Here is a 72,089-nt window from a genome sequence, read left to right on the forward strand (position 1 = left end):
CCACTGTTCTGAAGGATGCGACAGTGTTAAAGGCAACACAACCCTGTGTCCACAGAGCTTACATTCTAATTGGGCAAATCGGAAGTACGTAACTAAACATTATGTTGTAGAAGCGCATTTAATGATGTGGAAGAAAAAAAAAAACCTGCTGTAAGAAGTGAAAATGATTATACGCCACTGCACCCAGTGTGAAGCCATTTGTATAAATAAGCAAAGAAGCAAAAATATTCATATGTATGCTTTTCTAAAATATTAGAAGGATATACACCAATTTCTATGTGGCAACATCTCCAGATTTATTTCTAAAATTTGTGCATTTGTTGTTGTAAAATGAAAAAATAAATACATAGAGACTACTGATTCCCATAGCAGGTTCATGCTTAGCTATTGATTCCATTAAAAAAGAAAAACTCAGTGGCTTTTTGCCATGCAGCAGCCTCAAGATTTGATTTCTTTTTAAAAAAAAATTTTTTTTAATGTTTATTTATTTTTGAGACAGAGAAAGACAGAGGATGAGCAAGGGCGGGGTGGGGGGCAGAGAGAGAGGGAGACACTGAATTTGAAACAGGCTTCAGGCTCTGAGCTGCCAGCACAGAGCCCAATGCGGGGCTCGAACCCATGAGCCGCGAGATCACGACCTGAGCCGAAGCCGGATGCTCAACCGACTTGAGCCACCCAAGTGCCCCTCAGGATTTGATTTCTTAGTAACTAGGAGCAATAAAATAAAATGGGCGCTGGGTCATTGTCCAAATTTTGGTTTTCATAACACAGAAGGGTTCAGTCGTAGGCTCTAGAAGGAGAGGGTCCTGGAAATTATCTCCAGCTGTGCTGGAGGAAACTGAAACCCCCTGGGGTGAGGAGACTTGCTCCAAGGTAGAGCGGGACCCGAGCCCTGCTCGACTCCACCTTACCATGTTTCCAGGGTGTTCCCATCTCAAGACGATGGAGAGCCGCGAGAGGAGAAAAACTACCGCCAGAAATGATGAGCCATTCCAGGAGAGACTCTGCTTTCAAACAAAAGCAGAACAAAGTCGGATGGACTTGCTATGTCCTCCTAGAGTAGACGCAGCTCCTGGGTCCTGCGTACAGACAGAGGGAACGTGAGAACCGGCAGAATATAGGAGCTGCGTTGATGACTGAGATATTTCGTTTCTGAACCAGCACTGTCCAAGCCCCCCCATAGGAAGCAAGGTGTTGTAGAAATGAGTAAGGTGGGTTACCTGGAAAGCAGCAATTTAGAAAGCGTCTTCCCGGTTGCCCATGATACTGGGATAATTCTTAGGCTATAACTCAGGGCACTTGACGGTTTGCAGACTCCATCCACGTGCACCTGCCCTCCCCGTGGATCTTGGCATGTCAATGTTTGCACCCAGTTTCTGGGCAAGTGCCTTGAGGCTCTGAGCACCCAAATGGCTAAGCTGTGGCCACGTCTCAGAAATGGGGCAGAGTCCAGACAAACCATCAACACCGAGTCCCGGTCCTTTCTCGTGGCAGGGGGAGGGTAGGGTGGGGAAAGGAAATGGCTTGTTAGAGTTGGTTTTCAATTCAAAAGTCTCATCATAAATTTGGAGACGTGGTGCAAAATGAGATCAAGAAGTCATTACAGGGGCGCCTGGGTGGCTCAGTCGGTTGAGCATCCGACTTCGGCTCAGGTCATGATCTCATGGTCTGTGAGTTTGAGCCCCGCGGCAGGCTCTGTGCCGACAGCTCGGAGCCTGGAGCCTGCTTTGGATTCTGTGTCTCCCTCTCTCTGCCCCTCCCTTGCTCATGCTCTGTCTCTCTCTCTCTCTGCCAAAAATAAATAAACATTAAAAATTTTTTTTTACAGAAGTCATTACATTGCCTTTTTTCCTTCTTTTTGCTTTCGCTTTCTACCCAACCCAAAGACTCCGTTGCCCATATTCCAAAAATCCAGCTGTCTGTTTTGTCAGTCTTCCGCATCCTTCCCCTTGCTTAGTTTGGGGACCAAAATGTCCTTACTCAGCCGCCTTCTCACGCCAAACAGGATTTTCATCGTTTAAGAAATTTCAACGGGACAATATGGGAGCTCCAAAGAACAATCGTCTACGAAAAACAATTTGTTTCTTTATGTGGCCATTTGTCTTAAGATGAAAGTGAAAAAAAAAATTAACAAAAAAACAACACTGGATAAGCAGATCAGGAGAGGCTTCGGGCTATTTCCTCGGACATCGTAAGACCTGGCAGGATGAAACGTGAAGGGAAAACATGCCAGATGTGCACGGCACAGATACAACTTTCCTCCCCATGCTGAGTTGGTTATTTCTATTTTATTTATTTTCGGACGCTAAAGCCCTCCAACACTCTGCGGAGCTGGAAAATAGAGTCACACGCAAAGTGATTAAGAATGCCATTTGCACCCCACTAGTCCTGATCCCGCGACCCCACGGGGCTCACTCCGCTTGGCTTCTCATCCTGGACTTTGCTCTGGGCTGAGATCAGTATCACAAACGTGTCAGAGAAGAATGCTGTCTGGGTGGCTGGGAGCGTGATCGGATTTTCTCCCATTCCGTCCCTCCATTTAACCACGATTTTAATTGCCCGCCCTCTCCCCTCCCCACTGCAAGATGTCTGGCACTCAAGTCTGGCATGAAATCTTACGGATCTACATTTTCCGCGGGGCCTCTGGCAGCAGGTCTCAACTTGACTCGCCATCCCTGGGAACACGGAGTCTCAATTTGTTTGTTTCCGAGGACAAGAAGAGTTGTAGCTCTGGGTGCTGGAAAGAGGCGTCTTTGCATCTGATTAGATTTTTCTATAGAGAAGATGAGTTCGTCTGTCACGGATGATTTTTTTAAAAAGTATTTTTATTGTATTATTTGTTATAAAAGAACATTCCACATACGCCCACCTTTCCATTGCTTTGTCGCTTTCAAATTATTATTGGCCTCGAGAATATCTGCCGGCAGAAGCCTGCGCCTAGTGCCCTAAAATGGTAGCAGCAGAAAAAAGTGGGGGATCGAGTCCTCTGTTGGTTGTGGTGTCTTCATTCACTCCACCACACCTGATTTTACATCCTGGGGAAACTGAGGCCAGAAAAGAGAAGTGGTTTGCTCAAGGTGAGAGCCGCTTCATGACCACGTTGGAATCCCTGAACCTGAGCCAGGATGTCTGATCATTGGCGCCATTGACATGGTCTTCAGGACTTCCTACTAATCAATTTTATTGTTTTCCTTTAGTCATCGTTTTCTGTCACAGCTATCTATACTTACAAAAAATGTGGCCCTAACATGTACTACTGTTTGGACTCAAACGTATTATTAATATTCGATTGTTTCGCAAAATCTTATAAAATGGTTTTCTCGCTCTTCCTATTTTAAGTCGTATCGTATGCTTTTGTTGATTTTTAAATTGGAGGATGCTACCATTTTTAACCGCTTTGAACGAATTTTGAGTCATATGCTGGACACTGATTGTAAAAGGAAGGAAAAAGGCATAGATGGATAGATGGATGGGTAGTATGGATGAATGACCAGATGACTAGGTAAACGCCTATATTTATACACTCACACTTGGTATTCTAATCATAAATAATTTATCTTTTTGCACAGAGATCAGTTCATCGGTGCTGCGCATGCGTATCCCTCTGAACCCCGCTAGAACAGACCTGTCTTCCCCTGTCTAGAGTGCTTGGTCCAGGACCCGGTACCCAACAGATGCCGAGAATGTTTGCAGAACACAAATCAGCATCTCCACCATCGGACAGACTCGACGTTCCAGCAAAACTGAGCCTCAAGATTCAATAGAACTCTTAACAGTTTAACCAGCCCTGGCCTTGAATCCGGGGCTTCCCGCCTTCAGATGGGGCACCCTCCTTGCCTCTCCTTTGGAGGGACCTTACACTCAGCTGCAAAGCAAGGACAGGCCAATCTCTTTCCCACCAGGTCCGTCTCAACGCCTCGTTCCCCCTCTCCATGCGTATGTATTTATTTATTGTTTTCTCTCTTCTCCCTGTCCCTCTCTCTGACGTGTTTACTTGCAGCAGCCAGAAAGACCACCTTATACCCGCTCTCTCCTCGGTTCAGTGTACCTCTCTACTCCAATAAACCGTTTGCAATTCCATCTGGCGAGCGTTTGCTCCGAAGACATTTCCCTGTCAATCTCTCCCGCCACATTAAAAATCTGTCATTACGATTGCATCGCCGCCTGGCTCCTGAGATTTCTGACTGCTTTATTGCCCCTCATTTTTTTCTCTTCCCTGCTATAGCCGAGAAGCAGAAATAAAGGTTTGTTGTTGAAACATGGCCGGGAGGAAAGTAGGAGGCACACATCTGTCAAGGTATTACCTTTCTTCAACCAGGGATTAAGGTGTTTTACGGCACTCGCTCCTGAGCATCACACTGAATAAATTTTCTCAGTAGAACATAAAAATGAACTCATACATTTTGAACCAAGTTTCCTTCTTTTGAGCCAACCCAGATCGTTATGAGGTGGCCCCAGCATGCAGGGGGTACAGAGATTCCGGAAGTTTCCACCACCCATCCCACCTCCCGCCAAAGCTGCATTATTTAAATGCCAGTTGAGGCAAGGGGAAGCATCTGGATTAGGGAAGATACTGTTTGTGAAAGCCCAGCTTCCCTCGCCTTATGGGAGAGGATGGAAAGTTCCAGAAAGGACCTGACCCTGGGATCCCCTCGTTCAAGCCTGATAAAGCCTGGCTCTTCCTTCCAGAGGCCAATCAACTCGCTTTCCTTGGGGAGTGCCCCTACGTCCCTCCCTCCCTCCTCACTACCTGCTCTGTAGGAACGCATGTGACGACTGTCGGGCCCACGTCTGATTCGCCCACTGGTCTGTGAGCTTCTCCGGGGCAGGGGCACGTCCTCCATCTTGCTGCCATGTGCTTAAGGGACTTCTCAGTGTCTGCCGGGAGGCATGCAACTCTAACGCGCCTTCAGATTCTCCTTTTGTGTTCTGAGGTTTGCACGTTGATGAGCCCATCCAAGGGCCCCAGCAACCTGCTTCAGACAGCTACATTGATATTGTCACTTCCTACGTGAGAAATGGGGGCAGAAAGAGGGCTGAGTATCTTGCCAGAAGTCAGACAGCTACAGTGACGGGTCTGGGGTTGAGTCTAGCAGGCTGTGCTCTTAAGCACTGTGCTAGTCTGTGGAGGGCGGGGAGCACAAGGAGGGACAGGGAGAGGGCGGGCTTTGAAACAATCTTCTGGCACAACACAACCTCGGGCAGAGCTGTGGTGCCCGGGACACTAGAGTATCCTGGCGTCCTCTGTCCCTGTATTCTGTCACCGCCCCACCCGAAGTCACAGTGGCCTGTGGCTCTTGTTTGGTGTTCCAGGCTTGGGATTCCTCTTACCTCCTACCATATGTCCCCAAATACACACACACACACACACACACACACACACACACACATACTTTGTTCTCCCTACAAACTTAGCTCTCTGGTTGTGATGTCACCTCACCGGGATTGTTCTCTCTCTCTCTCTCACAGGGCAACCTCCCTTTCATCCTTCAAAACCATGCCCCTCTGGGCCATCTCCATTTACCCTTCCAGAAGCATTAGAAACCCTCTAAGAACTCCCACAGGCCTTCTTCACTGCTCTGTAATGCACTCACTGACTTTTATTATACACAACTGGTTTCTACACCAGCCACTCCAGTAAGGATCAGAGACACTAGTCACTGAGCACTTTCTATATACACACTGAGCCCTCAGTAACCTTGCAATGACCCTAAAAGACAGTCTGACAGTAAAATACAGTTTTACCCTCTCTCCCCAAATGGAGGGAAGTCCTGCTCTTTGCCACGACAACTGCCTTCCCTTTGATGCTCTCAAGGACCCAATGGTGTTTCCGAGCAGAAGCTGGGAGGTGGGTTCCAGGTGGGTTCAAAGCAAGGCTCAAGGATCTGGGGAATCGCCCAGGACTCAGGGCTAGTGAGAGGCAAATGTGGAAGCTGGTGCTGGTTTCCATGGTTTCCAAGAGTGACCCTGGAGCCACTCACCCCAACAGCCCCCCGTTCTCTGTGAGCTCATAGCAGAGCCCATAGCCTCTGAATCTCCCAGATCTACCTCCAAGGTCAGGCTTGCTTTTCCTGGACCGCCCTTGCTGGTTGCCGAGGGACAGACACCAAGTCCCAAGGCCTGCGGTCTCCAGGCCCTCCCTCTTCCCATTGCAAGGATCCACCTGCCCCGATGTCCACAGACATTGGAGTCACCCCAGGCTGCTCAGGGTTCATCCCAGGGCCCATCACGCTCCTGCCTACCCACTCGGTATTTTTGTCAAGACCCATGACTTGGTGATTCCCATGACTGGTGGACTCTGTTTCTTGTCACCCAGCCAACAAATGAAGAGCCTTAAAAATGGGAGGAGTCAAGTACTCCCCAGGAGAAACCCTCAGCAGAGGCAGTGGGAAGGAGGGTGGCCGAACAGAGCTCCCTGAGTCTGCTGCAGACCCCCAGCCCTCTCCCCAAGAATCCTCTCACTGCTGTTCTCTGTGGGGACGGTAAGGAGGGACCCTGCTGTCCTCTGAAGAACAGTACAATTCTAGAGCCTTCCTTCGTTTCCCTTGGCCCACTTGCACCTGGGGAGCCACATGTTGCGGGGGGGGGGGGCCTGCTTTCGAAAAACAAAATCAATGATTTAAACCTAATAAAAAATAAAATTGGAAGAGAGGCCTGGGATAAAATGAGGGAAAGTGCATCTTCTCATCTTGTCATGGGAAGGTCTCATTTCTGAGGGAGACATAACGTGAACAACTTACAAAGGAAACGTTTGATAAACCTGAGAAAGCCTGATTTTAATATCTGCATACCAACAACCGCAAAATAGGAGAGACTGTTTGTAATGTACAAAGGATACAGACAGGCAACTGACATAAGGGACAATGCAAACTGTTCCGTGACATCACATTCTTATTCTCACCAACAGGTCAAGCAATTTAAATTAAAATTTCAATGAGATCAGCTCACCTATCAGAATTGTCATAGAGTTTAAAAGTATTGGCAAGGGTGTGCGGAATAAACACTGCCGTACGCGGGCTTAAATGTGCCCAAACTTTCTAAAGGGCGATGCAGCGATATCCGATCAAAATTAAAAGTGCGTAGAGCTTTGGTCTTGATTCTGCAGACGTTTTCACACCTTCTTGCAAAATACCCGAAAGCAAGTTTACTGAAGCTTCAGTTTTATCAGGGAAAAGTCTGCAACCACCTGAATGCTCATCTAAACAGGAGTCACTAACTATTGGGGCACCTGCGTGGCTCAGTCAGTTAAGCATCCAACTTCCTCTCAGGTCATGAACTCGTGGTCCGTGAGTTCGAGCCCCGCGTCAGGCTCTGTGCTGATAGCTCAGAGCCTGGAGCCTGCTTCGGATTCTGTGCCTCCCCCTCTCTCTGTTCCTCCCCCGCTCACACTCAGTTTCTCTCCCTCTCTCTCTCTCTCTCTCTCAAAAACAAATAAAGATTAAAATTTTTTTCAATAAGTAAAAAAATAAAAAATTGAATAAATGAACAGGAGTCACTCACTACTATAACAATCCATCCACTCGGAAGAGAACTAGGCAGTCATGAAAAAAATGAGGTCATTGTCTACACACCGATGCAGAATGGTCCACAAATGGCTGCTAATTACATAACAAAGTAGGGGGTGTGCCCACATGCCACACAAAGGGACAAACACACTCTTGGTAACACATAGTCTATTTCTGGGAGGATGAATGCAATTCACAGTGATCACCCCTGATGCAAAAGAGAATTTTCCTTGTATACCCATTTTACATATTTTTTGACTTTTTTTTTTTTTACCACATACGTTCTTTGTATTAATTTAATAAATTATGAGTTAATTTTACTTTGAGTGCTCTACTAAATCCCAGGGGCCGTTCCCAGGCAATGGCAATGGGGAATGCCGATGGCGTCCACAGAGTGGATGTACCATTCCATGGCCAAACCACAGGCTTGTAAGAAATGGGGTGTCCCAGCCTGGTTCATAGAGGCGGGGGACACAATTCAGGACTCACCCTCCTTGGCTGCGCTAACTCTGGACTAAGGGGTACACACATTGCTTCCGGTAGCTCAGGCACTGAGCAAAGCACCCCCCCCCGCCCCAGTCCCCTTTTGCTGCCCATTCGGGGTGATTTCTGATCACAAATGGGGGCCAGATGGCAGAACCATTGTAATTCACCTTGGCTGACCCCTGAATGAAGGATCTTGCAGAAAACTTAAAAAGCGTTGGTAAGTAAACGTTTGTCACTGATCAGTCTTGTCCTAGGCCACCACAGTATAAAGGTCCAAACATCACCTACTGCCCAACTGGACACTGGTCAAAGACTCACCCCCTCCACCCCCCGCTGCCCTGTGCATTCGCTCACTTCCTCACACTGCTTGAAGCTAGCATTCATACACAAAATAACACCCAGAGTGCTGAGAGCAGACTCAGGTCACATGGGATTCAGCTCACTTTCTGTAGGAATTTAAAAAAGGCAAAAGGAAGAGCTGGCAAACCTTGAGAGACAACTAGGCACTCGGCACTGTGGTAGGTGGACACTTTTGTCGGATTAAGTCATACGTTAGCCCAATGACACCTCTACGTGGTAAGTATCATCATGCCCATCCTACAGATGGTGACACTGAGGCCCCGTTGGGAAATTGGTGGAGAAGACTGGATGTTGGTTTCTCGGGCCCTGTGGACCAGAACTCATATTCTATCCACTCGCTCAACCCAGCCAGCGAAGGGGGTGAGTCGGCCTGCCCCCGAATGCCTGTCGCCTCGCCCCTGGACAACCCGGCAGCCTGGGGGATGAGGTCGTTTCTCTGTACTCTGGCTGTCTCACCTGTAACGTGGAACTTACCCCACTATGCTCTTGAGAAAGTCAAATGAGACGCATCCTAAAAGTACCCAGCAAATGCTCAATAAACTCCCCCCCCCCCCCCCGCTATTATTATAATCCATCTGCCCAAGATGTTCTGCTTTTGGCTTCAGTTCCCAATTGGAATTCGCACGTGCAGAGACAGGGACCCTCAATTAAGTTCCCCTTTCTTCCTGCCCCTCCCAATTTTGAGAGTCTGTTTTGTTTTTGCAATTTTTTTTTTTCCCCTTGTGACCACTTCATAAAACTGGCGTTGGAGTCCAAAACGCTGCCGACTTGAGAACATTCACCTGAAATCCCCACAGGGATGTGCGATGTAATTTATAGACGCATTTCCTGCAGCTTAACAGTATCACGTTCACATTTCGGCCTCGGCAGCCTTCATCACCCTGCCAAACTGTGGAGTTTTACTGTGCATCAAATAAACTATGGTTATAAATCACCCCCAGATGTCAGCCTAATTATTTCAAATGAGTGGGAACCTGTTGGATGGGACACTTTGGACACACACTCGTCGAATGTTCCTGAAGGCCAGCTTCCTCCCATCCCGAGAGCCCCGGCAGCTGGCGCAGAAGGCCTGGCTCTCTGCACCCACCCCAGGGACCTCCAGGCTCTCCTGTCCTCTTCCTTCTAGAAAGTCCCCACCAAGGCTGGATTCCAGGAAGCAGGCTTTACAAGCAGGTCCTTGGCTCCTTTCTGCGGAAAAGCAACCTGCTTTTCGTGATTTTCCACGGCAAGCATTGATAAACAAACGTGGCGAATATCAAGGCTAGCTGTTGACCCACGAGAGAAGGCAGAGCTCTCTCCTCGGTCCGCAGAGGACAACGAGCGAAGGAGGATCTCAGGGGTGGGGGGTTGGGCAGGCTCAGCATTCACAAACCAGACCCAAAGGTCACCCTCTGGTCACTTCTTAGCAAGCCTGTGGAGGAAGACGAACATGAGCCTTGATCTTTGCATCCTAAATGGAGACAGAATTTTCTAGAAAATCCAACCAGAAGGAGTGCTTAGCTTCCGTGGCTCCCACCACACCCCCACAAAAACAGCCAGGGCTGATGGCGTTTTCCTCCAGCCATCCGTGCTGAGTACCTGCTCTGCATCAGGGGCCACGATGGGTGCTCCCACCTGCCTCTTCTGTCTCTGTCCTCATGTTGGTTGTGTGGAGAAGGGCTTTTCCCTGTGAACACTGGGAGACCCAGGATCGGGCCGCTGGTGCCCCAGACGGCCTGGGTCAAGGTCCGTGTACCCCGCTGCTTCTCCCTGGTAAGGACCGTGAGGGGGCTTCCTCCACAAAGTCCCTTGCTCAGCCTAATATTTTAAACGGTGCACTTTTCTATCAAGGCCTCTCTCAAAGAGTACCTTCAGGATGACTGATGTTTAAACGGGCAAGTTGAGGGGCTCCTGGGTGGCTCAGTCAGTTGAACATCTGGCTTCGGCTCAGGTCATGATCTCACGGCTCGTGGGTTCAAGCCCCGCGTCAGGCTCTGTGCTGACAGCTCAGAGCCTGGAGCCTGTTTTGGATTCTGTGTCTCCCTCTGTCTCTGCCCCGCCCCGACTTGTGCTCTGTCTCCCCCCTCAAAAATAAATAAACATTAAAAAATTTAAAAAAAAAAGAGCAAAAAAACAGGCAAGTTTTGCAAAATGGCACCGTGACGGTGTTCTCCACTATCATGGGAGAAACCTTAGCCTCATGGCAGTGGCAGCTGGTGAGAGACCTCTGTCCTGCTCCCAGACCCCTGTGGACTTCTGCTCAACCTCGGCCTCGCTGACGTCCTGCCCCCAGCCACGAGCAGATGTGCAGGTGGCTGCCCGGGAGACACCTCCCCAGATACTCGGGTGGATGTTTAGCCCGTTGACACCATGGCTTGTGGGTTGCTCTACCTAAGCTTCCTCCAAGGTGGAACATTCTAGCGCCAGTCCACAGACCCGAACGGACCGCAAGCCGGGAGCTCTAACAACATAGGATGCGACCGAGTCCAAGGGTTCCTTTGAGGGGTGTAGAACGGTCGAGGTGTCCAGGAGGGCGGCTAGGGAGACAGGTGGCTAGGGTAACGGGTTTTCCTACGGTCTGTGGCTCAGAGGTGTTGATGAGTTCCCATTACTTCAACCACGTTAAAAAAAAAAAAAGTCAAAATCAAAGATAAATGCACATGGGTAAGTGGAAGAGGAAAAGTCGTGTGAGAGGCCGAACGTTATAAAAGGAGAGAAGGAAACGACTCAGGGGCTCCAGGGCTGTTTGCCCGCTCGTCGGCCCGGGGAGGTGACTGCTGACCCGCAGCCTCACGGGGGAGCTCAGATGTGGGAACAAGGTGTGAGCGTTACTAACCTTCAGGGTGGTGGGAAGGTGTGAGGGGTTCCTGCAAAGGTGTGATCAAAACACTGCAGAATGTGAAGGGGAGACCTTAAGAAGGAAGGAGAGGAGAGAGGCCCCACCAGGCTCTCAGGCAAGGCCCTGGGGCACACGCCCACTCAGCCCCAGGCAAGGGAGGGGACACTAAGGACACCGAGGTCAGCCAGAGACCTGGAGAGTTCAGTCAGAGACCCCCAGAACTCTGGCAGAGACCCCCAGAGTCCAGTCAGAGACCCCCAGAATTCTGGCAGAGACCCCCAGAGTCTAGTCAGAGACCCCCAGAACTCAGAGACCCCCAGAGTCTAGTCAGAGACCCCCAGAGTTCAGCCAAAGACCCCCAGAGTTAGTCCAGAGACCCCAGAACTCAGTCAGAAACCCCCGGAGTTCAGTCAGAAACCCCTAGATTTCAACCAGAGTTCCCCAGAGTTTAGTCCAGAGACCTCCAGATTTCAGTCAAAGACCCCCAGAAATCAGTCAAGACCCCCCAGAGCTCAGTCAGATCCCCATATTTCAACCAGGGACCCCCAGAGTTCAGTCTGTGCCTTTTGTAGCATAAGGAAGAATCTACTTTTTTTGAGGAACCACAAGAAATATCTCAGGGTTTGGTTACCCAGCTTCAAATGGCACACCATGACTGCCACTCCCATTCTGAGAAAACTTCCAGAAGTATCCTTCCATAACCCAAACTTCAAACTGAGGTTAAAGTTCAAAATGGTCCATTAGTGAAGTTGAACACCGAGTGACAGATCACCTTCGGGTTCCTCACTTACTTCGGATACCTCATTGAGTGTGTCTTTGGAGGAAAGAGCGTTAGTTTTGAGGTCAGACGGTTCTGGGGCAAATCTGAGTTCTGTAACTTGCAAGCTCCGTGAACCTGGGCAAATCGAAATCTGTGCAGAAGTGGGGAAAGTAAAACTTGGCTCAGAGGGGTATTATGAGCCTGCAGAAACCCTTGTGTAAACCCTCAACCAATACAAATCTCTTCCTCCCTAAATATCATACACAGTTCCGACACTGAATGCAGGAAGGTGGGAGAAGGAAGGAAGGAGGGAGAGAAGGAGGGAAGGAAGGGAGGAAGGGAGGAAGGGAGGAAGGAAGGAAGGGAGGAAGGAGGAAAACTTAAATATGTTTGGCTAGAGGCCACTGGGTGGCTCAGTTGGTTACACGTCCAACCTCAGTACAAGTCATGATCTCACAGTCCGTGGGTTCAAGCTGTGCTGACCGCTCAGAGCCTGGAACCTGCTTCAGATTCTGTGTCTCCCTCTCTCTCTGCCCCACCCCTACTCCCACTCTGTCTCTCTCTCTCAAAAACAAACTTTTTTTTTAATTAAAAAAAATTTTAATCTTTTTTTACATTTATTTATTTTTGAAAGACAGAGTGAGACAGAGCACGAGCCGGGGAGGGGCAGAGAGAGAAGGAGACACAGAACCTGAAGCAGGCTCCAGGCTCTGAGCTGTCAGCACAGAGCCCGAGGCGGGACTCGAACCCACGAGCCGTGAGATCATGACCTGAGCCAAAGTTGGACACTTAACTTACTGAGCCACCCAGGTGCCCCTCAAAAATAAACATTTAAATACATACATACATACATATATACATACATACATTTGGTTAGCATCTAAACTCCTACATCTTTTTTTTCAAATTTTCCAAAATATCTTCCTGAAAGAATATTAGCTTTAGGTAAATCCAAATTATTTTAAGGGCACCTGGGTGGCTCAGTCAGTGGAGCATCTGACTCTAGATTTCAGCTCAGGTCATGAACTCATGGTTTGTGAGTTTGAGCCCTGAGTCGGGCTCCACTCTGAGTGTGGAGCCTGCTTAAGATTTTCTCTTGCCCTCTGCCCATCTCGCTCATACTCTCTTTCTGAAAGAAAAATTCCAAATATTTTAAAGTTGAATTTGTGGAGTTATTTCTGTACAAACTCTCTCCTAAATAAATACAAATGATTTTCCCCCCATTTCGAAAGTCTAACTAATCGAGGGTCAGCTAACTAGCAAATTACCTTCCTGACCAAACAAAAATATCAGGGCTTCAGTTTTCACTTGGAGACCAGAAAGAATAACAACCCAGTGAGGATCATGTTCAGAGACAGCCCTGGTCTAAACATCCTCGGGAGAAGTCCCAGACGGAAGAGGCTTCCTCTGACATGAGGATTACAGGAGAGGATAAGCTAGTAATTAGGACACTTAGAGAAGGTGTAACACCATGTTTCTGGAATCGTCTGCTGTAGACATCTGCTATGCAGTGGGGGGCAGCACGGTAGATCCTAAGCAGTGGCCTCAGGAGGAACCACCGCCTCGAATTGGGCCTGGCTCTCTCCTCTCGTGCTCTTAGAACCCACTGGAGCTCTGGATTGCATGGACGAAGCCCCGCAAAGTTCCTCAGGGCCACCCCTGCGGTCTACACTGGACAAACCGCAGCCAGCAGGAAGCGTGTGTGGAAATGCGCGGAAGCAGGAAACAGCCGCTGTGCCCCATGGATTCCGAGCCTGCCCTGGTCCAGACACCACGGTCCCTGTCTCCTGAGCACCGGGCCAGCCCCCCTCCCACCAGCACCCTGAGGTGGGTCCTCTATTTTCCCAATTTCACTGATTTAAGATCACGGGACTCAACAGAGTGACTCGCCCCAAATGACAGATCTGTGCCCCCCCCCCACCAGGTACAGACACCTGCCAAGTACACATGCTTGAGACTCAGGTGCTGAAGTGAGACCCCCACACATCCATCATGTGGTAGCAAAATTCAGAAAGGACTTGTCAATCACTAGCAGCCGCTGGCCTCTCTGACAGAACCCCTAGCCTGTCACCACGGGGCCCCTGCCCAGGCCTGCCCTGAGTGCGGGGAGCTGACACGTGTGACCTCAAGGCAGGGACCAGGCCTAGTTCCTCGGCGTCCTGGCCCTGGCCTGGCACGGAACAGAGCACTGAGCTCCTAAAATATATTGAATTGACTTCCGAGCAAAAAGAAGGTCTGTCTGCTGCCGGGTAGGTCTGGATGAGTTTTCCCACGTTATCGGAGATTCCTGGTTCCTTCCCTTCTTGGCTGGTGAACTTGGGCCAGTCGGCTAGCCTCCCTCCTTCTCTTTTAGAGCAAAAGAAGGATTGTTTCCCTTAGGTAAGTTTTCCAACATCATCTTGGCTAAGCCTTCCAAGGAGACTTTGAACAGTTCTGGGCCTCGGTGTTTCTGGCCGACCTCCCGAGATGAGAATGAAATCTTTGAGGGCGTCCCTTGACGTGGTGGTGACGTTCAGCCAGCGTCCGCAAAGCCAGCTTCTGGCCAGAGCCAGGGTCGAAGGACGAGAAGCCAGCGTCCCCAGCCTCCAGGAGATGCCCCCGCACCAGCTAGTCTGAACCCCTTCTTTCCCATCACAGGCCACAGGAGGGGCTTGTCTACACGTCCATGCAGCGCATATTTCTTGAGCAGCTACTTGTCCCAACCATGCAGGTGGACACGCGGTTCCGTGTTCCTGGGGGGTGGAGCGGGCAGGCTGCTGAGTGTGCAGGCCTCCCAGCGCCACAGGGCCCTTGCCCATGCAAAGAGGGCCCCTGGACCTTCAGGAGGCAGAGGGCCCTCTTACAGTGTTGACACGCTGTTTAGTTAAAGACTCCGACCCTTCCCAAGTCCTAGAATTTCAACCACGCTCATAATCACACGTGGGATTGACCATGTGAGCTGTTGCTTTGCGGGCTGGTTTGAGGCGGAGGGAGGAGTGAGCGGTTTCACTGGATGAAGAATAAACGTGAGGCCGGAGTGGCCCGGAAGGGCACCAGTGAAGCAAGAATCCTGACACGGACCGGCCTCAGAGGCTTGTTTGTTACCAGGCCAGGGCTCCTGACCTTGGCTCTGCTGACACTGGGGGCTAGACGGCTCGCGGCTGTGGGTTGTCCTGGGCCCTGGAGGGAGCTCACCAGCATCCCGGCCTCCACCCACTAGATGCCAGTAGCAGCCCTCCCCCAGCCCTGGCCACGGAGAAGTCTCCAGGCATCGTCGAAAGTCTCCTAGGGACAAAATCATCCCGGGCCAAGAACACTGACTGCTCCAGGTGAATGGCTGCGAGCGTGGCGGGACAGTGGGTGGTGACCAGAAGGACCTGGATGGGCAAGGCTTCTGGAGAAGCCGTCGGGGACCCAACGCATACTTCCAAACTCCAATGCCTGGCGCGCAGTGGGCCTCAGTGACCGGTGCTTTGGGAAGGAGGGCGGCTCCAAGATACTCAGAGGCTCAAATTGTCAACACAATTGGCACTGAACAGGGCCGGAATCTTGTCAGGCCACCGTCCCCTGGGCTGGAGGCCATGGTGGGCACCACCTCGGAGGCCAGGTCATGCTGGGTGGCTGTTTATCTCTGGACCCAGGGCTGCCTGCTGGGTGTATTAGAGGCCATGAAATAATGATGAGGCCTAGGAGGGGTAATTAAAAGCCACAGTGACATTGATCTGCTGAGATTTCCGAGAGAGCCCAGGGCACACAGGGCGACTCTCCATCTTACCTCATGCAGGCCCAGCCTGATTGGCCCCCTGGGCATTGCTGGGGCCGAGGAACCTCACCTGTGGCCGAGAGACTCCCAGGGCAGCAACCAGGCTGGCCTCAGAGGCTGTGAAAACAGGAGCCTGGGCCTGGAGGGGGAGGCAGGGGTGGGGCGGGGGAGGGGGGCCCAACTGCTGTGCTCAGCCCAGGAAAGGTAGGAGCCAGCGACTGCGTTCAAGAACAGGTGCCCATTCTGCAAGATCTCAGAGGTCAAGCTTCTCCCCTCCAGGCCCCGGGGACACACCAGGTGGAGAATCTGAGAGGCTCTGGGGCCGCGCTGCCTCTCCTGGCTCAGGGCACATCCATTTTTGCACTATGCACCTCCAGTGCCTACCAGAAAGGTTTTGATCTAGATGCTGCACATTAAGCCAACAGTTATTTCCTGCAGTCTACCCCGGGCAGGGAACTGTGCACACGTTAAACAGATATGAACATCTAATATTTGCCTATACTCCTGTTTGCAAAGCTGGACACTTCGAGCTGAAGAATAATTGTTTTCTTGCTGCTATCGCTGTGTATCAGTGACTTGCTCGTTTGCTGTTGTATCCGCTTTAAAAGTTTATTTTGGGGGATTTATTTTGAAACGGCAAGAGCAGGGGAGGGGCAGAGAGAGAGAGGGGGGGGGGAGGGAGAGAATCCCAAGCAGGCTCCGGGCTGTTCTGAGCCGGGGTTCGTTCTCAAGAACCAAGAGATCGTGACCTGAGCCCAAATCAAGAGTCGGATGCTTAACCGACTGAGCCACTCTGGCGACCCTGCTGTTTTGGTTTTAAAACTGATCTAGTGAGTGGAGTTAACGTGAGCCCAGAGTGAGACAGCCCTGAGGCCTGGCCTTAGTTTTACCACTTGCTAACCCTCTGCTCTTGGGCAAAACTCTTCAAGACACTTGTTGGTACGTGGAGGTAAAAGCAATCGACATCACTGTGGAAAAGGAGTGAACGAGATCATGTCTGTGCTGTCGCGAACGCTCAGGGTTGGAACACTCGTTGCTACGTGTTCAAGTCCTTCTTTGCCTGGGATCCTGACGTCCTCAAGGCCCTGGGATGTGGCTGCAGGTAGCCGTCTTTACAGCTGAGACGGCAAGTCCTTTCTGAGCTGGGGTTCCACGGGGGGACTCCACGTTCACCCCGTCTCGGGGAGGGCTATGGGGTGCTCACTCCACAGGAAGCTTGGCTTCCCGTGGCTGCGAGGAGACAAGCAAGAGTCAGAGCCCTGCTCCAAAGCCCTGGGATCGCCTTCCTTCCTACCCGCCCGTGAACGTGAACCGGCATGCCTTGCCCCTGGTTACGTAATCATCGCCTTGGTATTCCTCTGTGCAAACCTGGCCTGTTTCTTTTTGGCTCTTTGCCGTGGCCACGTGGCCGGGGGGATGGGAGCCGCACCCCTACTCTTCACACTGTAAAGGAAGTAGCAACCCTATCAGATAGGAGGAAGAGGTGTTCTTGGGGCTTTGACAAAATAGCCTCTCTCCCACGCGTGTGCAGACCTGCGGTAAGATCACTGGTCTAAATATGGAGAGGCTCTTACTCCTTTCTGGTAAGCGGCCTTGAGTCGGGTAAAAGATTCTTCCGGATTTTAGCGAGGATGCTCCGAATCAAAGGCTTCGAAAAAGCACCGTGTCCTTGTGATGCCCGCCTCCCTCCACCCTCCATATTTGTAACAAGGGTGGTACGTGAGCCTTGATGACAGACAGCTCTGCATGGGCCGGGACCCATCTGGAAACTTCTCCAATTTAAGCCGAGACGCTGATCGGAGACAGGCTTGGAGAAACGCACGCCCATTTACTGAATGTGCAGGGTACACGCATCTATCTACTCAGTTAATAGAGGTTTGGTCTGGCTGTTTCTAGATTCTTCCGGGTTATGACAATCATAGGCACTGTGTGTGGAACATTCACGGAGCATCAGACCCTGTGCTGGGCGTCTGTTGGGTCCAAGCTGCCTCTCCGGGAGGAGGTCAGCGTGAGTCCCCGTACCTACTGAGGCTGGGTGATGTGGCCATGAGAATAACATCAGGACCTGGCCAGGCTGGCAGCAGTCTGCCCTCCACCGCTCTGTTAGAGAAACTTCTCTGTTCTGCATGCGTGTTCTACCTGCAAATGGCATCTAGTTTATAAAGTGAAACTGTTGCCTTATGTGCTGTCTGTCACCTGGAAAAAAAGAAATAGTTTCTCTGGCCTCCTAGCCTTTCCTGGCCCATAACGTTATAGCCACAATTCCAAAAATTCATTTTCATTATTTATCTGGAGGCAAAATCTCACCTGAACTGACAGAGCGAATGGAAGGCTCTTTCTAGTCTTTTCTCCCCGCACCCCCCACCCCCACCCCGCCACATTGCAGGACTATCCATACAGTTTGCTGCAGAGATATTAACGCATTCTATCATGAGGGGCTGTCCCAGTGTCCTGTGGGGGGTGTTACATAGGGTACACTTACGAGAAATGTTAACTTCCCCAAATGTGCCAATTTTGATTTCTGAAATACATCTGGCCTCAAGGCCCTTTTCAGTAAAGGGATCGTGAGCCCGGAGGTCAAATGTCGTATTGCCACCTCGGAGCTCTGTCCTGCCTGCGGGGCTGGGTGGTCGCGGGTGTGGGCGTGTGAGATCAGATCAACCTCAACCCCGATTCTGGTTTATGCAGCTGCCTGTGGCATCCTCAAAAGTGCAGCTCATGGGAGCCTCGGTTTCCCCAGTTTCAAGAGGAGGGGGCAAAAACACACCTCCGGAGCAGTGTCATCATGAGGCTGATATGGGCTCACGTGTGTGAGGATTCCAGGCTCCGGGGCTATTCTGGCACCGTAAGGCCGTCCGTGCTCCCTCCTGTGCTTTGTAACGGCTTCCAGATCTGATGCCAAGATGTGGCGAACCGTTCACTCTGACGTTCGCTGACTTCGACTTGGAATAGGATGTGGCCTCTGGGAGCCTGGGCTGAGGGAGAGGGCGGGTTACAGCACACCTAGACCTGCAGAGTCCCTGGCAATCAGCAGGAGTCACGAAGACCTTTCCAGTATTAATTAGCTGTCCCCAGCCTAGTGCTGCCAGGGCTCTCAGCCTCCGGGGGAGCGCTCAGGGATGCTGTGCTCGCAGAGGAGCTCAGCCCTGACCAGGAGAGCTGAGTAAATAGGGCAGAGTTGGGCTCCCCGGGAGCCACGGGCGATGATGCAAAGCTCTCCCTGTGCTCAGGTGCAAGACAGGCTCTGGGTGGATGGACCGGGGACGGTGACAAGGGAGCCCTCCCAGCTCAGTCTCCCGCTGCTGCTCCCACGCATGATGGCCCCTCCCCGCTCTGGTCCCTCTTCACCCCTGTTCCGTCTCTGTTGTTTCTTGCTTTTTCCTTCTGGGTAATTTCTCTGCCCCCACAATTCGGTCCCTCTTGGTCTCTCTCTGGGTGTGTTGTCTCACACCCAAGGACACTTAGCTGCCCCCACGCACAGGCTCAGTGGACGGGATGACAAAGGTCCCATTCTCTTCTGCTGGGCCCAGGGTTCTCTCCAAAAAGAAGATTCATAGAAAGCAGGACGGCTTGCGTTTTCTGGGTGAATTTTCTACTTCATTTCAGACGTAGGTATTCATTCAACAGATATTTACTGAGCACCTACTACTCACCAGGCACTGTTTTTTGTTTTTTGTTTTTTTAATCTCAGGGATACAATAGTGAATAAAAGACAAAGTCCTTGCTCTACGGGTCAGCTGGGGCAGGGGAGGGGGGAGGTAGCAGAGAAATAAAGACGTAAAAAGTGGTATGAAGAAAAATAAACGTGGATAACGGCATAGACAATGCTGGTGGCAGGAGAGAACGATCAGGGGGCCTCTGCCAAGGGACTGAGGTCATCTGAGCCAAGTGACAGAGAAAAGCATGTCATTAACTGGGGTGAGGCAGAGAGGGCAGAAAGTTCAGTGACCCTGAGGCAGAAGCCTGCCCGGCATATTTAAGGAACACGAAGGGCTATGCAAGGGAGGCAATGATAAAATACAGGGCCCGAGAAGCACAATATCGTTTCACCGAATCTTCGCAAACTTTCTTCTAGACGGAGATCACGAACCTCATTTTGCAAATGAGGAAATCTTGGATCAGAAAACTTTAGAAAGTTTGCCCAGTGTCACAGAAACTAAGTTACAAAGCCGGATCCTAGCTCAAGCCTCCGAAGCACAAATCGCTTTCCACAATACCTTTACAGAGCCGGAGGATTGAGGGTCAACTTCTAAGCCCCAGCCGCCCACTAGAGCTTTATCTATTAAGAGTTTGTAGGGACTCAGCAACTGTCCCTTGCAACAGGTGACCATCGTGAAAATCCAGGCCCCTTCTACTCAGAGGAGGCAGAGAGCATAAGGATAGGTTGAAATCTGACACCAAAAATAATAGGTGTCAATGAGGGAAACTGAGGCTTGGAGACGTCAAGCACCTTGTCCAGGGCCCTTTTCCATTAGCTGTGTTGCGTGTTTCTAGAGTTCAGTGTAAAGGAAGATGTAAAAGCCAGAGCAGTCCAGAAGAAAATGTGGTTTTGTTTTCCTAGTCGTTGAAACGTTCCTGTTCTTGGATTGATTGGATTTCTGAGAAATCAACAATAGCATTTAACTGACAAAGACCACTTTCCACCAAGAAAAACAAAAAAAAAAAAAAGTTATTTTAACCTCCCACCTGATTCTTTTTTTTCTTTAAGAGTAAAACGTGATTTTGAAAGAGTAATTACATATATTTATATCACAGGAGTGGGAGGCAAGACATGTCACTGAATCACCTGCTTCCTACAACTCCACAATCAGTCCAGACACACGTGTGAGATGCACCTAAGTTCGATATCCATGCGGTGGGACCATTGCCTCGACTGGATAGTCACTTGGGGTGGGTGGGGATGGTGAGAGAGAAGAGCTTCCTGCCTAACTCTTCATCCTGACTCATGACGACCTACTCTATGAACTCAGCGGGGGAAACATTCACTTACCCATTCATCCTTTCTTTCTCTCTCTCCCTGCCTTCCTCATTGCACAAACTGCGTACCTACTGGGTTCCGTGCCCCGTGCTAATCTAAGAATCCTAAAACCAAAAAGACACAGTCCCTGATCTTTTTTTTTTTTTTTTTTTTTTTTTTTTTTTTTAAATAAGTTGATTTGTGAGACACAGACTTGCATTCCCTCCCTGGAGATACGTTCTAGCTATGCACCTACAGCTAATGTTACCCGAGTTCAGCCCGCAGCAAGGGTCCAGCCCAAGGTAGTGCGGAAGGAGCCCAAGGCCGCCTATACTGTGAAGATTGGTGTGGAAAAGGGGGTCTGGCTTGTCCGGGAGCTCTGGCCCTGTCCTGGGCCAGAAGGGTGAAGCCTCAGCCTGAGGGTCCGGGCGGGTCAGAGCAGGACAGAGGGGCCGGATGACGTCCATGGGAGCAGGCAGTGTTTCTCAGAGTGGATGCATGAAAGGATACACATGATATCTCTACATGGAAATATTGATTATTTGAGACTCTGAAACCCCGACTGAGTCACATCCTCTGGTAGGAAACCCCCTACCCCAGTCCCTTTCTGGAGCACAGCCAAATCACTGGAAACAGACGAGGGGCCCCAGCACAGTAGTAGCATTTCCAGGATTTAGGTTCTGATCAGGTGTGCCCCAAATGGGCCTTAAAATCATATTCTGACTCTTGGGGCTTTCTGAGGCCTTAAAAACCAAATGTTCCCAGAGGTGGGGTTGCTACCGAGGGTTATGGACTGCAGAAGTACGTTGCTGTGGGGAGACCGGGAGAATGGGCGCATTCTAGTCCCCAGTGTCCAATTAGGTACAAGGCTTTGGGAAAATTGTACAACCTTTATGAGCCCGTCTTCTCATCCGTGAATAAAGCACTATTACCCACGCCATGCCATCTGAGTGTTCTAAAAAGTGAGTTCATGGATTACGAACGCTCTGTAGTCTGCCCTCCATATTATAAATACGAAAAAGTGGCATTATCTTAGGAACAGATTGATATGATCATACCTAATATATGTGCCTTGGTATAGAAAATAAATAGATCTATATATGCAGTATTGTATGTGCTGATATATTCGATTTGACTTAAAGTGGGTCTTGAAGTATTATTTGAACTCTCATAGCTTTCTGATGGCCCTAGAACTAAATTAGTCAATGGCTATGATTGCCACGGGGAAAGATAATTTCGGGAATGATACGAATTGCAATATCAGTGCGTACCAGCTTGTTAATGAAACTTCAAAGTTGAAACCAAAGTAGCAGTCTGTAGATGGCTCCAGAGAAAAAGTCCCGTGTTTCCGCACATCTCCTTTCTGTCTTTAATGAATGCTTAACCTTCCCGCACTTGAACTTGGGCACCATGGCCAGTAGTCAATTTTCACTTTAGTTCACGTATTTTTTTTTTCCTCCTTTTAATCCTGAAAATCTGTAGCCATGTCATCAGCTCCTTCTTAATTATACCATATTCTTTACATCTGTCCTGCTAAATAACTCTAATTGAAATAGCACCGGCATGAATTTTTGTAATGTTCCCCCCAAGACATCCCGAAAGTGACTCACGAGAAAACAGACTGAAGTCACAGCTGGAGGCACGTCAAGGATCATTTCCATTTTTACATGATTAATTTGAATTTAATATCTTAAATCAAAACCTGATTAATTTAAATAAAATTTTGATGGTGCCCTGCTTCTAATATACATTGCAGTAATTAGATTCGGCTTAATGTGATTTTTTTTTTACATAATTAAAAAAAAGGGGGAAGTCAAGTGTAACAATGCAATGTTGATACAAATCTGTCTAAATATATATAGGGGACTGAGGGTTTGGACATTACTCAGGTGAAGCGAGGACGGTTAATGAAGAGGGACATTAGTGTGCTGAGCATAGATGTGATTAGTCCTTGTTTATCCCGTCCTTTAGTAAAGCCACTGATTATAAACTTAAAAGTAGAGAAAGTTTTCATTCTTAAAAAAAAAAAAAAAAATTTTTTTTTTTAAGTAGGCTTCAAGCCCAGCATGGAGCCCAACACGGGGCTTGAACTCACAACCCTCAGATCAAGACATGAGCTGAGCCCAAGAGTTGGAAGTTCAACTGGCTGAGCCACACAGGCGCCTGAAATTTTTCTTCTTAATAAATTAAAATTACAGTGGGACACAGCACCAAGAAATAAATAAATCATGGAGCATATGAATCTGACAAATTCCAAGGTTCATTTCCCCACTGCTAGACATTGAGGGAACACTTCCTATGTCCCTAAAGGGGGGCAGACTCCGAAGCTACGGACGGGACAGGACGGACGGATGTGTGCACAGCCCCAGGCAAAGAAGGTGCCATGTGACTGCTTCCAGCCCCAAGCTTTGGGAACATGGCCCCTGGGCCATCCTCTGAGGACCTGGCTTTGCATGACTTGCCCCTCTTGGGAGTCTGGAGGGTGTCCCAAGCTTTTCATGAAAACCAGACTTGCGTTCACCCCAATTCCAACTGGCCTGGGTTCGCATACCATGGAGGCCCCTAGAAGTAAATAAATGGCCATATCCAAACATTGTGACAGAGCGATCACCGTCTAGAGAGATCTAGTTCATACCTGGAAGGAAGCAATCAGATGAAAAAATCCTATGCAAGGTTTCTGAAAAATGTGTTTTCTATGCTCAGTCTTTCCCCTAATTGGCTAAGTGATCCTAGGCCAGTCACTTCTCTTCTCAGACCAGAGTGTCCCCAGCTATGCAAACAAGATGGACAAGGTCTGGGCAAGAGTGAGGGTCTCTAGCCAGCTTTCAGGTTGCTTGCCTTGAGAAGATGGGCCTCTGAGACCCTCCGTGAGCCACGGGACTGGGACAGATGCTCTGTGTCCTCTGCCATGTCAGTGCCCCACGGCTGAAGTCAAATGCCACTGTTCTAGTGAATTCCAGGACCCTTCTCCTCTAAGATGTTTATAGATGTTATAGACTGTGTGATGCCCAGATCCTGGGATGGTAAAGGAGGCACAGGCTTGAGGGCAGAGAAGGCAGGCTGAGAATCGGGTGGCTCAGTTCTACCTGTGATTTACTAAATTTTACTTCGGGAACCTTTGGAATATGCCTGAGGGAAAACTTAGACAACACTGCCTATGTGTTACACAGAAGAAAGGCCGCTTGTCGTGATAAAAATTGCTATTGTTGCCCAAATTTGAATTGAAAATTCCCTTTGAATTCATCGATGATCTTTCCTAGGGATCTGCTATGTGTGCAGCACTTCTGTGCACAGGGTCATGAAAACCCCGTTCTCCCTGATTTAGAAACTGCAAAACAGTGCTCTCTGCCTGTAACATGCCTCCCACCATAAAGATTTATGACACCACTTCCCTTTCTCCTTTTCTCCTCCCTCCTTTCTTTCTTCCTCCCATTCATTCCTTCTTGTGATCCACCCCGAAGTTTCTTCCAGACAACCTCTTCTCCACGGGGCTTCAGAGAAGAGAGGCATCACCGTGGGATGGGCATGGGTCTGAGGGCAAGGGGGCAGGGACGAGGAGGAAACAGGACATACAAAGACTCGTGAAAAACTTTCTGCCCAATTTTCAGCGGCCAAGGTTAATGTGTAGTTTCATGACAATCACTTAACTGTTCCTCGAAGGTCTTGATTTCGCTCTTTTGTTGTGACTTTTCGCTGTGATTACGGTCTTTGGGAATTGTTTAATGTTTATTTACTTTTGAGGAGGAGGAGGAGGAGACAGAGAGAGAGAGAGCAGGGGAGGACAGAGAGAGAGGGAGATACAGAATCGGAAGCAAGCTCCAGGCTCCGAGCTGTCAGCACAGAGCCCGACGTGGGGATCAAACCTACACACTGAAAGATCATGACCTGAGCCAAAGTCGGACGCTCAACTGACTGAGCCACCCAGGTGCTCCTGTTTGGGAATTATTTAGAGCACAGCTGTGCCTCACGTCACAAAAAGACGGAAAACCTGGACTTGAGACTATATGTTCAAGTCCTCATGTATGTAAAGGGAAGTCCATTCAGTCATTGACCTCAAGCCAAACCAGATTGAACACACTTGAAAGCCACTGTCAGACTTCCCGACAGCTTCCCTGTGGATTCTGTATTATCGAGTTACAGTAGCTGTCTACACTACGACCGATGATGATTATAATTACGATGGCTGTGTCCACATCCTGGATACCTACATATGATTTTTTGTACATTATCCCTAATCCCTTGGCATCTCTGTACAACGTATTGGTCCAGCCATTTTATAGACTTGAAAACTGAGGCCCAAAGAAACCAAAAAATATATATATATATATTTGGACCCCAGAAATCAGGATTCAAATCAACCTTGTTGACCCATCGTTGTTCAGCTGGACCACGCTACTGTGTCAATCCCAGTGTGACGATAACCGAACGGTCCCTCAAAGATCCTGGGCTGTACGGACCCCCTGATTTTGTAGTTTATCCAGATCGTGCCTTGCTAACCAACCCATCTTCTGATGGTTCCAGTTGACAGAAAGGAAAGTACTCAAATAAGAATTTCAAGGAAATCGCTGATTTTTTATTCATCGCAAAGGGTCTAACACAATGACTTTTTCATCTGACAGCCAGGACTTCCGATGACAATCAACAATTTAATTTCTTTCTAAATTTAGATTTTTTTTTTCTTTTTCTTCATCAAACACCAAAGCCGGCTAAAAATAGCTGAGCGTTGAATGTTAGAGGGGAGAATTGTACCGATTACAGATTGTTGTTTTTTTTTTTTTTTTAATGTCAAAGTTAAAGTCAAAACAAAATGAATCAGGAGGGGTTATCTATAATGAACCACAATTCAGCTAAGGAAGAAGGAGTGGGGGAGATATCTCTGCCAGCAGCGGAAGGAATGTTCTTTCAAAGAGCTACATTAGACTGTGGGCTCCCAGAGAAAGATTGTGGATCTTCCGTATTCAGCAGCATGAATCAAGACTCTTCGGCTCTGGTCTAACTTTCTTTATTACGACAAGGCAGCAGGGGTTGGGGTTTGCATGGGCTGTGATTTAAATAGTTAATTGAAAGGAAGCCATGGTGAGCTGTGTCTGGCTATAATATTACCGGGACAATCTTATCTGAGTTTACAGAGTTATTTCCAATTTGTAAATGCTGTATGCATTTCTTCTAGATAAAACACTCAAAAGCCCCAGACCTGAGTAAAGCAACCTTGCTGTTCTAGAGACTTCTACACCTGCCCCCTTCTGTCTCTGCACCTCCCTCTGCTCTCTCTAGTGCCCTCCCCTCCTCCCCTTTCCTGTCTCTGCTAGGAAGTCATGCCATTACCCAAAGCCTCAACCTTAGGCAAATAAACTTAGTCATAGTGTCGTAGGATGAAGTGGAGACTTGTGCCTAAGCCCCAGTGGACAGAGGAGAAAGCAGAGGGTCAGAGAGGGCCAGTGACGCGTCAAGACCTCACAATGATTGTAACATTGTTGGGGACAGAATCCAGCCTCTGCCCCTCCTAAGTTCCGTGTCCTTGGGTGGTTTGAAGGCCGCCAGAGGGGTAGACTTTTTATGGGATCCAATACGAGGTGGTGACATGAGATTAGGTGTGTGACCATCGAAACCATCCACCCTACACAGTCCACTGACTACATTAACGTGACTACTTCTCCGGAGAATCCTTGCCCAGGAATAAAAAAATAAATTCATGATGCACTCTAGGAACTTTCTGGAAAAGCCGGGTGGAAGAACATCGAACGATCCTGCTCTTTGAAGAGAGCATCAAGTGATAGTTTACCCCCCAAGACTCCACATCTTCATCAGGAGATGTCTGCCAATCCTCAACTATACCTGAACCCTTTCCTTCTCCAGTCCTAATCAAGGCAGCACATGGGAAGGTCTACTTGACGCCAGACTCCAAAACCCCATAAATATCTTGACAGCTGCCCCGCTCCCTTCACCCACGCTAGCCACCCCTGGGACTGTGTCAAGGGAGTGCTCTCGGTACGAATGAACTCAGCGACATCAGACCAGCAGGTTGTGTTTGGAGAGCCAGCATCCAGGGCCAGTCGGATGCCACATGGTCTGTGCTTGCTTCAGACATAGCCAAGGGTCTGGATAATGTAAGCCCCCCAGAAGGCTAAATATATTAGCCTCTCTGACCCTCTGTCTTCTCTGTCCAATGGCTCTCAGGGACAAGTCTCCACTCGGTAAGAAAACGGTTATTCTGGGAGTTTCGACACCATCCCACCGAGCTTCTGATGAAGAAACAAAATCCGGTGGCTATCATCTTGTGGGACACCCAAGTGTGGATTGGAAAAGACCACATTTTTTTCTGCTCCCCACCTGCTGGGCAGAAATGGCCCTGTGTCTCTCCTTTCTAAACTGGTCTCCTTGTCTGTAAGGTGAGTAGGTGGCGGGGGGGATGCCTTCCGCAGGGGCCGGTTGGCCTTAGTGCTGCCCCTCCAGCCCTCACCTCTGCAGCCCATCACCCTGTCCTCTTCTGGGAACTTCACCTTTGCAAAGTCATCTCTTGCCCGAGATGCAAAGGAAGAGTATCTCCAGCTTTGTTTCTCTATTATAATAGATGTAAATTAATGTTTTGCCTTTGTTTGCCGCGGTAATCATAGAGGCAAGTATATATTCCTAACAGCTATCTTATTTTCAATTTGCAGAGCGTACTGTGCTTAATCCCATGAGGCAGCCGTGGCTCCAGATATGAATTTTAAAAGATAATTAGCCCAGTGCAGGATGTGGTCTCTGCGACAAGGAGCCCACACCGAAGCCTGGTCAGAGGGGTCCTCTGGGGGACCCAGTCAGGTCACGGTTCCCTGCCACCCCCCATGGTTTATTACTTTTTTTTCATCGCCACTGCCTTTGTGCGAACCAGCTGATTTGTTCATGAAAATTTAAATCATGTCCGTACTAGAACTGGGATTTCTTTTTGGGGCTGTTGTTTGAGGATTCTCACCCCTGCACCCCACCAATATTGCTTTTGATGACATTCATGGCAGGTGACAATTTACATTTTGTTTTCTTTTTTTCTTTTTCTTTTTTCTCTAACTGATAGCACCAGGCCCGGACTGGTTATCTGTAATGTCTGATGCCCGTGGCAGATTAAGTGACCACCTATTAGCAAGAGCCTGAGAAGGTCGTAGGTCAGAAAGATGAATGTCCCGCCAGGCTCCCTTCATGGATTGTTCCTGGGTGAACTTGACCCCCAGCAGGAAATCAGTTATGAAGACGAGGGCAGAGTCGGACAGGCTGAGGAATCATGCCCGTTCTCCGGGATGCGTGGGATCTTAGTCTATGACGCATCACACCCGGATGAGGCTGTAACTTGATTTCCCCACTTGCTCGACACGTGGGGGTAGAATTTCTGCGTAGCCAGCCCTGTGCAGAGCAGAGGAAGGCAGGGCAGGCTCCTTCTCTCAAAGACAGTCTGGGATGCCTTCCTGGAGGAGGTGCCACTTGAACTGGCGTGAGCAGGTCCTGTATTTTAATCAGATCAGGCAACTTATCTCTTGTTATGATTCTCCCAGGAAAATGCAAACTAGAGGAGTGTATGGAATGTCATCCATATAGCAGGCACCTTCTTCCCTGTGTTTCCTCTGCATCAGCTCACCTAGTCCCCACCACCTGGGACTGGTTCTTACTTACAGATGAGAGGACACTGAGGCACAGAGGCCTAGCCAAGGTTCTCAGGGAGAAGGGGCAAGGTCAGGATTTGAACGCTGGCAGTTTTGCCACAGAGACCCTGCTCTGCTCGGTGACTGGGGTGGGGGTGGGGAAGCCTGCCCCATAGCAGCGCTCCCAAACTGAAAAGCCTCCCCTAACCTAAGGAGCCAATTGTGTCCCCCGGGGGCCTCTGCTGAGAACGTGCAGCAGCCAACACAGTTCACAGTCAACCTTGGGCGCCTCATACGGTCAAAGAGCTGAGCACAAGTGTAATGATTTGCTTTCATTTAAATCAGGTTGGTGAGGGGCGCCTGGGTGGCGCAGTCGGTTAAGCGTCTGACTTCAGCCAGGTCACGATCTCGCGGTCCGTGAGTTCGAGCCCCGCGTCGGGCTCTGGGCTGATGGCTCAGAGCCTGGAGCCTGTTTCCGATTCTGTGTCTCCCTCTCTCTCTGCCCCTCCCCCGTTCATGCTCTGTCTCTCTCTGTCCCAAAAATAAAAAAAATAAAAAAAAAAATCGGGTTGGTGAACAAAAAATTTCCCCTTTATCACATAAGTTTGGGGACTTCCCTTCTAATGAGGAAAATGTCATTTCGTCTTCAATTCTTAGAGTTCATGGAACCTTGTGCTGCTGGAAAAGTGTGTAATTGTGTGTGTGTGTGTGTGTGTGTGTGTGCATATGCGTGTTTCTGTATGCATGTGAATATTTGTGTGCACGTGTGTGTGCATGTATGTATGCGTAGACACACACAGGCTTCCAGCAACACGAATATTCGTATCTACATGAAGCGTTTCAGACAGACTTCAGAAGGATTGAGCAGGTTTTGAAATTTGTTCTGACTCGTCCCTGGCATTTGCCTGAAGTGTGACCTGCTCAGACATTTCCTCCTGGGCATTTCTGATTTTCGATTTAATGTGGTCGCATAGGGCGGTTTGTTTTCCAATGGCTGTAAAAAAAGTATTTAATAAGAACTATTTCCTGAAGCCCTCTGGAAGGTAAATGAAAGGGAGTTCTAGAGTGCTTTGGAGCATTCTTGCCTCCAGCTAGATCCAGAAAAGGCTGGTGGCCTTGCTGGAGACATTTCCGCAGAACAAAAACGGTGGCTTCGAGTTAGGACCGTGTCATAGGTAAAACCTGAACTATTAATCGGCAGTCTCGCTCAGAATCTTTGTCTCATATTTAAATATGCCTTGTTATGGAGAGCTTATGAGAGGGTACGCAGAATGCCGCAGGAAAACCAGGCCCCCAAATAAAGAACCAGCCTCCACATGGTGAAACCCTGTCTGGTGTGGCAAAAGTCGCATGCCTCCACGTCATGGAGTTTTATCGTGAATAACCAGGTACTTCAGTAAGACAAGGTCCCAGTCTGGACCAGAGCACTTGGTTATCAAGTTTGCTGCTGGCACTAGGGGTTGATTTTGCAAACAGTGTTGACTCCCACGTATATCCTGGTGCTTAACCAAAGGAATGAGCAGTCTGTCTAGATATGGGCTCTTTGCAGAGAAGCCCCGGGTGTGCGTGTGCAAGACAAGAGTGCAACAGGGTGGAGCAAGGGCCACGAGACGAGTGTCAACGATCTGTCCTCGCAGAAGGACTGAACCCCCAGCTCCAGTACATACTGATGGTCGGTCAACTCTCACAGCGCCTCCTTTCTGCCTCTCCGATTGGCCTGGGAAGCATGGCCAGGACAAGGGTCATCGACAATATTTGTTTCACCCGTTTCGTATCTTAAAAGCCACATATCAGTGAAACCCTACGGGATTTGTCTTCGTCTGCCTGGCTTATTTCGCTTCGCGTTATAGTCTGTAGCTCCACCGGTGTCCTTACAGATGGCAAGATTTCATCCGTGTTCGTGGCTGACTAATACTCCGCGGTCTATGTATACCGTATCGCCTTTATCCATTCCTCGGCCGATGGACATTGGGGCTGCTTCTTCCATAGTCTGGCTACTGTAAATAACGCTGCTATAAACATAGGGGCGCATGGATCCCTCTGTTTCGTGCTTTGGGGATGAATACCCGGCAGTGTGATTACTGAATTGTAGGGTAGTTCTATTTTTCACTTTTTGAGGTTACCAGACGGGAGGAGGGTGGGGGGTAGATGAAAAAGGTGATGGGGATTAAGGAGAGCACTTGTGCTGAGCTCTGGGTGATGTATGGGATGGTTGAATCACTGTGCTACACGCCTGAAACTAATATAACACTGTATTTTAACTATGCTGGAATTAAAAGAAAAACATACCTTCAGAAAGCCTGCCCTTACAATAAAAGGCACTGTGGTCTGTGACAAAGGACAGGCCTCCCACCTGACCTAAGGACAGGTCCTTGGGATGCTGTCAGCCCCCGGGAAGATTTCTTTTAGGGCTGTTTCCTATATACCAAAACACCTGGGAGCCCACTGTGCGAGTCTGTGACTTTCCCCACCCATATCATAGGAAGGTGAGTGAAGGTTAAAGCCATCTGTGGTCACAAAACCAGACCTGTTTCCTGCCACCGTGCTCCCCTCCTCCACCCTGGATGGATTTTCACTCAACTTTGATGAAAATAACGAGGAGGTCCTGAAGGTCTCATTGGAAGACCCTCCTTAGGAAGCCCAACATTTCCTGTACAGCCAAGGATCCCAGAATTCTTGGTGGGCACACCTGCCCACGAGTCCCCCGCAGCAGAAACTGGGCTTGTCTGAGGGTTAAATGCGTTAAGGCACCGAGGTGCTCTTGGAAGAGTTCTGAGCACATGGAAAATGCTCCGCGAGCATCACCTTCTTTAGTATTTGAAAGGATTCAGAGATCAATTCTTTGTCACTCTACATTAGAATGCACCCTTCTTTTATAGCTCTCTTGCCACAAAAAGTGTTCTCTTCCTTCGAAAATATCTTTTATTTCTACGTGTCTTGAAGTTGAATCATAGCAAACCAAAGCAGTTGTTACTTACAGCTACAGAAACACCAGATAACAGATTAACTCCCCCGACCCCTTTTCTTCTAGAAGGTGGCTAGCTACTGACATCCAGACCTCTGATTTTTTTTTTTTTTCACCTGTGCACATTCAGCGGGCCAGGGGAGAATAAAAGAGCCTAATGGAACCAAACTTGTCTCTCCTTGGTTTGTCAGCCGTTTGCTCTGGTTTCCCAACTGATAAAACAAACAAACCAAAAAACTTACTGAAAATTTTGTTTTTTTGTTTTGTTTGTTTGTCGATGAAAACAGTTTCATGCCAGCCAAAAAGCCTGCCTTTGTCCACTATGATGGTGGGAAGTCCAACACACTGGTAGGCTGAAAGCTCTTCACACTAGTCCCCATGCACCATGAGAGCAGGGAGATTGTCTTCCTCACTGGTGGGTGCCAGCACCTGTTGATAGAAGTAGCCTCACAGGCTGGGAGGCATAAATCCTTGCTTACAAGGAAAAATGATTTAAATAGCAAGACCTGGTCCCCAGAATTACTTCTAATTTTTAACACTGTTTCTCAAGGGCCAGGCCACTGTCGACCCTTCTTAGAAATTCTCACCGATCTTGAAAGTACAATATGGCAAACTTTCTCAGAAGACTGAATTTGGTAATTGCAAGGATTTCTGATATGATCTCCTTTGCACTTAATACCAGTGGATCCCTATAGCATTGATCAATCACCATCACAGAACTGAGGCATCCTTATTTTGTTGTCCAATTATGTTGATTCTTAAGCCTTTAATCACAGTGGCAGGGAACCGTGTTCTTCCTATCCATATAGTAGGTCTGGGACTTAGTCAAGGGTTTATCTTTATTGATAGAATCGTAGAAAGGAAGGAAGGAGAGAGGGATCATAAATTTGTGTCAGGAGTGAACTTCTGAGCAACTTCTCTGATGATGAGTTGAACAGCCTCCGGTCCAGGAGGACCGGTTAGTGTGTGAACACATGGGTTTGAGTCTACGATTCTGAAAGTTCCCAACAAATTTTAATTAGGGGCTGCAATCTCAACCTCTGTGCCAAGTGCTGGAGAAGTGGTGTGCGTTAGTACCCTTGACCTTAGGGCTCAAGTGTTGGGGTGCAGCTTCCATAGGCCTCACCCATAGTCCATCCCACCAAGGAGCTGCCTAGGTGAGTGAGGGAGCATTAGTGTTTATGTGAGGAAGATGGAGACACCAGCTGAGTGGCCTCGAGCAAAGCTTTTAAGACCATGTATGAATATGCGAGAACACCTGCTGAAGAGCTCAGTCTTATATAATTAAGAGGAATTATTACATAAAGTATGGTATGGTCACATGTATTAACCATTCTTTATATTATAGATTTTTTATATCTACATTTTCACCTGATCAAGAGAACCTCTCTTGAAATGCAAGAGAAAATGTTCCCTAACCTTGTTTGAATGTCTCCAGTTTGCCACCTCTAGAGGAGGCAGTCTTAGGGAGCAACGGACAGCTCTAGAGCAAATCCTTTCTGGCATTATGCTGGCAATGGTCTCCTCGTCATTCTCATCCAGCTCTGTGTGACCACACATTCTGTAACTCTGAATCTTTTACAGGAGGCTGAAGAGTCCGGTCTCCCCAGTGGAACAGTTATTTTATGGGTCACCTTTCCCATTGGTCTCAGCTGAGGAGATGGGGTCTTAGCGAATTCAGGGGTAACAAGTCAAGGGTGCTCTGGGTGAGGGGAGGCAGGGAATAGACCCTGCTTCTGACTTGAGTTTTATGGGTACAGTAGATTATGAGCCTGTAATGTCTGGGAGCCTGGATAGAGCCTAAAATTGATGTCCACTTCTGGAGTGTAGGTCAATAACACTGCCCAGCCTACGAAGGTAGGAGGTCAGCAAAATCTCTGGTCACATCCTGTTCCCACCACCTAGGTCCTGCTCCCCTTGTCGGTGTAACTATACCTCCAAAAGGAAGAGAGCAGTGGCCTCGTTCAGCGACCTAGGAAGACCATTAGAACAACACAAATGAGATAAGGTGTGCGGAAATGTGACAGATGAAGCCAACATTCGAGAGTCTTAGCTACTTTAGAGTGTCGGCTCGCGCCTCATACTTTCCCAACCACCCTGCGCGAATCCCAAGCCTGTGCATCTTCCAGCACGGACGGCAAGCGGGAGCAGGTCTTTGCGAAACAAGACAACAGGCCCTGCAGTGGAACAGCACTTCACTGTTTACACGGCAGCTGCACACAAATTGCACCCTCACACTGCAGCCTTACGGCTGCCTTGAGGCGTGGGGAGTGGACACCATTGTCATCTTTATCTCATTTTTGTCCAAGAGTAAAATGGAGTCTCAGGAGAAGTAGGGACTTTTCCCAGGTTCCGCTAGTGGGAAATGGTACCTAGATGTCCAGCATCCTCAGTTTTCATCGGGAAAATTTCTTTTCTGCAGCTGGACCAGCCAGGCATACTCTCCTTCCCTGCTGTGGGTGGAGCCTCTCTGTCTTCCGCCATTGCTAGGAGGGAATGAGTGCTCTCTGACTCTTTGGCCACCTTTCTGTCTCCCAACTTGGACATCCAACTTTGTTCTGGCCACACTCAGAGCTCTAAGCTTGACCTCCTTGTCTGACGGCCCAGGGGAGCTGCGGTGAGTTCCCAGCCAAGACCCCAGGATCCCTCATTCAGCTTTAGCGTGGCTCTTAAGACGAGGTGGTCCTCTTCTTTGTCTCTCCTCCTTGGCCCACATGTTGTGTTTTCTTCCCCATAGAAAATCTCCTTATAGCTTACTGACCCTTGAAGACAAGCCAGTAGTTCCCTTGATCAAATGGTTGCCTACCAAGGACTGCATTGACCTAGGCATTGTGTAGACAGAGAAACGGAAGGCAGTGACCAGGTTTTATCCTTGCCTCATGACTCCCATCTATCTTAAGAGATTCTTTGATGACCTCTAGCAATCTCATCTGTCTGTCTGATTCCCATACCTATGGCTCACTAGGCTCACTAATTAGCCTCCTGTTCTTTTGGGTAGGACAGAGCTTTCAAATGGGACAGAACTCCAGAGTCCTTCTGGCCTTGGGGGGTTATTTGCCTTGTTAGGGACCCCCTCTTTCAGAAGCTCCATTGCACGGGCTCTGTCAGTAAGTGTCTTCACAGGAAGACTCTCTCCCAGCCACACCCTGGCAGCCTTGGTCTGTTGAACAGTTTCCTGTGACCTTGCACTCACTGTACTTCCGGACCCGCTCCTGGTCTTAAAATCTCAACCCATATTTACTGCAAGCTGACAATTTGGGGATAGGAGAGGAAGAAAGCAGAGCACCTGCCATAGAGCAATGTGAGGGAATATCTACTGGGCGGCTTACAACATCTTTTGGTAAATAGCTGGAGGACTCCTTGCCACTTCTCCTGTGAGACAGGCATCTTGCACTTGAGAAGACCCAAGCTTTGGAGTCATGTGGGGGAAAAAAATAGCTCCAAGTATATCTCTTTTCTTTTAAGGGTGTCACAAGAAAAATACAGTCCCGCATAAAAGGAAGAAGACAAAAATGAAAACAAGCAGTGAGAGACAACATCCGCTCTCGTTTCAATTTCCTGGAAGCGGAATGTGGTTGGGCAGATGGTGCTCTTTTGTTTCACTAGAAGAAACGATAAGATGTAAATATGCACGGCCATATTCAGCAGTGCCGGATGGGGAAGGGTCGCTTCTTGCATGTGCTTGCTAATTTCTAGGCCCATCGGAGGCTTTCTTCTCCGAGTTGAGTTGGCCATCCCTCTGAGTTCCCAGATACTGCCTTTGACTGCTCTCCACAGAGTTGTCCAGTGTTCCTTCATTGGGCCACCGGGGAGTCTGTGAACTCCCTTACATTTTTGGAAAAATGTCGTAGGTTTGCGCATTTCCTAGAGTGGCTTCGACATCTTCTGAGTGGCTGGCAAATCACTCACTACCCGTTGCCTTCTTGTCTCCTCACTCCTTGTCACCGGTTCGTTTGAGGCTCCAGGTGGCTGTACAGAACTGTTGAATACCATTGCCCCACATTTGTGTTGCATTGTAGACTTTTCAAAGTTCTTTCACTGAAAAAAAAAAATAGATATCTTGTTTGATTCAGTGACAGGAACAATCACCAGCAGCCCCATTTCACAGCTGAGAAAATGAAACTCAGAGCCGGGACTCGGCTGGTTTGCAGGCACGTGTGTGTCGGACAGAAGTAGAGCAAAAGCCCTCCTCGTCGCTGTCGTGTTTCCTAGTCCGGGATCCTTCCACCCCTACTTTCATCCTCATCTTGGGAGCTTGGCCAAAAACAGAATCGCCATTGGTATCTGATATCATTGAAGAAAGAGCGCATTGGAGCCTAGGCCCTGTAGGGAATGAAAAAGGGAACATAAAACTAGAAATCACTGGGCCTCTCATTCTACTTCATTAGATGCATGCTTGATTGCCTCGCAAGGTTATTTTGGAACAAAACTATGTTATCCATCTCTATATATTCAGCGCCTAAACAAACAGTACCTTCTGGTACAAAGTAGATGCTCGAATGTTGGAGTTACGAATGAGGGATTGAAAGTATGGATGAGGTACTCGGTGCACAAGGAATAAATGGCCTGGTCTCCAGAGACCTACCACAGTTCCAACATGCATTCCTGGACTGGCCTTTGCTGAAGTTCTTGAGATGATCATCCGTAATTCCAGGAGGAGGGCAAAGGCTGCTAGCGGACGTTTGCTTGGTCAATGAATTATAAAGCTCATTCATACAGAGGTCTCCAACTTCCGTGGCCCCCTCTCGGCAGTCTCCACACCATCCCATCCAGACACTACCATCCAACTAGCTGTCTAGGTTGCTAAGCCCAGTGATTTGTGTTCTTCCTCAAATAAGCTGTTCTTAAGACAGCCCTACATGCCAGGCACCAAGAGAAAGAGAGAGGAGTCTTTTTCCTCCACTGGAAACTAAAAGGCCTCTACCAAACCCCGACAGTCAAAGATGGATGAGATGGGCTGTGAAGGCATGCCCCAGAGAGTTCCAGAGAGTAAGGCATGCATCATGGGAGAATGCCGCAGTGAGTGTGTGGTGAGTCTGGATTCCGAATGAAATAGAACTCAGGTAAATGGTACACAAGCATTTCAAGGGGCATCATACTAACCCCACTCTGACCCCTGGATCCAGCAGGAACCCCAGTTGAGCTCCTTTTGTTCACACAGAGATGGGAAGATCAGTTTTACACATTCATGACGTGTTTGTGAAAACAATGATTTCTTTTTATGACTTTTTTATTTTTTATTTTTTTACTTTGTATTTATTTTTGAGAGAGAGAGAGACAAGCACAAGTGGGGGAGGGGCAGAGAGAGAAGGAGACACAGAATCAGGTTCCAGGCTCTGAGCTGTCAGGACAGAGCCCGACGCGGGGCTCAAACCCACAAACCGTGAGATCATGACCTGAGCTGAAGTCAAGATGCTTAACCGACTGAGCCACCCAGGGACCCCACTATTTTTATGATTTTTTAGTATTATATGTTGCAGAATAAATTTCTAAAAACAGAACCCCAATTAAGAAATCTTATATGTTTTAAAAGTTTACAGTGTGTTCTTCTACAAATGATCAGAGTAGACCTTTCACCGCAGCAGGATGGGGTCACCTACGTGAAATTGGGGGTGAGAAATCCTGGGAGTGGGGCATGCTGTTTTAAATCTCTCCATGTGGGAAGTTGGCTAGAGGACACGGACGGTTAGGCAAAGGTGTATTTTGTTAAAGAGACTTTGCATTAAAAAAAGAAAGCTTCCAGGTTTGTAGGTCACCCCTCCATCACCTCACAGGTGTTGCACCTGAAGGTAGCACGCCAATGGATCTAGGTAGTTATTTGGTACCAAGAGGCATGGACACCCATACAACACGCATATCCCAACATTCTTCTGTTTCTGAGGGACAGCGTTTTTCCCCCGATGAACCAGTTGCCGGATAATTTGAAAGACAAATCTAAAGCACCTGGCCCACATTCTAGGCTGTAAATCTACAAGGACAGAGTCTGGGACCTGATCAAGATGAACCTTTTGAAACAGGATTTTCAGAGACCTAGCAATCTGGAAAGTGGAGGGGCATAGACTAGAGCTTTTGAACGATCTCTCCTAGGGAAATAATGTTGGAAAAGCAGACGTCTTAGAAAACATCTTTTCAAAACATTTGCTGCTGAACTTTCAGATGATTTCTAGGGAGTTCCCAGAGCTACAGTGAAGGGGCACTGAAAATGAGGATGTCATGGAAAGAAGCCCCCACCACTGTGACACAGAGACAGGCTCTCAAAATGGCTATGTCATGGAGATAAATTCCCATCATCTGACACGGAGACAGGCTCCCCAAATCTTACAACCTTGAGACTATATTTGTCCCTGAGAACCACTCAGTGAGCTAGCATGTCACATTTCCCCCCACAAATGTACAGAAAGGAAATTGAGGGACTGTCATCCCTTCTTGTTTATGACCTATATTCTCCAAACCACCTTAGTAAACAATGGCTTATTTTCATAAAATGATTGTTTAAAACGACCCTCAGTGACCCCCCCCCCAGTTTTAATCCCATAGGCAATGACTTCCAAACAGTTGTCTTCCCAAAGATTAAATATATAAATATATATATATATATATATATATATATATATATATATATTTTTTTTTTTTTTGGGGGGGGTGGAATATTGATAATTGGAAAACATAGGTTCTAGAGCTTTGACTTGATCTCAGTCACCAGCCCAGAATCTGTTTCCTCGTCTGTATGCTGGGGTAATAAAGTCCATTTTGCATAGCTTAAAAGGTCATTGTGGTCACCAAACAAAATGTTGAATCCTGTTTCAACTATGCAAATACATATTAAATATTAAACACCTACTCTGGGTCAGGACCCACACTAGACTCTGGAAGAACAATGATGAAAAAGACCCCCTCCTACTCCAAACAAAGCTGACGGGCTAATGGTGGACACAGACATTAAACACATACCTGTATGTGTAAGGAATGTGCTAGAAGGTCAAGTATGGGAGTCGCAATAGGAAGTACGGGGTCACAATAGGAAGTGGAGAGGGTGCCAACAACATTGGGAAGAGGAAGCTGGGAAACTTGCCATGAGGAAAGTGAAGTTTGAGCTGCAACACTCAAGTACAGGAACATAAAGCTGTATTCTTAGCCTGTGCTAGTGTTAGTCTTAGAATCAGTATTGGCATTCTGTTAGCATAAAGATCCGTATGATCTCAGTAGCCTGTTCTGGCAATGCTCCGAGCGTCTTCCAATATGGGCAAGGGAGCAAGCAGCATATTGTCTGATCTTCCCAGCCCCGTATCAACATAGATGTTTAAGATTTAGAAGATTCAGGGTGGCCGGTTGGATGGCTGTGGTTGGAACCACCCACTCCTCATTGGCATTTTCCCGGCTGCACTTCTGGAAGGGAGAAAGAAAAGAAAATGTTGCAGGCACCCACACTCCCAAAAGGAAGAAACATGTCAGTTGTACCCACTCATGTTGTCTCTGCTTTAGTGACAGGCAGAAGAACTCCCACTCCTGATGCCCCAAACTCCACAAGGAAAGGCATGCTGGTGTTGCCCATATGCTCAACGAAGCCTTGGGAGGTGGGTCAGGAGGCCCCTCCCGATGTCTCCAAGAGATGATGAAAAAGAGAAGGTCTAAGTTGGTTATAATGAGCCCGTGTCAATTTCGTCTTCTGGACTAGGAGGTTCTTGAGGTCGGGGATAACCAGGACTCAGTCACCTCTGTAACGCCAATGGGAGCCACGGGGTCTGCCCCAAAGTAGAACTTTCATACAGACACAACAACAGCACAATTGTGTCGCTATTGTTGGACTGAATCTGACACGTGGCGCATAAAAGCATGGATCAAAAACAGATCCAGAAGAGACATTTTATTTTAGAAGAGTAAGTTTTTCAGGGGCGCCTGAGTGGCTCAATCAGTCGGGCGTCCGACTTCGGCTCAGGTCATGATCTCACGCTTCGTGGGTTCGAGCCCCGCGTCGGGCTCTGTGCTGACAGCTCAGAGCCTGGAGCCTGTTTCGGATTTTGTGTCTCCCTCTCTCTCTGACCCTCCCCCACTCATGCTCTGTCTCTGTCTCTCAAAAAAAAAAAAAAAATTAAAAAAACGTAAAAAAAAGAAGTTTTTAAGGAAAATTGGTTCATATATATTATCAAAGCTCTAGTCAATGTGAAAAGCTCCTTGAGGGGTGCCTGGATGGCTCAGCTGGCTGATGATTCCAGCTCAGGTCATGCTTCCAGGAGCCTGGGATTGAGGCCCAAGTCAGACCACACTCTGAGTATGGAGTTTGCTTGGGATTCTCTCTCTCTCTCTCTTTCTCTCTCTCTCTCTCTCTCGCTCCCTCTATATCTCTCAAAAATATATATATATGGGGTGCCTGTGTGGCTCAGTAAGGTACACTTCAACTCTTGATTTCAGCTGAGGCCATGATCTCAAGGTCGGTGAGACTGAGCCCCTGTCGGGCTCTGCATTGACATCATGGAGCCTATTTGGCATTCTCTCTCTCTCTTGCTCTCTCTCTCAGTCTCTCTCTCTCCCTCTCTCTCTGCCAACCCCTCTGCTTATGTGTGCTCTCACTCTCTCTCTCTCAAAATAAATAAATAAACTTAAAAAAAAGTTTCTTGAACAAGGCAGCCAAACAAACAACAGAAACCTGAAATTACAGTATGTGTAAGCTCACATCCCTTAGAGCTATCCAGTGTTAGTATTATATGAGCAGGGACTGAGGAGGTGGGGTCAGGCTGAAGACAGTAGGATAGGCAGACCCAGCTCCCAAGGCCATCCCAGCAATGCCGATGTGGCTACCCAAGGCTGGCCAAAGCTCCCGAACTTCTGAACAGGCTAAGGGTCCATGTCTGTCATTTGGCTCCTGGGAACATGTTGATGGTTAAGGTGTCTTCCTAATCAGAGGGGGTGCCCGCATGGCTCAGTTGGTTAAGTGTCAGTTGGCTCAGGTCGTGATCTCGCAGTTCATGAGTTCAAGCCCCGCATCGGGCACTGTGCTGACAGCTCTGGGCCTGGATCCTGCTTCAGATTCGGTGTCTCCCTCTTTCTCTCTCTTGCAAAAATAAATAAACATTTAAAAAAAAAAGAACGGGACTAAAAGCGAAAGGCAGCATAGGATGTTAAGGAACCAGCGGAAGATGAGATGTTTGTAGGAATTATCGGGAATAACCAGGAGAGCCCTCTGTGCTACGGGGGTTTCCTGTTGTAAACTTCCCATGGATTGTGAAGCTGGCAGAAATGCCAGAAGACCCAAGAGACAAGATGGAAAGGAAAGACTCTTTCTATGATTAAATCCAGCACAGAAGGGCGCCTGGGTGGCTCAGTCGGTTGAGTGTCCGACTTTGGCTCAGGTCATGATCTCGTGGTCTGTGAGTTCGAGCCCCGCATCGGGCTCTGTGCTGACAGCTCAGAGCCTGGAGCCTGCTTCCGATTCTGTGTCTCCCTCTCTCACTGCCCCTCCCCCGTTCACGCTCTGTCTCTCTCTGTCTCAAAAATAAATAAACATTAAAAAAAAAAAAAATCCAGGCAGGCTTTTCCTTAAATTGCAAGAGAACGCCACTGAAAACAAGACAAAACAAAACAGAAGTGGCAATAGAGTCTGGCGCGGAAAGACGGGGGCCTGTCCGGTGACATCACGCGCTTTGGTTGACCGGAGGAGGCATGTAGCACACGGGTACCCTTGGAGGCCAGTGCAAAGCATTTGAACTTCGGTGGAGAGCAGGGACCCCAGGGTATTTTCAGCAGACAAATGCCACATTCAGAGATACCCTTTAGGAGTAGAAATCTAACAGTGATGTGAAGAAAGTCAGAAGGAGATCATCTGGAGACAGGGGAGCCGGGAGGTTCTCACACTGGGACAGGGGCAAGAAAGGTAAGGAGGAGACTACGTGGTCCTTGGAGGTAAGAAGTCCAGGTGAATTGGACCTAGGAGTCCTGATTTCTTGACCCTCTGGGGGAAAACGGTGCATCTGCATTTTACTCCCCTTCTGATTTTCCTTCTCTTAACCTTACCCTCTCTTCTTGGGCGGAAGGAGGTCCTCGTGAAACTTGGGAGTTCCAGAGCAAGCTGTTTTCTGCATCCCTGTGAACCACGTTGGTCCTCAGACCATTTCTGCAGCTCCGGCTTGACCGTCCTAGGATTTGGGTCTGATGCCTTGGTTCACAATGGAAGCTCTGGAAGTAGAGGAGACTAGACCTCACCATGCTAGCTGTCGCCCTCACGATCCTCTCTACGCCTCGGGTTCCCTGTCACGGCATGGGGGAGTAGTAACAAGGCCTGCCTTGAGAGGCGGTGCCTGGCACACTCAACATGGGGGCTGGAGGGGTACCCCGTCAACGCTGTTGGTTATCACACATCCACAACTGCTTAGCCCCAACACCCTGAAACGCCTAACTTTTGTGACGTGTTTGGCTGCAACAGCTGACCTCTCCTGAACTCATTTAGCAGCAAACGTTGACCTGAGCTGACACGAGGCTATTTATAGTCCTTATTTATCCCACTTTGGGCTCACATTCAGACATCTTCCTGCAGAAATACTAATGCGCCTGGTTGCAGGGTGCTGCCCCCAGCCCCACTGGGCGTGTTAAATGATGCCGAGCCGGCAACATCTTACCGATCTGAATCCGAAACATTCCCCATGCCAAAGCACATGCGGCCCCCAAGGCGTCAAAGACGGGCTGCGAATTCATATTGCGAAGCTCACTCTTTTTCAAGGAGTGGTTGGTGGCCTCTGCGTTCAGATGACAAGAAGAAACCGTCAACGTTTATTTTATTTTATTTTATTTTATTTTATTTTATTTTATTTTAATGTTCCAGATGCTTACAAGGGAAACAGAAGGGGACTCCTCGTGTGCATATTGTCGGCCCTGGAAGCCCTGAGTACAAAGCCCACCTCCTACGAGGAGTTTCGGTTTACGAAACCTGTTCTCTGTGCTTGCTGCCTCCTTTTATCTCCTCGGCTTCCTGTAGATGGAGCCTGGGTGGAGAGAAGTTGGTTACCGTCATCTTGAACATGGGAGACTGAGGCTCAGAGGATGACTTTCAGGAATGTGTCCCTCGGGGCGGAGGAGTGGCCCAGGACAGTCCTAATTGCTCTGGGGTCTTTCACCCCGAATGGAAGGTCACGAGGCCAGGACCACCATAAACTGGGCTCTGGTCCCGAGACCCTCTTCCTTTATGCCCCCCGGGGGCAGTCACAGCCCACGGTAGGCGCTCAATAAACCAGCCTGGGATTGGACTGGCCTATGTGTTTTCTGCCATTTTCTCCCCTGTCTCTCCTCCCTCACTGCCCGCTTCCTTAGGCAGCAAGGGCAGGGCCACTGAGCCCCACAGAGCAGCCCGGCTCTCTTTCATTTCTTGGAGGCATCCGGCAGAAATTTGACAGTGGGGTGTGCCTTGTGCGTCGGCGTTTCAGCCAAGTTTGTGTTTGCCGGCTGGCCGTCCCCCTTCGCTGTGCCTCCTACACGGTCCCGCAAGATGAGGGTCTCTGAGCTTCCCACCCCGAGGGATGGGACTCCCACACGCCTCTGGGGGCTAGCCTTTGACTCCTAGGGTGGCATGTCACCAAACAAAAACCCTGAAGTGAAACGCGTCTTCCAGTAAAGACCGGCAATGGGTCCTGGGCGGGTGTCGACACAGAGGGGCGCTTACTTGGCAAGGCCCACGGACGGGGCGGGAGGCAGGCTGGGAACCATGTGGGTTCTGCAGTTCCTGGAATCTTCCTGCATCGACCTCCATCAGCTCCGCTTGAGAATAAACGTGCCTCTGTTATTCCAGGAACACCTCAGGTCCTACTTCTTCTGTAAAGTCCAGGCCCTCTTGATCTTCATCAGTTAGACTTGTCCACTCCCCCCTGCAGCCGTCACTCCCTGGAACTGCCCTCGGAGCCTCTGACGTCGCTGGCTTGGACAGCGGGAGCTCCTACCGTCCAGTCCTCCGCCAGACCCTCTCGGTGTCTCCCGCTTTTTCCCGACACGGCCCCGTGCAGATGCCTTGCTGTCAACCCGCGTGCCTGGATCTCCAGGGGAGACCTCTGTTCTCCCCAACAGTTTCCCTAGCCGCCCCCCTCCATCCAGCAGGGCTGTGCATTGTTCTAGGACTGCAAGCCCCGTACCCAGAGGCACAACCAGACCCCCTCTCTTTCTACTACTACATTCTGGTTCTAAGTTGATTTGGGGGTCAGAGGTCCCACCGGAAGTCTAGGACACTTATCTTGAAATGCACACAGGTAATAATACCTTTTTTTGTTTGTTTCCCGGGGGCGTCTAAACCTCTGATCTTCACCCAGGGACCCCCCCCACCCAGGGCAGGGGTTCTCAGTGTGGTTCTTGGGATGGTGCCAACATAATCCCTGGGTTGTCTGGTTGGTTTTAATGCAGAGTCTCAGCACCCCCATCCCTGCCTCCAAATCACCTGAAACAGGATGGATAGTCAGGGACATCAGATGAGCTGTCCAAACCACATGGCCAGCACGTGGTAGTGCTGGGATTCCAACCCAGGCCTTGGTTCCCAAGGCCATGTTGTGATTCACTAAGCAATCTGAACTCTCTGGTGTGCCAAGAAGAAAAGAACAGGGTGGTTGAGGGATGTTCAGGGCGGGTGTGTGTAGGGAAGGGGGGTCTGAGGGAGGAGATCTAAGATTTAGGGAGGAAACAGGTGGTGTCAGTATATTCCAGGGCTCTGTCCCCAGATGTCCAAGCCCTGCAGTGACCAAGACCTTGCTAAGACATCTCACCGGGGGATGCCCTCCCCGGTGCCTGGCTCCTCTCTGCTTCCCCTCTGCCCTCTTAAGGCTGCCCAAGAAAGACCAGCGATGGCTGCTGTCGGCTGAAAAGCCCATCCCCTTGAAACCCAAAGACACTGAGACTCCTTAAAACATTAAGGGTTCAAGGCGTGCAGCCCCTGAGGGAACAGCCCAGGCACAGGCAGAGAGGGGCAGAGAGCCAGAGCCCTCGGCCAGGTGGGACTTTCCACGCAGGACTCTGTGAGAAGCTGATAACCGGGACCTGTAGCCTGCCCGAGGCCGGGAGCCCCAAAACGCTGTGTCATCCCCTTTCTCCCGCGGTGCTAGCGGCGCTGCTTGCCCGGGCTCCTCAGGAACCCGTGGTTGGTTTTGTGGTCACCCAACAGTTTTATGAAGGCCCTTGAAGTGCTTCAAGTACCAGGTGGCCCCAGCGTGGTTTAACTGTCTGGGGGCCCGAGCTCTCCCAGTGGCCACCTCAGTAACGTAGACAGCCTTGATGTGAGAATTGTTCAGTTGGCCGTGACAATTACATAATGCGCCAGAAGGGCAAGGTTCGCGTTCGCGGTAAGGTCATGCGTTAAAAAGGCACACATTGTAAGGTGGTAAATCAGACCGCACCTCCGTAGCACTTAACAGTCTCTCAAGTTGACTCAGGGGTCATTCTCTCATTGGTGGCTTATCAGTCCCATTTTGCAGATGTGGAAACTGAGGGTCATCAAGGTCAGGGGTCTGTCCTGTGGGCCAGACAACTGACTAAGAGCTAGCTTCACGGATTATGTCAGATTGCTCCCCGATGGCCCCACTAAGGCTGAGATCACCCCCATTCTGCGGACAGTTGTGCTTCCCAGGTCCCAGCCAATTGCCCTTCCCAGCCAGCCAGTGTCTCTTCCTCTCTGGGAAGTTTCTGGGAGAGCTGTGGCTTAGAGCTTGCAGCAGGTAGGAGCAAGACAGCTATATTTCCTCTTGGTCTTGTTCCCAGATGATCTGTCAGAGAGCACTTCTTAGAACAAACGCAGAATACAAAATAACTCGTGCCGCCTTTCTAAAGCCCCTAGGAAGCTTTGGGGTGACATTTTAACTGCCTCCTATCTTGATCTCAGCCCTTGGTTTGCTTTCTTTAAGCACCCATCGGAGGCTGGGCACCAAGGATACAACCAGGTGTGAACCAGGGGCCCCGGGGATGCCAAGGATTGACAATGCAAACGCACATAGGCACACGTGCACACAGGTGCATATGTCCATTTCCCTTCCAGCCCTGGAAACAGCAGTCTACAGGGGAAGCCACGCCGACCTGGCCACGGAACGTATATGCGTGCACGCCCAATGAGGTGTAAGACACTTCGTTTTTCTGCACACACGACTTCATTTATCCTCACTGTGGTAATTCCCCTTACCATCGTCTTTGCGCAATAGACGGTCCCGGTGTATTGTAGATTTGTGTATATTTCCATTTTCCTCACCGGGCTGCGCGCGGGCTTTCGACCGAAGCGCCCTGTCTCATTAATCATGATGTTCTCGCTTATTGATTCAGCCAAAAAGTGGTCATCGAGCAACCGGGATCTGCCAGGCAGAAGAGAAGAGCAGGCTTGGGGACACACTTCTGCACGAACGAATGAGTGGGTGAACAGCTGAATGGTTTATTGCATGCTGGGGAGACTGGGGGAAGGTGCCGTGGGTGCAGATGCCGGGGGGAGACCTTAGCATTGCCAAGAGAGGAGGTGAAGAGTCTTTCCTTGGCAGAGACAGCGAGTTGGGTGAGGGAGATGGCTTCACATGTACGGGGTTGGGAGCATTGTCCAGCTGTCCACGAGGAGCCGTGGGAACAGCTGACACCTGTTCACCCCTCTTGCCGTCAACATGCACAACCGTGAGCTGCGGGCTGTAGGAGTCTGTACCCCATGGAGGTCACTTTCACATTATATAAGCTCCTGCGTGTAAAACACACAGCCTGGCGTCCACAAGGCCCCCACTAAAATCTAGCCGTTAGCAAGACTGTGAGTAGACCCACAGCAAGGTGCCTGCTTGCTTGCCTGAGCCGCCATTTGGAACTATGTGCGTGCACATAAACATTCTGATAGTTGAAAACTAAAATGCGGTTCGTATGACCAGATCTGGGCTCTCCTGATCGCCGCTCTTTCCCATCTTCTGGCAGAAGCCTTTGTAACATCTGTGAGAAGATTATGAGAAGCCTTCCAGGCTGGCTGAGGACTCTGGCCCGCCAGTCTCCTCAAATCACTGGGGCATCCCTTGTGCCCCCCACTTCTGCCTGCAGGGTCTCCTGTTGGGGAGGGTCTCTTTTCTTTCTGGGTTGATAACCAGAGCTGTATAGACCCAGGTCCCCTGAGCTGGAGGGTAACCCAGCCCACCAATTATTGGAAACTAAAGCCAGGTAATTTGAACCCATCTGCTGGGCGCCTGACCACAAACCACCTCTTAGCTCACCCCAAGCTGGATCCTGTTACTTCCCCAGTGCCTGCCCGGCTTCATTACCACGGCCATGGGAAGGGAGGAAACCAAGAGGTTACCGGGTCTTCGGTTAGCGCTTTGTCATTAGCGTGGTTATTACCCTGGTCCTCCCTCCCGGGAGACTTCTAGATATAGGGGCTGGGAGGGTGATTTGGTAACAGGACCAGAGGTTCCCAGATCTCACCAGATGGAGTGGGGTCCTCATCAGACAGCCTAGCAAGGGGTGGGGGCAGGACGCCTGGCAGGCACGGACAGATTCCAGGAGGCCAGCCTATAGCTTCTTGCTGTAACTGAGTGCCACTAGATCAGACGCTCCACACATGTCTCTTGGGGGCCATTATGGTGACCGGACAAAGCATGGCCATTGGTGCCAAGCGAGCTTGGTTTGGGAAAAAAAAATAAAAATTTTGCTCCTTACTGTATTATAGAAAGTGTCTTAAACACAGAAGTCTCAAGTGTCCTGACATGACAATGAAGACAACACCTCCATTCCAGCAAGACTTCACAATCCATAGATTAGACTATCTTTCCAGAACCAGAGCACAATCAGACATCTCCACCAATGTGGAGTGAGCTACGCAGTATCGTAAAAGCCAAGAGAGAGGGTTTGGCCACCTAGGGTCGGTGGGGCCTCTGGGACCACCCAGACCAACCCCACATCCTCTCTCTGAGGGTGGCACGCACCTCGTTCCTATTTCACAGATTGGAAATCGAGGCTCATGGAGGTTCTGCCCTGTTCAAGGAAGCACACGTGCCGAATGGAAAATTGGCCGCAGAGACGCAGATGTGTTCACATCACGTATCAGTGACGCAGGAGTAAATACACGTGAGAGTCTGGAACGTGGATGAAGGATGATACGGTCCATATTTTTTTCTATTTCATTGCAGAGTGCTAGAGGGAGAGGTGAGTCCTCACCGCTGTACTCTTGTCCTTGGTCATGGATTCTTTTCTTGGGGAAATCTTCAATACCAAGTAACTATGAAGCCTCCTCTCCCAAATGTGATTCCACTCTCAACCCCATTCTGCATTTTACCGAGCATCTTGGGCCGAAAAAAATTAAATAAATAATGATAGAAGTCCATTTGACTTCAGCATAGCAGAACTAAAAGAGTTTTTGAACCAAGACTAAATTGATCATGGTAATCTGCCATCGGGAGAGGAGCCAAGCAGCACTTTTGGCTTCCAGCATCGTACCAAAGTCCCAGTCTAGCGGAGAGAGCTTTTTGCTATATCAAAAGGGACGGTGCTGTGTTTCAAACTGCGTTTATATTCTAACATCTCATGAGCCTAAAATACTGGCAGGTCTAGCACAAGCTCTTTCTCGTTTCTTTCTTTCTTTCTTTTTTAATGATTCCAGGAGTCCATAGGAGGAGGCATTGTGGGTGCTGTTAGGGTCCAGTCTCAAACGAGCCCCAGCACTGGCCCCGCCAATGCTCACGCTGATACCACGTCCCTGGCCTCTGTTTGGTTGTCATTTGCACTGAACCCCCCCGCCCTCCTTGGTGGCTGTTCCTCCATGTTGACAAAATGTGACCCATCCGATCTGCCAGGAGGCAAATCTTCAGATGTCTCCCAGGCCAGGAAAGTGAACATGTTGGTCTCAAGAATGGACCGGGCTCGAAGCCATCCTTCTTACATTCCTTCCTTGGTCTCCTGTATCTAATATCAAACTGCCTCTTGGACGTGCCTCACCCGTGGCCATTCTGCTTTTGCATCCCCCAGCTGATGGGAAGCTCACCACGTCACCAGTTCGTTAGAGCCCACTCTCCTGGTAAGTTTAGGAGCTGCAGGAGTTGGTGTTTGCCCGTATTTCTAACCTACTCTCCCCGCCCCTCATCTCTGTAAGCAGAGGTTGGATCTCCAACCATGGCGACTCTGTCCTTAAGAGCGCTAGAGTTTGTCCAGCCTCAGAGGTGGTGAATGCGAGCTCCCTGGCCCAAGCGGCAGCTCTGGGCATGGCTGCTTAGCCCCTTGGTCTCAGTTCAGGGGGTACCCTTCAGGAACGCCTTCCCTGACCGCCCACCTGCAGTAGCCCCTCACCACGCCACTGCTGTCACCTGCATTCACTCCCTATCCCGGTACCACATCTTATTCATCCCCTTCACGGCACTGACCGCTGTTCACCTGTGTGTGGTTGTCTATTCCTCACATACCTGTTGACTTACGATGTGCCACCACGTCCCCTTTATGTATATGTTTATCTGTGTGCCATTATGTGCTGTCTACATGCATGTTGTTTACTATTAAATAGACATATTTATCAATTCATTTTTTGAGGTTTTTGTTTATTTGAGAGAGATGGAGACAGCATGCGTGGAGGAGGGACAGAGAGAGAGAGAGAGAGAGGGAGAGAAAGAGAATCCCAAGCAGGCTCCGCCCTGTCAGCACAGAGCTCCACGCGGGGCTCGAACTCGCAAAACCTTGTGATCAGGACCTGAGCCGAAACCATGGGGCAGACGCTCAACCGACTGAGCCCCCCAGGTGCCCCTGTCTGCATGTTTCCGTGTGTGATTATGTCTCTACACACCTCTACCCGTGTATTATCAGAGGCTTCTTGTGTACATGTGGTCGTGCACCGTTTGCGAACTCACTTACGTGTATGTGATCACGTACCGTTTAGGAAGGTGTGTACCTGTGTACCATTATGTGCTATTTATGTGCACGCTTATGTGGGCGGTGCTGTACTGTGTATGCACATGTTTACCTGGGTTCTATCACGTGCAATTTATGTACCCACCTACCTGCGTGTAATCACGCACTGGGCACGCCTGGCTACCATTATGTGCTGTTCCTGTACCAGCTTACCTGTGTCACGATGTCCTGTTTAAGCATGCATTTACCCGTGTCCTATCACGTGACCCCCACCTCCAGAAGGTACACTTGGGTGGGAAAAGGTGGACCCACCCTGATCACTGCTGCTTCCTTGAAGCTGCCAGAGCAGCTCCTGCGGGCACATGTGCCAATTGAATGGATGACAGGTTTTTCCTGCTGTAAAGTGACCCTTTCTGAGACTGGACATCTACCTCACAGCAGTGCCCAGCACTGCTCCTGGCCATGGCCTTGAGATCAAGGCTGGTTTCTTTTGCCTGCTGGATGTGGTAAGCTTGGGATCTGTGACATTTGAAAACAGGAGTCTGGTGTCCCCGGTGTCTGCCCTGCTACAACTTAAACATCATCACTTTCCTCTAAGGAAAATATTCTTTCATACCCAGCTCAGCTATCATTTCCTCTAGGAGGAAAGTCTACTCAAATTTAGCTCCTCATTCCAGTTTCTTGGCATCCTTGTGAGGACAGTATCCTAAGACCTACCGTCTTATTCTCCCTCCGGACTGTGCGAACTTTGGATGTGATTGTCTTCACATTTATCCGGGTCATCAATGAAACTTTGGAGGATTAATTCATACAGATCCCCCCCCCCACAAGGTGGTTTTCAAAGTCAGTCCCTGGGTCTCGAGCGGGTCTGAGATCACTTGAAGAAAAAAATATCCCAAATATTAGGTCATTTAAAAAGAGATAATAGAAGCAGGAGAGGACCTTACAAACATATGCTTCAATCACATCATTTCCAAATGAGAAAACTGATCCAGAGAGAAGTCAGTCACATGTGGAGGGGCAGGGCTAGGGGCCGGGGGCTGGTAAGTGGGCGAGTGCCCTTGGAAGCCCGACGTCATGCCCCAGAGCAAGAAGGGAGTGACCCTGCCTTTCTGGGGCCAAAGGGGCCAAGGAGAACAGCTTCCTCCTTTTGCCACTGGCCTGGAGAAGCACGCCCAGCCAGGGCACCCCCACTTGCCTGGGAGGAGGGTACTGGGAGCTGAGATGCAGAGCCAAAGATCAGAGGTCAGAGGGTCTGGCTCTATGGGACACTGGCATTTGGGGGTGAACGACAGAGGCCAAGGTTGTGGCTAGCCCTGGTCAGCACCAGTAGAGGCCAGGGCAGAGCCATTTGGAGGCAGACAAGACCGGAATCAAATGGCTGGGTCCCCACCGCCGAGAAGATGCTGGGCCTTTTGGAGAGCCCTGGAGACTCCAGAGAGAATGTAGAAGAGAGAGTAAGAAACTGGAATTCATTAAATCCCTAGTCTCATCCTGAAGGGGGGAGTGACAGATGTGGCTGTGGAATAGTTGGGGAACGCAGCAAAGGGGCAGTATGGGGTAGGGGGCGCTCGATGGGGGAGAGGCTGAGGGCAGAGCTGGAGTGGTGGAGGGGCACCATCACCTCACAGGAACGACCGAAGCAAAGACACAGCAGTGAGATGGGAGGACAGGGTCTGGGGAGTGGGGGCGGTGGGTGAAATATGGCGGGGGGTGCCGGAATCTTCTTCCTTTCCCATGCCCGCTGCTCAGAGGCAGAGAGTTACCTCGCAGATTCTACCTATCCCTGCAGTGAGCACAGCTTGACACTTCAGCCAAGAATTGAAGAATGAATTTGGGAGGGAAGACACCGAGGGGAAGGTTATTGGATTTTTTTTTTCTTTTCATCTTTAGATAGATGAAACTTACAAAAGAGAAGATTACTGGTCAGTCCCTGCTCTGGCCCCAAGCATATCCTGTTTCTAGACAGGGGATGTTCTCAACATCTGTGACCTTGGCTCTGAACCCACAGAGCCCCAGCTGGACCTCCACTGCAAGGCGGGACGTCTGTGGGCAGCAGCCCTCCCAGGGACCCCACGGTCCCAGGTTGTGGGCAACTTTGGCGGACCATGGAAACGGGCGGGGCCTCAGTTTCTAGATCTGCAAAGTGAGTGTCTTAGCTTCCCCCTGAGATTGTTGTCAGGGTTATACGAAATTATATTTGTTGAAAGGCTCTCTGAACCAGGAGGTGGGCCATGAGTGGGAGGACCAGGTCCCCCCACTTCTGTCCCTGACTGCCTCTTTGTTGCCTTTGTTCAAACACAGGTCTGGGAAGGACAAGAGAGAATAAACACTGTTTTCACACAGTGGCGGGCTTCTTGAAGTGCTAGACCTTGGGAGAAAGTGGTAGGTAGCTCATTTAATTTTTATCATTATCCTGAACCGCAGGTATTTTTCTCTCTAGACGTGAGACATCCAAAGCTCTAGAATATTCTGAACCTTGCCCTCTTTCTGGCCCTCTGTGCTTGCGTACCAGAGGGGTGGAGCCACATCTGTCTGTCCACGTTCACCTTGTCTCCAGTCTATTCTGCCCTGGAGCGTATTGGTGGGTTCATGAACAGAGTCTACATCCGGGAGGGCGGGGTGGGGGAGGGGGCCCTTCCCCTGTGAGGGCCAGGACCTGTGTAGGCACTCTCCATGTCACGTGTCTTAGAGCTCCATAGGAAACTACTGACGTCCACGGGGCAGACAAGAAAGCCCAGGGGCATGAAGGCCCACTGGCCCGTGCTATGTCACTGAGATCAAAAATAGCAGAGCCAAGCATTGGTCCAAACCCATGCTATACCTCCTCCCCCCGCATCCCCTGCCCAAGTTGGAATTTGGAGACAGTCGAGGGGACAGTAGTGACAGAGGCGGTGTCTCTGAGTCCAGTCAGTGGTGAGAAAGGGAGGAAGACGCGGTGTCGCCCTTGGGGTGGCTTTTTGGAGAAAGCAGGGAGGGGTCTGACTCCGGAAGGACAAGTTGTTCTTGGAAGGGAGGCCTGGGCCAACAGAGGAATTTTGTATCCATTTGACAAGTGAAATATGGACCCACACCTAAAAATAATGTGTTTTAAGATTCAGCATGCAAATTTGTGTGAACATGGGACTCAAGATAGATCAGTGTTACGTCAACACGACCAGCCCCCAAACCTAGCAGACCTTGATGAGCGAGCCGGGGCTAAACTCGACCGCAGAAGCTGCGTTGCGCATCACTGGGATTATCAGCGCCGTCAATGATTAATGGATCAGTATCAATATTTTAGTGTTATTGCTGAGTGTGGGTCATCATAGCCTTAATAAAAAAATATCTTTGAGCAGATCTCTAGGGGTGGTCATCATTTGGATATACAGCAGAACCTTGGTTTGTGAGCAAAATTTGTTCCAGAAGCATGCTTGTAACCCAGAGCACTTGTGTATCAAAGCGAGTTTCAAGAACCATTGGCTCGGTTGTGAGCACGTGACGTTCGGTGACACGTACTGTTCGTATTGCAAGGCATCGCTTATTTATCAAGTTAAAATTTGCAATCCGAGGCTTCACTGTATTTCTCTTCTCCCGAGCCTCGCGACAAGCAGCTTCCTCGATGGTTGCAAGGACTGTGGTTCTAGCACCCACTGCATCCTATTCGTGTGTCTTTCTGTGAGTCCATAAACCCCACAGAGACTCAGTTTCCTCACCTGGGGAGTGGGTATGATGAAGGGCCCAGGATTCTCGAGAAAATAAAATGAGGCAGGAAGGCATTCAGCACAGAGCAGCGTGGTGGCCAGCACTTAGTAACTCACAGCCACGACTGTGACCGGTCATGGCCGCCACCCCCGTTGTGGTCACTTCCCCTTCCGTGTCATGTGGAGCCAGGGGTCCCCAAGCTGTCCTCACCGGGCACTCACAAGCAAGACTCCCATCTGCAATTCCTTGCGTCTTCCTCCTGGCACTTCCGGGCGCTGAGGGCGACACCAAACCCAGACCCCACAGAGAGGACACTGGGGTGGCCTCCACGCAGAGGACGGCATCCACGGGGCAGCCGAGTCCTACAGCTGTGGACACCTCGCCCACACCATACCGCACAGCCGTGGCAGCCGGGGATGGGGGCTGTTTCTCTTCAGACAGTTTCAGATGAACCCCGTGGACGAGCTTTCCCCAAATCCCCTTTTAAGAAATGAAGACTAGACCCTGGGGTCCTGGGAAGGTGGTTTTTACTGACAATCAGCCAGTGGGAGACACAGGAGCCGGGCTGTCAACCCAGGCCATTCTACTCTCCTCTTACCAACCCAGCGATGCATGGACAGAACCTGCAAGGCCTCACGTGGGACCATCCCGTGGTCTGAATGCCTGTAATTAGCAGGTCCGTCTCATCCTGCTCCCTCCCTCCCCTGAAACCTTGCTTCCCCAGGCGGGTCTATGGGCAAGTTTCTCCTCCTCGAAGAAGTCCCATCGTTCAGCCACATCACTCACTGGGAGCCTCGTACTGGCCGTGCTCCCTCTCGAACCTGGGGCCTCCCGTCGTGTGCCGGCGTGCCCCATCGCCTGACACAGTCATCAAGTGTGGGATGCGGCCCGAGTGTCAAGCGGTGGAGGTGAGGACGAGCAGACACGCTGACATTCCTGGAGCACGAAAGGACACTGAGGTTGATTGGACTGGGATGCATGATACATCCCGGATGTGCGTCGGGGAGGGACTCGGTGGGGAGCAAGGGAGGGAAAGAGAGGCAAAGAGAGAGGAGGAGAGAAGGAGGAGGGGGGAGACATAGAGAAGTGGAGAGAGAAAAAGGAGGGAGGCAAGGGGGGGAGGAACAAAAGAGCTCAGAAGAAGAAGGAGAGGAGAGGAAGAGAAGGGGGAGGAGGGGGAGGGCAGGACGGGGCTCCAGTCCCCACTCTAGCTTGTGGCCTCCAGTGCATTTAAAAGATAGAAGACACGTGCCCAAGGTCAAATGGAGCCAAGGCAGTGGGTCAGCTCCAGCAGCATGCTGACAGCCTCCCCAATCTCCCCCCCCGCCCCCAGGTCACGCTAGAGCGTGTGTGCACGTGCGTGTCTCTGTCTGAACGTGCCTGCGACGTGTGCACGAGAACAGACACCCTGGCCATCTCCACACCAGGCGGCTCCCTGGCCCCGCCCGGCGCATCTGTGCTCAGCAGTGGCCTGTGGATGAACTCAGTCACTCTACCTGCTGGTGGGGCCCATGGCCAGACCTTCTTGTCCTTTCCACAGGACCAAAGGGGCAGAGCTGCCTCCAAAAGTCCACTCGCTGTGCTCTGCCATCCACTTAGTCGGTGGCCCTTTGCTTTTCTCTTCTATTGAGGTTCCGGGCTCCCGGTGCTTGGTTGCCCAAGGACGGGGCGTGCAGGCCATTTCAAATCAGACCTGGTGAAGGCTGAAAATGCCCAGCGAAAATTCCCTTTGGTGTTATACTAACAAGGCAGAGCAGGGCGCACCCCACTCCGTCGGAGCCCTGCCCTGTGCCGCAAAGCTTTTCTCAAATGCTCTGAGTTCAGTAAAACCCTGGCTCCCTGATTTTAAAAGTCATGTGCGTTTTAATGGCAATTGTAACCCACATGTTCCTGATTTATTTACAATTAAATTATCAAAATATTATTTTAAGGGCTGTTTGATGCCTCGAAAACCTTTTGAGGTCTTTTTAATATGATTTTGAAAGGCTCTTTCCTTAAAAGCTGGAAACTCTGCCTTGCTGCATGTAAATAAGCCTACTGGAGACGAGTGACTTTAGTCTAGAAATGTCGAGGCATTTGACAGGGGTTTGGAAACAGCCAAAGTTCTCCCTGCATTCAATAAGAAAATAAGAACTGCAATCAGACGCACAGAATTTTCCTTTGTAATGTTCCCAGTAGCCCTTAGTCAGGCATTCAAAGGCTACCATTCATCCTAAATGTGTCATCAAAATCAACGGTTGTTTTCCATGGGGAGAGAAAGGGACTGACATTTAGTGGGTGCCGTGGGCACTTGGTTTGGCACTTCAAACACAGGACCTCCTATCATCGCTTCTGACAGCCTGATGCCATGAGCATCATGATTCTATTTCATTGATGGGGACGCAGGATCTCCAAGAGGTTCAGTAACCCGCCCACGGTCATCGCTTCTACGGGATGGAAACTCAGGGCGTTCGGACACCGATGAGTTTCTCTACCCACGTCACTATGCCGCTTCTCTCGGGGCATCCAAAGCGTGGCGATAAGCACCAGGACACCGACAGTCACGCCGAGGCTTCCATTTGTTTGGAGCTTTGCCAAGTGTGCAAAAGTCCTAAACAAAAGGCGTCCGAAGAACACAGAGTCCTGACAAAGCCGCGATGCTTATTCTCAGGCTGACACCTGCTGTCATCGATCATTTCATTGATTATGACCGTTACCCTCAGTTATTTCACTGGATCCTTCCAACACGTTGTGATTATCAATCACACTGCACAGAAGGGGAAGCCAACGAATTAAGAGCAAGCAAGCCGATGACTCCTCCTGGCACTAGCGGGGCTCAGAAGGGAGCTGGTTTCACAGCCCGAAGGGTGCACCTTCCACATGAGTATCTCGCAGCCGGTTCTGACTCCGTGCTGCTGTCTGATTTGGTGGTGACGAGCCACGGGTGCTTATTTAGATTTCATTTTTGATTAACTAAAACCAGGTTAACAATCCCACGTCTCAGTCCCCCTGGCCGCATTTCAAGTGCTCGGCCTCCACGTGGGGCTGAAGGCTACTGCACACTGGACAGAGCAGGTCGGGACTTTTTCGGTCGCCGCAGAAAGTGCTAGAGGACAGCCGCAGGCCGAAGGCTCTCCTCCCCGCGGCCACCCGGGGCGGGCAAGTCCTTCCATGAGCTGCTCTCCCAGCTACCATCAGGGCCTCTGCCCCCTCCTCACTGGCGGCCCAGCAGGAACCAGTATCTGAGTAGCTGTGGGGAGGCCAGGAAGGGCGGGGCCCGAATGGCCTCTGCGCTCCCCTTGCTCTGCCCTGCTGTGTTTCAGCTAATCTTCTGCAAGATGGAGGAGGGGCCCTGGGGGAGGAAGAAGAAGGCTTCTGGAAGGTGAGGCCCAGCAGGGAGATGAAGCGGCTGCCACGGAGGCAGACATCTGTGCCCAGACAGATAGAGTTCCACAGATACGATCTCTGTTACTATCCCTGGGAGAGATAAACAACTTGCCCGAGCAGCGTGCAGAAGGAAGTGCCCCGCTGAGAAAGTGGTGCTCAGAGGCCAGACTCTCAGCCCCTGCGGTCAGAGACCCAGCCGAGGAAGGCGGGGGAGGGGAAGGAGGCCGCCTGGCACAGGTGACAGGAGTCACAGGGCCCAATGCCACAGATGTCACTAGAGAGAAATGTGTGAGCGTTGGCACATGAGGGGGCAGAGGTTCTGTGAGAAAGAGAAAAAAAAAAAAGTCAGAAGCAGAGAAGGTGGCGAAGTGCACCTTTAACTCTGTCTCTTGTTACATATCAAAATGAAGTGTATCTCGAGGGTAAGGATTTCTATCCCGCACCTGCTGCATATCAGGTCTACCGTGCTTAGGAACTTCACGGAGACTTGGTTTTATCACCCCTAAAATGGGATCTCTGCTTTAAAGATACATTGTAAGGCTGTGGCAAGAGTCCTTTTTAAAAAAAAAATTTTTTTTTTAATGTAGTTTATTTCGAGACAGAGAGAATGAGTGGGGGAGGAGCAGAGAGAGGAGGAGAGAGAGAATCCCAAGCAGGCTCCGCACTCTCAGCGTGGAGCCCGATGTGGGGCCAGAACTCACAAAGAGCAAGATCCTGACCTGAGCTGAAACCAAGAGTCGGACGCTTAACCGACTGAGCCACCCAGGTGCCCCGCAAGATTCCTTTTTGAAGCAGAATCAATAGGTTCTTCCATGAATCAGATTTAGATGGAGGATAGGTGGATGGAAGGAGTGTTGGATGGATGGATGGATGGAAGGATGATGGATGGATGATGAATGGATAGATGGATTATAGATGAGTGGATGATGGATGGAAGGAAGGAAGGAAGGAAGGAAGGAAGGAAGGAAGGAAGGGAGGAAGGAAAAGGAGGAAGGGAGGAAGGAAGGGAAAAAAGAAGGAAGGAAAGGGAGGGAGGGAGGGAAGGAGGGAGGAGGGAGGAAGGAAGAGAAGGAAGGAAAGAAGGAAGGAAGGGAGGGATGAAGGGAGGATAAAAATTCTATTAAAATATTCCTTTTTGACCAATGGTATCTGCATGCCTTTTTCTTTCAAGAGGCTGGGAGCTTTTCCAAGAAAAGGGCTGGGTCTGATTCAGTTTTATACCCTCACGAGCAGCACATAGATGCAGGCACATCTGCTCCGTAAAAGTAGAAGAAAGGGAAATAAGGGGAGAGACAGAAAAGGAGCAAGGGGATGCAGTGGACACATGTATTTTAAACCTAAGTTATTTATACGTGGCATTTTCATTAAGATTGTGTCCACGTGAACCAACTTCAGAAGACGAGGATATCTTGAGATTTGAGTTGAGGTTTAGGGTAGGGTTGCAAATTAAAATACAGGACACCCAGTTAAATTAGAATCCCAGAGAGCCCAGGACTTTTTTTCTTAGTATAAGTGTGCTTCATGCATTATTTGAGACCACATATACTTAAAAATATATTGCTCATCTGAAATTCAAATGCAACTGAATAACTTGTATTTTTTATAGCAGCCCTAACTTAGGAAAAAGGGAAAAAAATAATAGGGTTTGGGCTTGTTATTAATCCATGCATATTTGAGCACATTTTACCAAAAAGCTACCCAATGGGTTTGGGGCAAAAGTTTGGTGAATCGTGAAGGCACACCCTATTTCCCGCTTGCCTTGGAAAGCCATCGTGACGACATTGGAAAGACATCATCCCCAGGGACAGCCCAGTCACTTAGTCAAATGCATACAACCCGTTCTCAAGGTGGCCCGGGATTCCTCTCACCGGTGAGGACCTTCTGGAGGGACTGGGAACTTTTATTGCAAATGGGATTATCAGCGTGAATTGACATTTGCAGCGTGAAGGAAGTGTTTAGCCTGCAGGAGGATGGACAGGGGGAACTGGACAAGATGCCCACAGGGGCTGCCTCCGTCTCAGCCACCTGGTCCTCGCCTTCACTGGCACCCCCACCTCCATCGAGGCAACGGGGCTCAACCGATTTCTCTGCAATAGCACAGAGTTCTAAAACCATTTGCTTTGATTCTGTTCCCACATGCCTTCACCTATCAATCCCTTGTCACGCTTCGGTACTTGATAATATTACTTTTCTTCCTCTCACGTTCTTACCTAGAGTCTGCGTTTCTCTACCACATCCCCACCCGCTACAAGTAGTTATTTCTGAGTTGTTTTTTTTTTTTCTTTCTGTTATTACCCACTAAATACCTCCCTGTCGGCACTGAGTCCCATGGTTCGTGATAATCCGGCCAATCTAAGAACCCCATTTATTTCTCCCTTTTATTCTACGCTGTTTTCCCCAAGTTCTCATTCACCAAGTGGTGTTCATCAGAGAATTCCTCCAATATAAGGAATAATTAAAGGTACATTTTCCTTTTGAAGAATTAGGAACAGCAAAGGCATGGTTTTTTTTCTTTCTTTCTTTTTTTTTTTTTTTTTTTTTTTTACAATATAACGTATTTGTGTGGATGTATTCATATCCTCTACCAACTCCCTTATGTTATATCGCTTTTTCTGGCAATATTTGATCCCATAAAGCCTTTTTTTCAAGACACCTCTCCTTCCCATTCTGAAATGATCTCTCTCGAGAATGGCAGTGATGATACAATAGGTTGGAGTTGCTATTATTAAAAATTACTACTTTTTTTTGACTATGTTGCTTCTGTTACCCAGTGGGATTTTGATTCTACACATTCTTCTTGCTTGACATCCACTGGGGAAGTGATGAAACCATTCATTATTTAAAAGTTTGGAAGCCACAAGAACTACAGTATCTAACCAGATTGGATTGACTTTTTAGCTCTTTTGATTAATAATTCATAAACCTGAGGATATGTGAATTGGGTGAGCAGTAACCTGCTAACAAAAGGAGAGTTGGGGATGAATGTTAACATGGCTTCTGTGTTATTTTACTTAACACTTCAGACCAACAAAACAAACCCATGTGTCATGGAACCTGTTTCATAGTTTCAATCCACAATCAATATTTCATGATTAATGGGCCCATATGTTCACACCGGGCCCCAGCAGTACAAAATTTGCACACGTATCTCCCACGTGATGATGTACAAAATGCCTCCTCCGAAAAGAAAGGATTTTGCGCTCTCTAATGAGAGCTCACGTTCGACTCGCTTTCCAGATCATTTTGTTTTTAATTTTCCCTTTCTGGGTTTTAGAAAAGGTAGAAGTCTTTATTGTACCGAATAAGCCTTCAGACCTCAAAGTAGCAATTTATTCTCCAAAACCGTTGGAGTTTGTACAAATGGTAGAACTTGGGGGGTTGTGTAATTTGCAAAGGATACATACATATATATATATATTTTTTTTTTTTTAACTTGGCTAATATTATGCACTGTAAAAATTATTTCACTTGGCATCTGAGGACCTGATTTTGTGCCTCTGCCTCTGTCATTTACTGGGTGTGTGACCTGGGCCATGCACCGACTTTCTCTGAGCTTCATTTCCTTAGTCTATTCCATAACGACTTTCTAAGACCACTCGTTTGGTATTGCTGTGAAAAATGGAACAAGATTACATAAAACACCTACACGGTGTCTGGTTTATAGCAGTGTTCCCCTCATCCATTACTTTAATACGAGTGAACTGTTAAATAGTATTAATATTATTAAATATTAAATATTGTTAACGTTATTTAAAACATTTTATTAGTCAATAAAACAATGTTAAGCCACGCTGTTGGTATGATGTACTGTGTATTAAAAGCACTTTACAAACTATAATGTTTTAAAGCAACTGTACAGAGTCGCGGTTAGTTATTGCTCAACATTCAAGGTGGTAACAATGGCGATGCTTTCGCGGGGAAGTGATATAAATGTCCTCCTTCCGCGAACGTTCATCATAAGAAGAGAAGTGGCTTAGTAATTTATCATTGCAGCATATTCTAAAAAAAAATAAGGCATACAAAAATGCATCATACCAGTTGCCTCAGAAACTTCCTGCCTTCTGATTGTTTGGGGTCAGTTTTAGCTTGCACCACAAAGATTTCACAGCCAAGTCCCTATTTAGGAGAATCTGATAGAGGGACCCGAAGATTTCACAGATTCAAAGTTAAAATGGATTTAAATTCCGCAGGTTGAAAAAAAAAACCCACAAAACAGCAACAACAACAACAACAACAACGACAAGGATACGCTTTAAAACATTCTGGCACAGGAGGACTCATATACCGAGCACGCCCTTTCGAAGATTCTAGCTAGTGAACCCAGGCCTCCTGCCTGGCCTTCCACAAGGGCACCTGCAAGGTGTCGTAAGGCGGAAGGTTGTGTTTGGCCTGATTCAGTTCATCAGAACTAGAAAGGGATTGGCTTTTTCTCTGGGGAAAAGTGACACAATCCAGGAACACAGGTCAGTCTGGGATTTATTGTAATTATTTACAAGTGCATAAACGAAAAGTCTGACTTTTCCTCCTCTATCAGTCTTGAAAAAGAGTAATTGCCTTCCTTTACATTCTGGCTCCTCTGGCTAGTGAGCTGTAAGGGGCAGCAGGATTTCTAGGAAAACTTTCCTTGATTTTTCTGGGATGTTCTATTACCTAGAAGGTCCGCTCTTAGCATTTTGAGGCGAGGAGTGATTCTACAAGAGTCTTCTGCCTGCGTGATTGTTTAAACGTCTTTAAAACCACAGGTTTTGTGTTTTGCAGGGAAAACAGGATCCTCCCAGACACATAACCCTTTCTTGCCTATAGTTACACTCAATCTTTTTTTCCTTTCCCGAAGATTAGAGGCACAGAAGCCAGGGTCATGCTATACTCTCCCCAGTCTGACCTCTGCCATACAGACTGAGGGTTCAAAGAATCATGGATGGAGGACTGCAAACCCAGCTTGCAAAGAAGAGGAGGAGGGGCTCAGATTCCCTGCATTCTATGCTGTGGGTGGAACCTTCCGCCCTCAATTGTCAGGTGCAGAGACAGAAACCTGGAGACAGACAGCGTAGGATTTGCCCAAAGTCGCACAGTACCTGGAAGCATGCTGCCCTCTGACCCTGGCCTTCCTCCTGTATTTCCATCCTGCCGGTCTCCAGGGGGGAGAAGAAAGGAAAAGGGAAACAAGCCAGTGTGGGGCCCCTTCCAGGTCATGTGCCAGGGGCACTCCCGCTTTGTTGGATTTGATATTTCCTGCAGGGGCTACTCTCTAAACTTTTGCTGGGCTCAGGTCCCACCTCCTCTTCTGGACCCATTTTGGGAATTACCCTCCCCCCCCAAGCCCTTATGCCCCAGCGCTGTGAGCTGCCTATGGGGGAAGAAGGCCATCTTTGGCTCTCAGGCAGGATTGTGGCATTGCACATTCCAAACAGCATTTAACAGAAATTACCAACATTCGTCTTGGGGAGATTTTTTTTTTCTTTTTCCATCAGGGGTCAGGAAGACCAATCATCTCCTGCCTCTCATCAATTACTTTCTTCCATACCTTTTGCATTTTCCTGCTGCACCATTTTGCAGGTACAACAGAGCGATCTTTAGAGATAATCTGGTGATTATTACAAATTCAGCCCCTCACGCTACAGGCATTAAGAGATGAAAATTGCCTGAAGTCCACTGTTGCACACCCGATCCGTACCTCTGGACCCCTGTCCCGAGGTGAAAATGCAAACAGAGGAGATATTTAGAATCGTTTTGACAGTTCATAAAATTAAGCAGGGATTAGGGATTCGCTTTTTTAAATAATGCCAGAGGGGGCACACCATGGTAATCAAACCATCCCGCAACAGGTCCAGTCAAAGTTGAACGGACTATCTAGGAAGAGAGAGAGAAAAAATGTCAGGTTATTAAATCTGCCATGTATCAGCTGTTGAAAATCCATTTTTTAAACTTTAAATTAACTGCCTGCCTAGTGGAGACGCCAGCCCCAGCCCCCAATACCAACCCGTCCTTCTCCTGCGTCTGTTTGTTCAGACAATACATGATGTAGCTTGGGTGACTATGCATATGACTACATCTAGTCAGAGGGGATGATTGTATAAATATGCATGTAGTACAAATAGTTTAATTTTAATTGGGACAGAGTAGCTGATGTTGAAACCATTTGCGTAATTTTGAATATTGAATGTGATATCAAGCATGTGACTGGCTCTATTAGGTTAAAAAAAAACGAAAGTCCTCATTTTAATTGCAGTGTGGGACAGGAGCCTGAGGACTGGATCATATTCCAGTCTTATCCTATGTGCTATATAATTTTGACCCATAGCTTCCCTTCCCAGGGTGTTATTTTCTCCTAATGCCATTGGAGGGTTTTTAAACCAAATGAACTATAAAGTACTGTTTTGAAAGAGAAGTGATCAAATTGTGCTTCACGGGCCAGGGTAGAACTCTTGATTCTCAGTATCAGTCAGAAAAGCCTAGACGAGACTGCCCGGTAACAAACACTCCCAGATCTTGATGGCGAGGGCATAACCCGGGATGGCTTATCTTGGTCAAGCTGTATGTCCCATGCAGCTCGGTGCGGGATTTCATCCAGGGATCTAGACTCACAGAGATCCCATCTTACCTGCTTCCTCTGGACAGAGCATCTTTTCACTCACCACAGTAGGTCAAGTGATTGCTCTAGGAGGCTGAACAGAGAATCTTCCACATTTTCTCCAGAAATGTCAAGTGCCAATTCTGTGCACAGCCCGTGTTCAGAGGCAGCTGGATGGCCCTGTCTAAATGCAAGGGGGCTGTGATGTGTGGTGGGCCAAGTGGAATGTTTATAAATGGCCATCCATCATGTCTGCCATTGTGAAATCATAAATTTCCCCTCTCTCTTTGATGAAAGAAGAGGAAATTCACAATTTTATTTTTTTAATTTTTTTAAACATCTATTTATTTATTTATTTATTTATTTATTTACTTATTTATTTAGAATCCCAAGCAGGTTCGTCACTATCAGCACAGAGCCCAAGGCAGGGCTTCACCCTATGAACCATAAAATCATGACCTGAGCTGAAATCAAGAGTCGGACACCAACCAACGGAGCCACAGGTGCCCCAGAAATGAACAACTGTAAATTTTAACTGGGGACACGGTTAGGCTTGAGTGGCCCCAATACTACACTTTTATGTTTGCAAAGGGATGGGGCACTGAGTAAGTTTTCCTTTTTAAAGTTGTGACTGAACTTGCCTTCCAGCCCAGAACCAGGTCACTGAAGTATAGCTGCTATTCACATGCACCTGCAGGGGATGATAGAAATCCTGAGAACGTCTACCCTTGTTCATGTGGAAACCTGCCCGTGGAAGACACTGCTGGAGAGAAGACACACGAGGACCACTGGCCGTCCTGCACATGCAGAAACAGGGACGCTCACAGCAGGTCAAGTCTGGCCCAGAGTCTCGGAAAAGTAGACTTGCATTTCCTTCTCTTCTCAAAACTGGGTTTGTGTTCCCAACACCCATTTGCAGTGCCTGGGGAGATCTCAGGGGTCATGTCAATGTCCAAAGGAAGAGCTAAAAATCACTTTAAAAATCAATTTGATGTAGGATACAAGGACACCAGCGTTTGAGTATGACTTTCCACCTTGCAACTAAGCTTGAACTTGCTGTTTTATCGCATCGCATCGCATCGCATTGCATTGCATTACATTGTATTCTATTGTATTGCATTGTATTGTATTTGGATTTTTGAGAGAGTGCAAGCAGGGGAAGGGGAGAGAGAGAGGGAGACAGAGGACCCAAAGCGGGCTCTGTGCTGACAGCAGTGAGCCCAATGTGGGGTCCGAACCCACAAACCACGAGATCATGACACAAGCCAAAGTCAGACACGCAACTCACTGAGCCACCCAGGTGCCCTGAACCTGCTGTTATAAATAGACTTTTAAGCACACACACACACATACCCTGAACTCATAAACAATCTAAACTAGTTGAGAGTATTCTGGGTCAAAATGTTACAAAAATTAAACTCTTTATTAACCAAGCTCTCTTAAACATCTCTGACACCACCTCAGAATTTATGCTTCGCCCTCCAAGAGCTGTGGAGAATGATGGGCTGTGGGGCTCCTCCCAAGGAGGAGAAGCTGGGCTCAATTAGGAACACCCCCTACCTCCAGGTAGAGGGTCTTCATTGTATGTGTCCAGTATAATTTCAGAATTGGTAAGTACTAATGTCATGGGTGCTTCTTACTCTGCTTTTATTTATTGATTGATTGATTTCTTTCTTGATTTCTTTATTTTCATTTGTTTATTTAAAGAGCAAGGGCACAAGCAGGGGAGGGGCAGAGAGAGAGGGAGAGAGGGAATCCCAAGCAGGCTCTGCACTGTCTGCTCAGTGCCCCGCGTGGAGCTCGATCTCGTGACCATAGGATCATTACCTGAGCTGAAATCACGAGTTGGATGCTTCACTGAGCCACCCAGGTGCCCCTGCTCTTCTTAAACAGGAGCGATGCTGCCTTCAACCTGCCCCTCTCCCTCTAACATAGTTGCATGGTCATGGAGGGCAGGGTCACGACGGAATTCCTACTCTTATTCAGAAGGAGCTCTCTGCAGATGTGATATATTGAGTTTGAGTCTGGAGTTTGAGTCTATTGGAGTTTGAGTCTGACACAGGGATGGGCTAGGACTTTTGAGAAAAGTTGAGTGCATTTTGTGTGAGTAAAGAAGGGAGGTGACTCTGTGTGTGACCAATGTAGCAGATGGTGATAGGTTGTATGGTTGTGAAAACCTGTTCTGTCCCCTCTTAAAAAAAACAGTTATTGCAAAAGCCAGAGTCCTCCCCACCATGGTTATGCCAGCCTTGGTCACATGGCTTGCTTTGGCCAAGAAGACATGCATGGGAGTGATGGGTGCTGATTCTCAACAGAGGTTTTCAGAATCCTTGTATGTCTCTCTTGGCTTTCTCTTCTATAAAAGTGGTGTGACCCAGATGTAAAGGGCATGTCGCAGAGCCGCAGAACCCCTGTCAGTCCCATGAGGAACATAAATAGGAACCACAGATAAATCTTTGTTGCCATGAACCACTGTGGTTTGGGGAGTGTTTGTTACTCTTAGCATAACCTAAACTGACCGATACAAACGGTTCCATTTCATGGAGGGCTCCCACCACAAATTTCCCTGCAATCAAACCCTTCCCTTCCAGCCAAACTACCATCACTTTGGTTCAGGTCACCGTTACATTTCTTCCTGAGTTTTGCAGAAGTATGTTATCTGACCATTCTTTGTTCCCATTCCCCTCTGCTCTGTTATCTACATGGAGTCAGAGAAATCTCCACAAATACAAAACTCATCCTCTCCCTTTCCTCCTTGAAACCCTTCGATGCCTGCCTGTTGGCTTCAGCATTGACCCCAACCTGCTCCCTTTTCCTCCAAAGCCCCTCCTTAGGCAGCCCCGACGTCTGGGTCCCCATCACTGTCTTCCCTCACACAGTCGGTCCCAGCCCTCACCTACAAGCCATGGTCCTGCTTACCTGTCAGTCTTCACACCCGCTTCTCTGTCTTCCTCATCGTCTCTGTTAGGCTAATTCTTTCTCGGCCACCGAGTGTCAGCTCATGCTTTGCTTCCCCTGTATGTCCTCCTCTGTCCACCCTTCTCTTGTGGGCAGTCTTTTACCCCTTTCTTGGTTCTGTGGCACCCTGTGCTTGCTACCATCCTTCCCTGTTCTTTCTTTCTTTTTTTTCCTGTTTCTTCTAGGCCTGTGGCAGAGCCCAGGAGACCTTAAATAAGGTAGATGAGGAAATGAATGGAGTAGAGACGCGAATAAAGCAGCCATCACCTTTTCTGGTGTAAACAAAGACTTTAGCATGCTGGCCACGCTGATGCCAGAGGGATAGGAAAGAAATAACAACAATCATAATCAAAGGGGTGGGGAGGAAATCCCAGGTCTGCACAGCACTGCCCTGTCCTTGGATTCACTCTCAGGCAAGAATCTTAACTAAGGATGTAGGGAATTCCCTGAAAGACTCCATTCCCTTCCCTCTTCCCTCTCCTACCCCTCCTCCCCTACAACAGTGCACTGCCTTTTCTCCAGTGCTTGTCCTTCCCAGGAAGGAGGAGAAGGGTCAAGGAGTGACAGACAGGCTAAAAGGGTTGAAAAGGGACCCTGTGGGAATTCAACACGCTGGGGCCATGTGGTCCAAGGAGAACTCGGGTGGGGGACTTAATGTGTTTTTAATTATATATAAGATCACGTGGACACTAATCAGCAAGCAGCTGTCTTTTCTGCTCAGAAGGCCAGGGCCTGAGAGAAAGGCTTTCCATGCCTCACACAAGAGACTGACTGATCAAACATCATTCCTCAAGGTCCTGCCGGGTATCTAAGAGGGCTGCCCCCTGGCCGTGCTGAGGTGTCGTGTCATTAGGGCCCCAAAGCAGAGGTGAGCGGGGCAGAAGACGGCCTCCTCACAGCACCCAAAGGACACAAACCACTTGCACATTTGGTCATTATGGTTTATGATGGACTGTGACGGACCTACAGCCCGCCCCTCCAGCTCGGGTCCCGCCACGTCTGCCCTTGGGGAAAGCTGTGCCTCTTCTGTGTGTGTCAGTCTCCACACCTGCAACACGAAGGGGCTAACAAGGAGCCAACACATTAAATGAGGGTGTCGTGATGACCCTTCTCACTCGATGTTCCCTGCCCTCTGTGAGGAAGCCTTGCATTATCTTCCTTTCCTAGACAAGGACGCTCAGAAAGGTTATTACTCGAGCCAAGACTGGAAAATCAGGAACTGTACCATCATAGCCCGAGCCCCAACCCACTAACAACCACCTGACTGCTTCTGTAAGTCCTCTTTGCCTAACCCCATTCATGCCCATCCGCACCACACTCATAGTCCCCCTGGCCAACACTACCTCTCCTGTTGTGCCACACTTGGACTCTATGATGCACCATGTTGTTGCGTTATCGTTGATCTTTCTCTTCCCTGGAATGGGAGCTCCTCAAGGGCAGAGACCTAGATCTGTTTTATTCACTAATGTATGTCTTCTGAATACCCAAGAAGGGCCTGACACTAAGTAGATGCTCAGTGCACCAGTGAATGAAGGGCTGATGGTAAACTGGAAGGATGGACCAGAGTAAGGGACACCGTGTGATTGCCCAGAACCCCATGAGAGTCCTGGAATATTACCAGCTCCCCAGCTCCTGGTGCCTAAGCTCCTACCACAGGTCATCAGCTAGCACCTGCCCTTGAGCATCACCCTTCTTCACTTTGCTCCAAAGGGCTCGGTGTGACAACAGTTCAGGGCAAACAGCCAACAAATCTATGATTATGATTATGATTATGATTATGATTATTTTCCATGGGATTCATTGGGGGAGGGGAGTTAGTATGGCAGCTAGTCTCCAGACCTGGGCTTCCCTGAGACCCCAGCTGAGTCTGAGCCCTCTGACTGTGCTGTAAGGTGTCAGAAGGAGAGACATCCCCCACACGGAGAAGAGCAGACCCTACGAGACCTTCCTTGGCCCACATGTGAAACCCAATACCACCAGCGACATAGGCATCCTCCTCTTGCTCGAGAACAAACAGCAGAATGTTCCACAGTGTTTGATGGGACCAGAGGGAGGAGGAGAGTGTAAATTTCAGTATGAATTGATAACACTTAGTCAGCCACCTTCTAAAGCAAGGGGTTTGCAAAATTTCCCTGAGGACAAGCCTAGGACATGTGTTAACCTGGTTTCACATCAGGGCAGGTCTGAGGGAAGCTGGGGCAGGGTGAGGGGGTGGGGTGGTCCTCAGCAGCCACAGGAGAGGGCACTGCCCTGTGGCTCTGGTCATCCCCAGGACGCTGACTGGGGGCGCCAATGAAACATTTGTAAAGGTAGGCTCCTGGAGTGGTTTTCAGGTCAATGGAAGGTCTAAGTTGACGTTTGGAAAGTGATCTAGAAGGACACGCAGTCTGTTTTACACATTAGAGGTCACAAACCTCAATATCTATTATTGCATTAGCTGTGTGGGGCTTGGAGCCACAGGCAGAACGCTGGTCCTGTCTACAGAGGGCAGAGGCTTCTCTGCTCCAGGAGGCTTCCTTAGGAGAAGGGACAACTCCAGTTTTTGTTTTGTTTTGAATTATTATTACTTCATTTTATTTTATTTTATTTTATTTTATTTTATTTTATTTTATTATTTTATTTTGTTTTGTTTTGTTTTATTTTATTTATTTTATTTTATTTTATTTTGTTTTGTTTTGTTTTATTATTTTATTTTATTTTTTTGCTTTATTTTATTATTTTATTTTATTATTTTATTTTGTTTTGTTTTATTTTATTATTTTATTTTATTTTATTTTATTTTGTATTGTTTCATTTAAATTCAAGTTAGTTAACGTACAATGTAGTCTTGGCTTCAGGAGCAGAACTCAGTGCTTTATGCCTTATATTTGACACCCAGTGCTCATCCCCAAAAGTACCCTCTTAATGCCCATCACCCATTTAACCCAACCCCCCCCCCACCCAACCTCCCCTCTCCAGCAAACTCTCTGCTCTCTGTATTTAAGACTCTCATCTGGGCTGCCTCCCTGTTTTCGTCTTGATTATGATTACATTTTTATGAGAAAGTTCCCAAACGTTAACGGCTGTTAACTAGCAAGATTTCAAGTCAAAGGGAGGCAAAGTCAGGAGACGCCAGGTGCTAAGCCATATTGGCACGTTATACCGGTGACCTCACGTGACGCCGCGGACTTGCCAGAGTAGCCTGTTTCTCTCCCCATTTGCAGTTGGCCCAGGTGGGAAAAAAATTACTTGCCAAGTGACTTGTAAGTGACTGAGACCGTTAACACACAAATCTTCCCGACTATGGTCACCCTCCTTCCAGTTCACGGTAGAACGTTTCCTAATAGCGATACCTAACCATGGACTGATGATCCTTGTTCAGTAGTGGGTTCCCTGTTACTCTGAGCAGTCAACCAAGGTCTAGATGACCCTTTCCCAAAATTGTTAAGGAAGGCAAGTCTCGCTTTGATAGTGAAATGAGACCAGATTGTTCGCGGGATCTCTTCTCCCACTCTGACTCCGTGTGTTTCAAAGCCCTGTAACCTTTGGCAGACCAACCCCTGTCCCCCACATTCACTCTGAGCAGGTTTCATCAGGAAAAGTCTACCTGGCACATAGAATTTTTATATCCAAGGACATGATGGAAGTTTGGGTGCAAAGGTAGTATATTAACTCCTCATGATTTGTTCTTTTAAATGTAGACTTTCTTGCTGTTCTAGTCCTTTGAAGTATGAGTCTGCGAGTGCCTAGAGAGTTCACCTTACGGTTTCCAGCCTTGTAAATTCATGTCAGTGGTATAGCAATTACACCTCCAAGTAGCTGACAGCCTCTTAGAAGGAAACCAACAATACATGTATACTGTATTTTATATTGAAATCACTATAATTATTATTTCTAGAAAATAATGTGTCTGGATAAGGTTGACTAGAAAATGAATCATAAAACAAGATAATAATATTAAATAGACCACATTAAATTATTTCTGGAAGAAGATGAGAGATAGATAACTAGCTTGCTACACAGACAGATAGAAACAGCTACGATAAAAAGTAAATATATACAGCAATTTTCAATATGCATTGCTTGGTTTTTCCACATTTGCTAGTTAATGTAATCAATGTGACAAGTCTGGGCTTTGCTTTTGCCTAATTTATAGAGAGCCGGGCATTTTGTTAAGGATTTTGATGCCAGGATCTCAGGTAAGTTCTCGAAACAATCACGTGGCAGAGGCATTATTGATATTTCTATTATTAATATTCTGTTTTGAAGGTGACAGTCCAGAACCTCCAAAAGGTCCAATGCCTTGAACAAAGGCACTCACCTGGCTGAATGAGCCCTCAGAACAGAATCTTTTAACAAGCCTTCCCTCCTTCTTTTTGAAAACGTCACGCTATACCAGAAAAGATGAAACTTGTTTTATTGAATTTCTGGTAGTTATACATGGATTTTAAGGCCGAACAGGCGTACAGAATAACCAGATTTAATGGGACACCGAGAGCCTTACGCAAGCTGACCTGACGGGTCCTCCGGAGCGATGCCCCCTGCCGTGTATGGAACCAGATGTCTCTGGTACCAAAAAATGATCAAGCATTTCTTAAAATTACCTAACAATCATTTTCATCGGCTCTAAGATGTGCAATTCTTGAGATACTAGGCATCCATTAAATATTTGCTGAATGAATTAAGCAAATGGGAAAAACCACACTTACACAGTGAGTGTTCTGGAAAATCTATGCAATGGAAGGGCAAACCCAGTCCTCCTCCTTTCGTGTGCTTCCCGAGTGTCAGCCAGATGAAGGGACACAGAGAGGGGGGTCCAGGAGTGGGGGGCCCGAGTGCAGGAGCCTCTATCCCTGTGGAGTTGGGGTATGTCGTAGTGCAGGTACGTGGATGTGTGCATCCAACCAGAAGCGCTCAGAGCCCCTATAATCGGGATTTTACGGAGGCCTCTTCACATGGACATAATCAATTATTAAGTCTATTTGCAGTCCCTCTCCCCTCTCTGGAGGATGTGGATGGGGCTGAAAATTCTAAGCTTCTAATCATGGTTTGGTCCTTCTGGTGATCAGCCTCCACCCAGGAGCCATCCTGAGCCCATGCAGAGTTGCCGCATTAGAACCAAAGACATCCCTATCACCCAGGAAATTATAGGAGTTTCAGGAGCTCTGTGTCAGGAGCCAGTGGCAAAGACCAACGTGTGTGTGTGTGTGTGTGTCTGTGTGTGTGTATATTCATCCCACATTTAGGGATTGCTATTGATGAGTAGAGTATTTAATCTACCAAAGAGTTGTGTTTGATTTTGACCACCGGTGGGTGCTCTACCCTGGAACTACCATGTTGTAGTGAAATCCAGAGAGCTCCCTTGGGAAGCTTGCGATGTCACAAGTAGCATGGACTTTAGCGTAGGCCAACTGCAGACCGATGCTCAACCCCAGCTCTTGTTCCCCTAGTGGGATGCTCCCCTTATCCAGAAAGTGGGTAGACAGTATCTTAAAGTGTTCTTCTAGGCATCGCTTAAGATCTTACATTTATTTCTGTTACTAATTCTTAACCTTTTCCCCTACTTCTTTTCAAAAATGATATGAGATGCATTTAAGAAAAAAGGTACAGGGGTGCCTGGGTGGCGCAGTCGGTTAAGCGTCCGACTTCAGCCAGGTCACGATCTCGCGGTCCGGGAGTTCGAGCCCCGCGTCAGGCTCTGGGCTGATGGCTCAGAGCCTGGAGCCTGTTTCCGATTCTGTGTCTCCCTCTCTTTCTGTCCCTCCCCCGTTCATGCTCTGTCTCTCTCTGTCCCAAAAATAAATAAACGTTGAAAAAAAAAATTAAAAAAAAAAAAAAGAAAAAAGGTACACATAATGTAAAACAAGGAATAAATATTGGAAACAAATAAACAGTTTTTTTACAAGAAATGATTGCAGTCTTGATTCACACAGTACACGGCCCAATCGGCATCTCTCCTCTTAACTTGTCAGGTCTGTTAGCAACACATCACTTAATTGGGATATTAAAAATATGTCTGGGAATACCGATGGGTGAAGTCTGTCGTCTTTCTCTCCAGCTCACCACCCACCTGAAAACATGGGAGAAAGGGGAAAGGAACATGCCGAGATAGGATTCTCTCTTGTTCTCCATGGTCCCAACTGCGTGGCCATTGGAAGGGAAGCTGTGATACCTTAGCTTCGATCATTCGTGAATCTTTCCAAAGTGCTGTCGTTTGTTCCCGGCTCTGGAAACCATCCACATCCTCATGACCCACCTTGACCAAGCCCTACTCTGTACATTTGCAGTCAGGCCTTCACAACTTCCAAACTCAGCTGATTTATCACGAAATATCTTTGGAGGCTGTGTCATGTGGGTAACAGATTGCTGGCCCAGTCTTTTTTGTGATGAGTATCAAAGAGGGACAAAAGAAACCCATGTGCTCAGTGTTTATTTGTCTCCCTGCACTATATTCATTTCTAGTGATCTATAAGGCTCTGAGAAGGGACTCTTGAAAGGGGAGTACAAGTTTCATGTTTCCAAATTA

General features: G+C 48.6%; 1 long non-coding RNA gene across 1 annotated transcript; it reads left to right on the forward strand.

Annotated features, from left to right (window-relative positions):
- Nucleotides 1–45,088: 45,088 nt before the first annotated feature.
- Nucleotides 45,089–47,507, forward strand: LOC123582346. The gene is made up of 2 exons (XR_006704337.1): nucleotides 45,089–45,326; nucleotides 46,841–47,507. It is a non-coding gene; the product is annotated as an uncharacterized LOC123582346 (long non-coding RNA).
- The last annotated feature ends 24,582 nt before the right edge of the window (nucleotides 47,508–72,089 follow it).

This window comes from Leopardus geoffroyi, chromosome B3 (assembly GCF_018350155.1).
Source record: "Leopardus geoffroyi isolate Oge1 chromosome B3, O.geoffroyi_Oge1_pat1.0, whole genome shotgun sequence".
Classification (NCBI taxonomy): domain Eukaryota; kingdom Metazoa; phylum Chordata; class Mammalia; order Carnivora; family Felidae; genus Leopardus; species Leopardus geoffroyi.